Source organism: Neolamprologus brichardi, chromosome 18 (assembly GCF_056152115.1).
Source record: "Neolamprologus brichardi isolate AB-2024 chromosome 18, ASM5615211v1, whole genome shotgun sequence".
NCBI lineage: Eukaryota > Metazoa > Chordata > Actinopteri > Cichliformes > Cichlidae > Neolamprologus > Neolamprologus brichardi.
In genome coordinates, this window is record NC_142121.1 from 28488188 (window position 1) to 28539368 (window position 51181).

A 51181-nucleotide genomic window follows, 5' to 3' on the forward strand; every position below is an offset into this window, starting at 1 on the left:
CCATTGTTTCTCTGAGTGTGGTTTTTGCCTTTGGATGCAAATGCCTCAACTACTCACAAAAAGCATTAACCGTGAATGGCAGCCGTTATATAATGCACAGAACGCACAAATCCCTTTAAAAAAATAAAGTCACAACACATCTGAACCATAAAGGACTCTTTCTCTCAACTTTCCATACGTGCATGCTGGCTTTGAGAACTCCGAGTAACGCTAATGAGGTGTCGCCTCTGAAAACACGGCGATCAGCTGTGCAGAAGAATTACACTGACCAAGCTGGCAGCTGTTTGTGAAGAAGAGGCTCCTGTGATAGACGCTTTTCCAGATTTCAAGGCAACCCTTGGACATTAGCCTGCGTATAAAGCTGACTGTGTCAGATCACATTTAACCCTGATGCATTTAAGGACAAAGCATCGGCCTGACATTTATGCTGATTCCTCTGGGCTCTTTACCCAGAATGCAGCTTGCCTGGGAATTGCTCGGACATGAAAGGGAACATCCCTGTGGGAAGGCAGCAGGCACACAAGAGTACACGGTGAGACGAGGAAAAAAAAATAAATAAAAATAACATGCGCGCATACTCAGAGATGACACATTTGGTCACATGCATACATAAAGACACGCTGAAAACATTGTGACACTGGGATAAAAGTGTGAAAGAGATGGAAAGATGGAAGCATCCCAGTCCAGACGCAGAGACACAACAGAAGCCTTCCAAGCTTTTAAATTCAGCTTAGATGTCTTTAATTTCCAAACATTTTTTTCTGCCACTGGAGCTAAACCCTGTGTCTTTTCTTTCTTAGCGAATGAGCTAAGAAAATGGGCCTCCATTATGGGCTACGGTGTTATCAAGACCAAACTCAACTGTCAGCCAAATCATATTCAATCTGCATGTGTTGCTTTTGATTTTACCCAGATCAATAGCTGTCCTTACTTGACTTAAACACACACACACTCAGAGGGAGAGGGAAGGGGGAGGGCATGCAGATCTGTGGCTCCGGTGTGTCAAAGTCAGCGAGTGCGTGGGAGGAAACGTTCAACATGAGCTGCCGTGGCAGCCTGCAGTGAAGGGAAAAGAAAGTGAGAAAAAAAAGAGAAAAAATAGTGGAGTCTATACCATACTGTTTGCTGTGTGCGCCCTATTTGAAGGTATACAGTAAGCTGAATCTACAAAGGTGAGATAATCCTCTACTATTAAAGGTCATTGCTCCAGACTTGGGTTTAACTCTGGCCTGTGATTCCTGCCTTTTTAATGTTTCACCAAAACACAGTTCAAATTCATGTGAAAAATCACTGGAAACGCAGCTCAGATAAGTAAATAATATCGCTTTTTGTGTACCTGACTTATCAAACAACACGTGACGCTGCCACCAGGATTTGAAGATAAGATTGTATTCGAGTCACTGTGCATCAGCACAAACCTTTCAACGAGCTTCTCTCTACAAGCTCTCTGCCTGGAATAATGCTGAGTCTGCTTTCAACACCTACACCGTGACAAGTAAACTCTCTCTCTCCTTTTTAATTTTTTCATCATTCTGAAACTATTATATTTCTTGTCATCGCAGATGAGATGAGATTAGTCACAGTCCCATTGTTGTTTTGTTGTGAATTCCAGTAAGGATCCGAGAGCGTCACTGTCTGCAAGCGCTGACCCAACTTCCTCTGTGTGCACTCAACAGAAGTGATAAGGCTTCCACTTCCCCCTCCACCCTGACTCGGGTAAACAGCTGCCCTGCAGCCCCAGACTGGGCCCTGCGTGTCGGCATCGGGCCTGACTGCACGTTGCTCTGTGTGGACTTGATGGAGCACGCAGATAAGGCGCACTGTTGTGGCTGGGTTTCCTTTAAAGCAGTATGCGATCGTTGGCAGATAGGTTCTAGCAAGTAACCCCTATGTTTGGATCCCTTTGTGTCTGCTTGTGTGTGCATGTATGGACTGAGTATCATGGAAAAGTACTCATATCCTCCATTTAAACAAAGCAATATAGCGGTCCAAAAATACGTCATTATGTGCACGTACAAAAGTGAAAACACTCATTCAGTAGAAAATGATGACCAAACATGATTGATGGTGTTTTTATTTGTGTGTGGTTTTTATGTCTAAGATCCTTGTTTATTCTTGTAAATGAGCTCTAGCCTGCAGGATTTCCAAAGCGGTTATATATCAAGTACATAAATGACTTTACACTGCTGTACCTACTCCAACCAGTCCTTTATGGACATCTTTATGAAACTGTTGTTATATTTGTTGCAATCTTTGCTGCCCTCTTGGCCTGATCTCTAAAAAAGAAAATTATAATGAGACTTTTTACCGGGGTAAATAAAGAATATATAAAAGTCATTTTTATATATAACACCGATTTCAGCTTGTACCTCGTGACAAAAATGTTTCAATTTCAAAATGATTTGACGTCAGATATGATTGACAGGTTCTTTCTTTATCCCAAGTGCTACTACTGAAGGTGTTACGGGTATCAAGGAAAAAAATAAACATGGGTTGAAGCTTACAGAAATTAATAAATTGTGAAACAGCTACAAATAATAAATAAATATAGATTTTTTTAAATTTGTTTTTACAAATATATCCTAAAAGTATATAAAATGCCAAAAAGTAATGCTAAAAGATAGAGATAAATGAAGCTTAAAACAGCAGATAAAATACTTATTATATGAAGTTAAAATAATGAATAAACTCTTGAAATACATAAAACAACCACCCCAGTAAAACCTGCCTAATATTGCAGAGGTTCTGTGCTGCGTTGGCAGCAGATCTTTTGGTTCCTGTGGCTTTGATGGCTGCCTCAGCGGACCGGTTTTGTTCCAGTCCAACTTGCTGCGCTTGGCCAGATCGGAAAGTAGGGACTTTGGAGCTGAGTCAGCTTCGCTTTTGCTTTGTGTTACTTTAGCTGTTCCCCAGAGGTCTGTGCAGCGCCTTTCTGATTGTAACTGCTGCCGCTGAGCAGTGCCATAGTATGAATAGGTGTATGGGAGTCTGCAACAATGTTTGGGTACGTGATGTGCAAAACTAAAAATCTACAAGCAAAACTAGGACCCATAGTTTCCCCATTAAAATGTTCCTTTCACTTCACTGGAAAGTAGTGGCTCTGATAGTTAAAAGCAATGGCTAAACTGCTACTCTGATCTTTACAGTTGCAAGAAAAAACTCTGGGAACTCTTTGGAATCGTAGAAACATAGTCAAGGTGTCTGGCACAGCTTCACCTGTTTCCAGGCTGCACAGAGAAGCTTAAAGTTCTTCAGCTTGTTGTCTTCAGCAGGGATGACACACACTCATTATGCATCATCACCGAAGTCCATTGACACAACAGGACTCAGGTTCAGCTCTGCCGGCCTTTCCCCCATCAACACCCTTCCAGGTTTCAGTTATCATTGCCCTCATGAGGAGCTGAGGTGCCCCAGCAGGACGACGAGGTCTCAGATCAAGGATTTTCCAGCACCCTTTTCTGGGACTCTGAGAAGGCCGGGTACTCTGAGCCATTGGCACATAAATGTTAATAACAGTGAGGGCCCGTTCTTGACCCAAGGAGCGAAGCTACCCTCTCACTCACTGGAGAAAAATCCTGTGTAGAGGCACCGACCAGCTCTGGCTCTTTCCTGAAATACTGCAAAGAATGAGTTTAACTACAGTTTTGAAGTTCTTGCACTTTAACTGTGCACCACCTTTGGCTCAAGGTGAATTCAGGGAAACACAAAAAGGAACTTAGACACAATCTATAAACAGTGCCTGTGTGGCCCACACCAGATCTGCTGACATGTAAATGAAGACCGAGTGTCTCGAAGTATGTCAGAGAACAGCTTGGCAGACAGCCTACGTGCAGCTCAGGGTGCAACCAAAGATGCCAATGCCTCGACTCCACTCTACCATGTCAGTCACTCTAATTAAAACCCCAACATAATAGTAAGGCCGTTTTCCTTTCTCTGGATCCTTTTACGTGTTTTATCAGTTTGGCTCAGAAATATTATATGAAAGAGCCCAGAGAATAGACCTTTGTCTGCCTTTTTAGTTTGCAAAGTGCCCGTCCCCATTGCTTTTAGGCAAGGGATGTAAAAAAAAAAAAAAAGTAAGATTACTTCACTTTGAAGTTTCACACAGGGGCCCCTAGCCAAGCATATGCTATCAATACTCTGACAGCCTGACCCAAAAACTTTTGATGGCCATGCAGCTGGTGAATACGAGAAGTATGCTTTAAAAACTGGTTAAAATTGAGATCTGGATGTGTAAAGCGCTTTGGGGTCCTTAGGGACTAGTAAAGCGCTATACAAATACAGGCCATTTACCATCTGTAGAATTATTCTCATACATGAGCTCTCTGGTGTCTACACACCAATGTGAGATAAGAATTTGCATTTTCCTTCTTAATATGTGCATGTTTAAGTAAGTGACAGTTAAAACAAATATAAATAGAATAAAGAAAATGTTTTTAAAATTAAATTTAACTGATGCACTTGGTGACGGTGGGAAGAAAAAACAGGAAGAATAGGAAGACTCCTCTGGCATAACCGAGCTCAGGTGAAAGAGGGGGAGACAGATTAACAATGATTAATGATTAAATGCGTAAAACACATAAAATAAAGTTAAAGGTGTTGTTTCTCTTGGAATTAGGTTTTACTCATTTAATCAATATTCTTTTTTTATGTTTTCCCTACTATTCTCGCTTAAATCTTTCATATAATCTATTTTAAAAAGGAAAAAACAAAAACAAAACAACAACAAAACCCCAAACAACAACAACAACAAGAACAACAAAGAAATTGGGAATTCAAAGAGTCGGGTAATTTTATTTTACAGTGCAACAGCGACATCTTGTGTCCTGACGAGGAATCACAAGCTACGCTTCAACGATGCAGTGAACATCTGTCGCCAGCGGGCGTCGCTGTTGAGTCATACTGCGTTGACTGCACAGACAGCAGAAGTCAACCAAAGAATTTCTTCTACAGCTGTCGCCATCTTGCTCCAGAACATAAACAACACCACCGAGTCCCGTTAGCGTTTGGGTGTACCGCTATTTTTTTTGTTTTTGTTTTTACTTTTTTGATTTTGGAAGAAAACAACAAGTCTTCCGGCCTCAGCGCCGATGCTTTCAAACGGAGATGATGTTTGATGTGGTCACCTGAGCCGCCGTGTCAGTCGGTATGACAGTCGTCAGCTGATGTGCGTTGCTTGTAAATTGGTTGTTGTGTGCGCGAGCATGATACCATGACAACGGTGCGGCTGTCATTAGCGCACCCTGAAGCGTTTTATTTTAGCTTCATATCTACCCGCGTTAAGCTAGTTTTGAACGCCTTAAGCGGAATTGGCTTTTCAGTCGTGTATGTTTAAACCAGCTGAGCTTAGACGATGACGCCAGGCTAACCAGGCCGTTTGGTTTGTTAGCCGAATAAGCTACTTGCGTGTGTGCGTGTGTGCGCGTGTCTTTGGATAGCGCACATTGTTTTCTGGATGGGTTCTGCTGTGAAATAAGCTGAGCCGTTTCTTACACAGACATGGGGATACACTGCGGATTTCCTTACCGGGAGGGAGCGGAGGTTTAAAGGGGGGGGGGGGCGGGGAGAGCAGCAGAGGGCGCTTGCTGCTCGTCATCCCCGAAGAAATGGACCAAGAGTACGAGAGACGGCTGCTGAGGCAAATCAACCACCAGAACCTGCCCGCAGAGGCCCGCCTGACCAAGGTGAGGCACAGAGAGCGACATTTAACACGTTTCAGCACGGCTGCAGAGTCTTCTCGTGTGAGTGTGCTGTTTTTTATTAGCACTGATCTTTAGGGGACTGCTTATCTCTTATGTTCATCCTAGTGTTTGAGCGCTACCTGCAGTCCTGTCAGTGTGAAGTCAGGGGACCGCTTTATCCCTACTCGAGCTGGAAGCAACTGGAGCATCAACTTCCACTATGCCAATGTGAGAGGTGTTCGTTTGGTTAAACTAACAGTGACAGCTCAGTAATCCAGGCCAGTGGTGACATGCCTTTCACTTTCTTGACAGGAGAACTGTCGCTCTCCCAGTCAGAACCATAAAGCAAAGGACGCCACTTCAGACTCAAGCAAAGGTCAGAAGTCTTTATTATTATTTGTTATGTAAATGTGTTATAACAATCATTTAAAGTCCAGATCTGCACCTCTAACACGAGCATTTTCATCACCGCTCTCACTGCCGCCCCTCCAGATGCTGTGGCCTATGCTGCCCTGTTGAGGAATGAGTTGCTGGGGGCCGGGATCGAGACGGTGCCAGACCCTCACACGGAAGACCGGCGGCATGCAGTCCTCTCGCAGGACTCTCACAGTCTTTTTAGGGTAAATGACAACGGGGGTGTGGGTGGCCATTAAAGTGAATTTAATGGGCTGTCGTGGGCTGTCAGTGTGATATTTACATCCGGCTGTCATAAACATTTCACGCATGTATTATGCTGTTATTTTTGACTCACATGCAAGTTGGCCAAAAGAGACAACGTCCGTACCAAAACCTGGTGGCAGTTTGCAACTGTGGTTCTGCTTCCTCTCTGCAGTACACTGTCCACACTAAGAGAGTGCCTTTTGATAATGACAATGAAGTCTCACCATACTCCCTTTCTCCACTTAGTAACAAAAGGTATGAAATGTCTCACACACACACGCTGCTCACTCATCAGGTGTTTGAGCCGTGCTTTTTTGATGAGGAGGGGTTTAACGTCTCCATGTTTTGTTTCTTGTAGTCACAAGCTGCTCCGCTCTCCCCGCAAACCAGCCCGAAAGATCTCCAAGATCCCCTTCAAAGTGCTCGATGCTCCGGAGCTGCAGGATGACTTCTACCTCAACCTGGTGGACTGGTCAGCGGGCAACCTGCTGAGTGTCGGCCTGGGAGCCTGCGTCTACCTGTGGAGTGCCTGCACTAGCCAGGTAAGTGGGGGTGTGGGTTAGATTTTAAAGAGTTGCGCTGCAGATAAGGAGTACTGGACGTGCTTATTTTTGTGTTCAAACAGGTGACGAGGCTGTGTGACCTTTCAGTGGACGGAGACTCTGTTACGTCAGTGTGCTGGAACGAGAGGGTGAGCAAGCGACTGCTGCTTGTGTGTGGCACGAGAGAGGAGAGTACAGACAGGAGAACAATAATGTGTGGGTTGCTCGTGTTTTAGGGGAGCCTGGTCGCCGTCGGGACGCACAAAGGTTACGTTCAGGTGTGGGATGCAGCAGGAGGGAGGAAGCTGACCAGTTTGGAGGGCCACTCAGCCAGAGTAGGTCAGTCCGAGCAGGAGCGAAGTGAATTCAGTCAAATGTGATTTGTGCATCTCTCGCTGAGAAGCCGTTTATCCTGCTGCTGGTAGTGGTGGTTTCAGGAACAACCGTCGCTCTGAGCCTTTAAGCTCATGCTCAGCTCTCTTTATTTGCTGCATGAGAATAAGAGAACCTACCCTGTGTGCCCAAGGTGCCCTGGCGTGGAACGGGGAGCAGTTGTCTTCTGGCAGTCGAGACCGAGTGATCCTACAGCGGGACGTCAGAACGCCGCCTTCTGCTGAGAGAAGGCTGCAAGGTCACAGACAGGAAGTGTGCGGTCTCAAATGGTCCCCCGATCACCAGCACCTTGCATCTGGAGGCAACGACAACAAGGTGAGGCGACTAAAACAGCACATACTTAAGGAAAATTTTAGGTTAGAATCTAGGTAAAGGTTCAAAGTAAGCAAATTCAAGCTGTATTGATATCTATATATTTTAAAGCAGCTGTTCGTACCTCTTTAGCCTCTTCTAGGAGTAGCCCTTGAATTTTTGTTCTGAACTGAGTGGTCTCTTTTATATTTCTGCCTCCTTATAAAACAAACTGACTGGGTTTACACTAGAAAATATCGAGTGTGGTCTCTGCCCATGGAGTTACCCATGGAAATGATTCTAATGGCTGTCACAGCATGTTTTTATTGGCATAACCTGAGGTGTCAAAACTTGTCATTAAGGGTCTTTATGGAAGAAAGAGTTAAACTCAAAGCTCTCCTTACTGATCTCTTCCTGCCTTTTGAACAGTTACTGGTGTGGAACAGCTCCAGCCTTCTCCCTGTGCAGCAGTACAGTGACCACCTGGCAGCAGTGAAGGCCATCGCCTGGTCTCCGCACCAACACGGGCTGCTGGCGTCAGGCGGAGGCACGGCCGACCGCTGCCTGCGTTTCTGGAACACGCTGACGGGTCAGGCTCTGCAGAGCACAGACACCGGCTCCCAGGTCTGCAACCTGGCCTGGTCCAAACACGCCAACGAACTGGTGAGGAGACGCAGACACGCACTGCCCAACACTCTAAGACGTGACGTCAGCACAGCAGCGTCTGGCTATAGATAATGTCATCAAGCTAGTTAGACCCAATTTGTGAACACAGTAGCTCAAATATTAAATTAGCAAATCAGATCCCGTTTGGACAGCTTAATATCGAGCCAGTTACTAATGCGCACATTGCACCCGTGTTGTGTAATGCAGCGTTCGGTTTAGCTGGAACTGCGACCCCCGCTGTGCTGAGTCATGGTCAGTTTTCATACTAGCTGTTGTTGGTTTTGTATTGAATTACATGATACTTGAAAGGCGTTTCTACTGTGTACACATGACAAAACCCTGAATTAAAACAGCTTAGTTACGCTCGACGTCCAGAGATGGTTGCAAATTGAAGTGAGCAGTATGTTGAAGGTGTTTCAAACTAATAAAGACTTCTGCAGTATGTTATTAAATTCCAATATTATCGTCTTACACTGGTGTTTTCTTGGAAAGAGCATAACCATCCAAATGTGGTCTGAAATTTCATTTCACTAGCTGGGCCCACGTCCTCATTTATGTTTGACAGCGTTTTAGCAGGAAAAAGTGAAAGCTTTGACATGAATGGAGCTGTGGTTTGGGGAAGGAATCGAAGGGGACTGGCGACAGCTCCAGAGCCTGGCAGATCCCCGTGTACTAAATAGAAGTGAAGAAGTTGAAGAATGGAGGACAAGGAGGGAGGGAGGGTGGGGCACGTAAACGAGAATGATCAGCTTGCAGAACTAGGGGAACCTCGTGTTTGGAGGCGCGGTCCTGCTCCTATTCTGATACATAATCTCCAATAAAAGTGGTGTTTAAAAAGTCTTTAAGTATAACTTCCTTTTTTGCTTTTGCTGTTCAAAGATCACTGTGACTGCATAAAAAAAATCAAGAATTCATACACTGCTTATGTTTAAGTGCCGTTCCACTCAGGAACATCAGTACAGCATCAGACGCTAAACTGATGACGATCTGTGGGGTACAAAATCATCAATTTATATATTTATTATACAATAAGTCAGGGACATGGTTGGAAGCTCCTCCTTGAGTGCTTGGCAGAAGCATCCAACTGCAAAGTGGTAACTGCAGCTCTTTGTTTCCAGGTGAGCACACACGGCTACTCTCAGAACCAGATTCTGGTGTGGAAGTATCCATCGCTGACACAGGTGGCCAAGTTGACGGGACACTCCTACAGAGTCCTGTATCTGGTATGATCACACGTTCTAAGCGAATCACCGTGCATATTCAGCACTGATGTAACTAGATAGTTGCACTTTGATAACTTACACACTTCTAGCGTTTGCATACATTTTAATTCAGTGTGTAGCAACATGCCGAAGTAAAACTGTGCAAGAATCACTGTGTGTTACATTTAATGGACATTAAACTAGGGATGCATTTAAATCCTGCGGTCTGCTTCCATCAGTGAATTCCACACTTCACTGTTGCATTATTTTTCACAGTAATAAAGAGGTCATGGTATTATATAAGTAAAGAAGCTGATTTTATAGTATGTCTTCGCACCAGTTAAAGCTCATACCTGTGCTGTTGTTCTTACTGCATTCAGTGCATGTAAATCAAAACCATTTTGAGAATATTAAAGGATCTCAAAACTGTCTTTCCAACTGTCCTGTTAAATCTCTCACATGCCACATTTTTTCTGCCCTCTCAGGCTGTGTCACCAGACGGGGAGGCCATCGTCACAGGAGCGGGAGACGAGACACTACGATTCTGGAACGTCTTCAGTAAGACGCGCTGTACCAAGGTAGAGTAAATTATCCGAGAACTTTATATTCTTAATTCCTGAAAATGAGTAAAACTTGATGCATTTTAATGCGCGTCACACTGTTTTGATGTATTTCTTTTCCCAGGAATCAAAGTCAGTACTTAACCTCTTCACGAGAATACGATAGTAAACGGCCCGGGGGTCGGGACGGTCCTCTGGAGGAGCCTGCCGGGGTGTGGCTGTAATACACAGAGTCAAACAACGACACTCAGACTAGCCTCGCTGCACAAACTCTCATCCTTTTCTACAAAAGGATGGAGGCAAAACTTCGACGGACAACTGCCACCCCTCACAGCGATGTCACTGATTCCAGAAAAAAAATAACACACACACAGAAACAGCAGTCTTTTGTCACAATTTGTTGTCTGCTTATCAAGTTGATCTCGTTCTTTTTTTGTTTGTTTTTTCCCGTTGTAAAAAGTGATCAAGTCGTTTTCTTATCTATCAGCAGAAGTACACCTGTGCAAGAGTTCTAAGCTAAGTAATGTAATGTAAGACGTTTTTAAGAGGCGCTCCTTTGTAACAGAGAGAAGATAAAGCCTGACCTGGGTGGCTTTCTTTCGTTAGATAATGTGTGAATATGATCTACAGCAGTATGCAACAGAAGAGGGAACCACAAATAAGTGAACAAACACGACCGGTTGCTCAGGTGGCTGCAGCAGAGTTTCATGTGTTTATTGTTGTTTTGTCAGTGTTCATAGACACGAAGCACAGGTTTGGAACCTTGCGCATTCCTGCCTATAGATACGAAAATGCCACCCTGACTCTTATTTCATTTTATCCTGCTTTGGATATTTTATTAAAAAATATGTCGCACAGAGACTCGATTATCTTATAAGTGTCCACTCAGTGTGTCTGTGGGAGCGTCTTGTTTTCCAGTCGTGCTCTCTTAAGTCTCATTTAGCACCAAAGCGTTTCTGAAAACGAGGATGAGCTGTGGGCCTTTCTCAAAGACCCGGTGAGGAAGTCGGATGCAACGCTGGCAGCTCCGACTAGTAATCTGAGTATCCAGAGCCCTGCGGACCTCGGCAGAGCAAAGCGAACTCCTTCACAATCTCCTTAACGCGACGCTTGTTGGTTTGTTCCCTTAGAGAGGGAAAAAAAAGAGAACAGATTTGGCTGTTGGACAGATTTGTATTTGAAATCATCTCCAAAGCTCATTGATCATAAAATGTCATTTTATAAATGGGCCAAATATCATAAAGTCACGTCTTACATCCTAATTTAGCATCAGTAATGTTTCGAATGCGTTCACATTACATGCCGATACTTTTGTGTCTTTATCGTGGAATCAAACAAGTTTGTAACACAGCAAAACTACAGACAACACATTTAAAAAGTTTTTGTTATTAACAATTATTTTTAATGTATACAAACACCAAGTCATGCTCAGGTCAAGCTCCAGAGTTAGAAAACTTGAACTCAGCAGTTTAGTAACGAATGTTATTTTATTTTCAGTCATGAAATGAATGCAGGGATTTTTTTCTCTGAAGTTTAGTTTTGATTGAAAAATATTATTTAAAAAAATACAGATCCAGAAGTAACTTAATATTTTACAGCTAGCGTCCACATAAGAGTGTCTGACATGTACAGCATGCTGATGTTTCAGTGTTACATGAGGCTAAATGTTAGACCAGCAGAAATGAGCTGAAACTGTTACCTGTGTTATCAGCAGACTGATCATGCAGCGGTTGGTTTTTCCCCATAACTGCTTATGTTTAAAACTTTGCTGGTGACTTTTGTGCATTTAGTTTCTGAATAATTTTACTATTTTCATCATAGCAAAAGCAAAGTCTGAAAAGAATAATATACATTTTCTGTTTTTCTGAGGATATAAGACTTAATACTAAAGAGGAAAAAAGCTGTTTTGTTCCATTTTGCCATCGATGAACATTACACTTAGGTCCATGATCTCTTGGACGATGCAGCTTTTGCAGTTTTGCCTCTGAACGCCAGCACAGTGGATTTTAAATCAAGCAATAGAGATGTGATTAAAGGGCAGACTTTCAGCTTTAGTTTGAGGGGTCTTATAAACGTTTTGCATTCACTCTTTATTAATTACAGCCATTTTTAGAGGCTCAAAGAGAGATTGGAAACTGACTGACAGCAGTATCCTGGTCAGGTGAGGCTTGTTTCATTGTTATTTCATGACAAATGAAGCAGACAGATTATCTGAAGTTGACTTTGTATTTTATATCTTTTGACTGTAATTTTAAATATGAAGCACAAGGAGAAGTCAGTGCAAGTTGGTGAGGACACCATTAGGCTGAAAAACTTAAATAAACCTATCAGAGAGAGAACAACTTTGAGAGGTGTAAAATCTACTGTATGGTTTATTTTTAAAAAGCAGAGGAATGCACTGGACAGCTAACCGACACCAGAAGACCACATGATGACTAAATACTTTCATGGTCAGGAAAAACGACTCGACAGCATTCTCAATGTCTACAATCAAGACACACTTTCATGAGTGGAAATGCAGAGGATTTACAACAAGGCGCAAACCACAGGTTACATTCAAAATGTGTTAAACCCTCGAATTAAAGCTGAACCTCTGCTGTTGAGTCATATCTTGACTGATTTAGAAACCACGGTGGTGGAGAACAGAGGAAAAACTACAAAACAATAAACAACTTGTCCATTAACCTAATAGGTAATACTTCTCTACCACTTGGTGCTGTACTTTACCTTAGAAGCTGCTGACTGAAGGTGTGTTTCTGCTCTGCAGTGAGCTGGGCACAGGGGAACCCTGGGGTCTGCAGTGTTTCTTTGAGCCACTGAGACAGCAGGGCCGGGCAGTGCCTGCTTAGATTGAGCAGCACCTCAGAGAAGTGCTCCGTCAGACTGCTGGGAGACTCACCTCCAACCGCCTGAGAGAGGAGGAAAAACGTACAATATGTTAGCATTAAAAGACAAATTCAGTGCCAGAATGGAAAAAGAAACCCATGGGTTTAATTGAGGTGGACGCTCCAATACTGTCACTAGTTTACCTGCAGAACGGTCTCTGTTAGGAGCTTTCCATCCCTCTGCAACACATCACCAAATGAGGGCATGTCTTTACAGCGACTCAGGAACTCTGTCTGTCAGGAATAGGGTAGAAAAGGTGAGAAATTCAGTTCTGACAAGAAACGTGATGTTATATGAAAGTCTGCACATTTTTTGCCTCAGCTTACAAAGAACTGGCTGGCAGCTTTTACTGTGGGTGTCTCTGGAAACTTGAGTGACAGAATCCCTGCAGACAAACATGACTGATTCAGCGAGTGACTCACACAAAGGCACTTTTGCAGGAACTGTAAAAACAATGTAAAAATCTTCTTTTCATGAGCATGCGGTGATACTCACCACAGTAAAACAGTGCTTTCACATCTAACTGCTCAGACAGATACAGATCAGGCTTCCTTTTAAGAATCTAACAGACGAGAAGACATGGGTGTTGTAGGCAAACAATGAATTTCTTAGACGCTCCTAAACTCGCACGGCTTCCACCAACCTGGGCGTGAAGGTCCATAAACGATTCAGCAATGTCAGGATGATCTCTCGGACCTGCCGAGCAAGCACACGGTAAGAAAAGCCCTGATTCAAAACAGGTGCATTTCCACCAGCCTCTTATTACCTCGCTGAAATATAGTGAGCGTGGTGGATGTTAACACTTCAGTGAGGCTTCTGATGTGAGGGATGTGATGCTCCTCTCCAGCAAATATATGAACCATCTTTAAAACAAACAGAAACAAAGAGACTGACATCTGAGCCTGCGAGAGTCTGTGTCAGAGTCAGAGGAGTAATACTTTAACTCTGGCCTGTGTATGCGGAGGTGTACCTGCCGAGCCAGGTCCAAAGCCGAGGCTTGTGGGAAGGCGCTATAGATCTCCCCCAGCATCTCTCCCAGCTGAGGAACCATGGGTCCAAAATCATGTAGGAGGGTTCGAACTGATTTATCAAAAACCCCACACACTGCCTGGTAGAGGGGGGCGCAGTGGGCATGTGTGAGTCATGAAACACACATACACACGTTTATGCAAGAGGTGAAAAGCCTCCTACCTCTACCACCTCCGAGTCATGGAGCCATTTGCTGAGGATGGTCTGGATCAAAGTGAAGACTTGTTGTAGCACAACAACCACCTAAATTTAAGAAAAAAAAGAAAAGAATAGTTTTTAATTTAAAAATATTAGCATAAGAAGTTCTATATATGAACTTAGACACTTTACCCACAGGCATAGTGGGTTTTCTAACTGTTCTCTGCTAATCAAGCTGTTGTTTTTCCTCTGAACTTACTGGGTTTTGCGTGCTCTGGGGGACTGGGAGTCTGGAACTGGCTGCTCCCTCTAAGCAGTCTGCCTGCCTATTGATGTCCAGAGTGGTAAAGAGACTGGCCAGCATCCCCACAATGTGGATGATGCTCTGTTTATTAGTGGGATTCAGCTGTGGGGAGAGAGAAGGTACATGGGTCTGATAGGTACAGCACAAAGCTTGAAAAGCTTAAAAAAATAAAGGACAAGTAACTGTCAAGTGTCTGAGTGAAGCCGCTGCTGTTACTGTAAAAGCTGTGCTAAGTATCTGAGCGTGAAAAGATGTTTTTAACATCTTAACTGACAAACTGCGCATTGAAATGCATTTTATCTGCACTCTAACAACTCTGGATTACTTGCTGTGCTCTATTTGCAAAGGAAGCATTGTTACTCTTTCTAAATGTGGATATGTTATATAACAAATGACTGTTTGTGCACTTTCATCACTGTTTTCACTTGTTTGTCAGTGCTTTAAACTGGAGGGGGGGGGGGGGGGGGCGTGAGTGGAAAAACGCTGATGTCACATTCACGCAGGATTGTGCAACAGTGCAATCAAAATGTGATGACAGCTGTGGGGTTTCCCCCATCAGTTTTAATTTAAAAAAACACTCAGACACAGAGCTGCCAGGTGATGCAGAACTGCTTCAGAAAAACAGAAAGTTCTTCTTCTTTCTCATGAAGTAAATGACGAACTAATCAAACTAATCACACTAATATCTCTTTTACTTCAGACCAAATTGTCACCAGCATTAAAAAAACAGCAAGGTCGCCCAAACAATTCGTAGGCACCAGCACCTCTTCTGTAATTGTGAATTCAGTATCACATTTGTATCAGTTACAATTTTCATTTTCACTGTTAAAATAAAGGACCGGCAGCGAGACTTGCCAAAAAAAATACAGTACTATGCTTTATATAATAGAAGCTTACCAGTATAATTATTACTACAACTGTATGTATCTGTATCTATCATGCAATGCAGAGTTTTCACTGTTGATTAGTGTTTGCACCCCATCCTGGCATTTACATACAATGATGTGACAAAGAAGTTGTCCACAGGACTCTCTGCAGTCCTGTGGACACTGAAGCACCTTGATTCTTTCCTTTTGCAGTTAATCTGTTTTAGATTTGCTGCTGTGTTTGGGATCATTGTCCTGTTGCATGACACAGTTTGGGCCAAGCTTTAGCTGTCAGGCATTTGGCCTCACATTTGTCTCTGGAATACTTTGGTATACCTACGAGTTCATGGTCGACTCATTGACTTCTGCATGGTCCTGTAGGTGTGAAACATGCCTAAATCATAACTCCTCCACCACCGTGCTTTAGCGTTGGTATGAGGTATTTGTGCTGATATACTGTGTTTGGTTTTTGACAAACATGATGATGTACTCTATGGCCAAACATTGTTTGTTTGAATGAGAACATTGTTCTAGAATTTCACTGGTTTGTTAAATTCAGCTTTGCAAGATTTACAATTTTTTCAGATTGTGAATAATCGTTCTGACTGTTTAATGACGGACGTCATATTGTTTGGAAATAGTCTTGATGGGCAGCTATAATTGCTTCTCTAAGATTATTGCTGGCTGCTTTCGTGTTTGCCGTTGTGTTAACACACACCTGAATCTTTCAGAGCAGCAAACTGCCAAACCTGCTGCTTTTATAGAGGAACTCACACTTGCTGATGATCAGCTAATCACATGATGATATGATTAGCAGCACTTAGCAGTACCTGTCACTTTAATTCCTATGGTTGTATTAAGGATGGACTTAGTTTTTCACATGACTGCATATCGATATGGTTTCACTCAAATTGCACTGACTTAACATTGAGAATTTATACTAACAGGTAAGTGATGGTGTTTTGTCTGCTATATGTTATTAAGACTGGTCACCCTATACAGTAAACACTGGAATAAACCATTGCAGACTATTACAATACTACCCCCACCCACATTTACACATATACAAACACACTCAAAATAAACCACACACTAATATTCTGTAGAAAATATACAAATATTGCTGCTCTTACTTTTTTCTCAAAGGCTTCAGCATATTCTATATTCAACTGTATTTACAAAGAATTGTAAACTACAGCACTTCCTGTATTTTTTTTAAACATCAATTTACTAAAGCATATAATTATTATTATTTTTACATTTACCTCCTGCTGGGCCAGTGCATCCAGCTGCTGGATGTGAGGCGTGATGAGTGAGTGCAGTCTCCCTAAAATCTCCTCTGATGGCAGGGCAGACAGCAGGAACCCCAAACCCTGCATCAGCCACATGCACTGGCTGCTCTGCACACACACACACACACACACACACACACACATACAGAGAGAGAGAGAAAACACATAATAAATTCCACCCTCAGACAGGGAGGTGATATGGTCTGTGTTTCAAAGTAACTGTGACTGTTTAAGGTTAAGAACTCACCTTGTGGACTTCTTTAACCAGTACATCCTACAAAAGCACAGTAAACAAATCACCACATGGTTTAAAAACCCTGATTACGTGTTGCTGTGTATGCCTCTGTGTCTGACCTGTGACACCGTCAGGATGTCCTGAGCGTAGGGGCTGAGGTCATACCGGCACTCCCTGCAGATCCTCTTCAGTGTAGATACACTAGACACAGACAGCTCTTGCTTTGCAAGGCCCTGAAGCACCATAGGCAATATGCCACCCAGCATCACCGGGTGGTCAGCCAGCCACTCAGCAAGTGAGCCTGTTCGACGAGGGATGTTAAATTTCCATTTGAGCATAAACCCAAATCACAATCACAAATCTACGATCGTAATAGAGAGCCGAGCAACCAAAGATCTGTTACCACAGACCAAACAAGAAAAAGAGAAAATAAGAATTTTCTTTTAAAATAAGCATAACTTTTTACTATGGACAAGGACAATATCATGCAGGTGTCTGAACATACACTGTACCTATTGTGTACATCACAGTGTCGGCTAGCAAAATGTTGCTGATGTTGATTCTGGGGATCAGACCAATAAGACCGGGAATAACATCAGAGTAGTTCACGTCTATGGTCTCAGCTATGGACTGGAAGCCAAACAACAGCGCCTCAGTGTCCTGGAGATGGAAATAAACAAAGTCTGGTGTTAGAGACGACATGAAGCATTCCAAATTGCATAAATATAGAAATAGCTTAGCAGCTCAGATTCTTTTATTTTATTTGTATAATTAAACTTTCTTGCTGTTTTTATAATTGTTTTTTTTAATGATCATTTATTGTATTCATCTATTTTATATGTGGATTTTTCTGTTTGGCATCTGTTGTGGACAGTAAAGGATGTCTCTTTACCGTGCATATGACAATAAAACTTGTAATTTGAAAAAAAAAAAGAGACACACAGCAATCAAAATAAAAAAAGAATGAAAATAAAGTAAGAATTTACTTCAACAACTGGTAAAACACAATGTTTGTAAAAGCTCTTAAACACAACTAAGCTGAGATGATAGAAACAAACAGTCTGTTACACACACAGTCAGATAACAAGCCACACATTCAGGAGCTGTAATATGTTTAATAGATCTGTTGAAACAAGTTATGTAAAAGCAACTATTGACTATAAGGCTATTTTGAATGGTCTGACTCACAGCAGTTATAAAGGTGCAGACTTATTCCTCTAAATCATAAGTACAACTGAATAATTAAAACAGTAACAATATCCCTAATACTCAGTGAAACATGCTATTTACTTCAGGTCTCTATTCCTAATGCTTAATGAAGTAGGAGTGGATCATGGTGAATTGTGCTATAGTTAGCTCTGAATACTGCTTTGAAGTGCTTGAACACTCAAGATAACAAGTGTGGGCTCTAGGAGAGAGCAAGGAGGCTGTCCTTTCTTCTGCAACATTAACAATGCTACCTTTCAGTGTCAGTCACTTTCTCTATAGATGGCTCAGCTGAGCACAAATCTTTTGTTTGGTCAAAGAAAGACTAATATCTGCCTCTGATGGACACCTGGAAGATCTTATTTTTGTTCTAAGAAGCAAGCACCAAGAATGGGTCACTAAAGAGGCCGGCACCATGTTATCACAGTTTTATAGAAGGACAGATTGAAACAACCAAATCTATTTGTGAACTAATTTACAATTTAGTTATCACACATATGCAATAACTACAGGTTCATTACTACAGGTGAAACAATTTTTACAGTCTTATCAGTCATCAAAGATTAATTTGCAGTTTTAGCTTAGTTCATAGATAATCCTAATATATATGTGTATATATATATATATATATATATATATATATATATATATATTGCCTGGAATGATTACAAGAAGGGTCTGTCCCTGTGTGTTAGCCCTGCAACAGACTGGCGACCTGTCCAGGGTGTACCCCGCCTCTCGCCCTATGACAGCTGGGATAGGCTCCAGCGCCCCCCGCAACCCTGAAAAGGATAAGCGGAAGCGAATGGATGGATGGATTACAAGAAGGCCTATGACTCAATGCCCCACACATGGATACTGGAATGCCTAGAACTATACAAGATCAACAGGACCCTAAGAGCCTTCATCAGGAACTCAATGGGGATGTGGCGTACAACACTAGAGGCCAACTTCAAGCCCATAGCACGTCACCATCAAGTGCGGGATCCACCAAAGAGATGCTCTGTCCCCACTGCTGTTCTGCATAGGCCTGAACCCCCTCAGTGAGATCATTGACAAGATTGGCTACGGATACCGACTACGGAACGGAGCAGTTGTCAGCCACCTCCTGTACATGGATGACATCAAGCTGTATGCCAAGAGTGAACGAGACATCGATTCACTGATCCACACTACCAGGATATACAGCAATGACATTGGAATGTCATTCGGACTGGAGAAGTGTAGTCAGATGGTAACAAAGAGAGGGAAGGTAGTCAGAACTGAGGGGATCAAACTGCCAGAAGGCAACATTGCAGACGTAGAGGACAGTTACAAGTACCTGGGGATCCCGCAGGCGAATGGGAACCATGAAGAGGCCGCTAGAAAAGCTGCAACCACCAAGTACCTGCAAAGGGTCAGGCGAGTCCTGAGGAGTCAGCTGAACGGTAAGAACAAGATGCGGGCTATCAACGCCTACGTCCTGCCCGTGATCAGGTACCCTGCTGGGGTAATAGGCTGGCCAAAGGAGGAGATAGAAGCCACTGACATAAAGACAAGAAAGGGTTTCACCCCAAGTCCAGCACCCTGAAGCTGTTTACTAAGTGGAAGCAAGGAGGCCGGGGACTGGTGAGTGTCAGCACCATAGTCCAGGATGAGACAATGAACATCCACGAATACATCATAAAGATGGCCCCAACTGACCGCGTATTCAGTAAATACCTCAGGCAGCAGAAATCCAAGAATGAGGAGGAAGAGGAGGTGTCATCATGGAAGGATAGGCCCCTGCATGGTATGTACCACCAACAGATAGCGGAGGTGGCTGATATCCAGAAATCCTACCAGGGGCTGGACAAAGCTGGACTGAAAGACAGCACAGAGGCACTAATCATGGCAGCACAGGAACAAGCTCTGAGTACAAGATCCATAGAGGCTGGGGTCTATCACACCAGGCAAGACCCCAGGTGCAGGCTGTGTAAAGATGCTCCAGAGACAATCCAGCACATAACTGCGGGGTGTAAGATGCTAGCAGGCAGGGCATACATACGCCATAACCAAGTGGCTGGCATAGTGTACAGAAACATCTGTGCCAAATATAACCTGGAAGTCCCGAGGTCAAAATGGGAGACGCCCTCAATGGTGGTGGAGAATGACCGAGCTAAGATCCTGTGGGACTTCCAGAAACAGACAGACAAAATGGTGGTGGCTAACCAACCAGACATAGTGGTAGTAGACAAACAGAAGAAGACGGCCGTAGTGATCGATGTAGCGGTTCCGAATGACAGCAATATCAGGAAGAAGGAACACGAGAAGCTCGAGAAATACCAAGGGCTCAGAGAAGAGCTCGAGAAGATGTGGAGGGTGAAGATAACGGTGGTCCCAGTGGTAATCGGAGCACTAGGTGCAGTGACTCCCAAACTAGGCAAGTGGCTCCAGCAGATCCCGGGAATAACATCGGCGATCTCTGTCCAGAAGAGCGCAGTCCTGGGAACAGCTAAGATGCTGCGCAGGACCCTCAAGCTCCCAGGCCTCTGGTAGAGGACCCGAGCTTGAAGGATAGAACCCCCGCAGGGGCAAGCGAGGAATTTATATATATATATAATATATAAAATCTCATGAGTAGGGTGAGAAGCTGGAAAAACAGAAGCAGCTGGTTGGCTGAGCTGATTTGATCAGTTCTCCTGGTTTATTACTGCTCTGTAAATTCCAGTAGCTTTAAAGAATTTATGCTTTTATTATTTATGTGGTTTTTTTTATTAAGTAGATGTTCATTGCACTGTGAAAATAATAGTTTACTCTTTTTTTAAAGTGACTTCAATTACTTTGCCTCTTGTTTGGGTGGTTAATGTCTTACACCTGGACTACTTTAAAGCCATGACAAAGTCATTCATCTTTCAAATACCGATGGGTTGCATGCAACAGGAAAAAAAAAAAAAAACTTTCAGAATAAGAAGCCTTTAGATTTTGAATGTAACTAAACAAATGTCTGCACACATGGTTTTATATAATCACAAGTGGAACTAAGCGATGCTTTGTGACCTGTTTTCTGCCACTTGGTATACAAGATAGATCAAAATCTAGGGAAAAATACAAAAACCTCAAACTGCTGCCTCCACTTGTGTAAATTAAAATTTCAGATGAGCAGTCTCAGCTGTTTTAAAAGGAGAAAAATAAAGAATGAATATTTGAACTGTATTTTTGCCTTTATTTATTATACGCATGTATTATATGTATGTATGTGACGATTTTAGAGGAATGCAACCTCTTTGCCATTTATCTCAATGGCTTTCTGAAGCACCTGAATCACTTTAGTAATGCTTACTTACTTTTTTAAGGTTGTGTGGTTTTTACAAGTAAATCAAAAGCTCATTGTATGAAAATTCAGTTAATACATTTTCATTTTAAGCAGCTGAATAGGAGTTATTCAAGGCATTACCTGCCACACTGCTGACTGCTGGGGGTCCATCAGTAGTCTGCCAAGCCTCTCATAGAGGTTACTGAGCAGCTCTGCCCCCAACATTTCATACACGTACATCAAAGTGTCCGAGATGTCGACCCTACAAAGTCAGGAAAACATATTTGTAAAGTTGGTCTTGGGCGTTGAAGAAAGATGATCAGTGTAGATTGTTAAAGTCAGCCTCCAAATTTCAATCAAACAGAAAAAATATTAAGACCAGACCCACCTGTAAATACGAAACTGCTCTTTGTCATCAGAGGACCAGGAGGCGTACTCTTCCTGGGAGGGATAGTGGGATTTATGAAGCAGCACGTCCACCAGTTGGAAGTAAACTGGCCTGTAAACCTGCAGGTAAACAGACTGCTTCTCCTCCTCAAATGACAAAATGTCATCCTAAAAAAGATAACAAGCTGATTTTGTAAAAAGGAAGTATAAATCTTTTGTCCTAGTGGACAACACTTTAATACTTCACTCTCCATACCTGCAGAGTGTACCAGAAGGTGAGAGTAAGAGAACTTGTGGTCTCATTAACTGGGTAGTGTCCAGGGATGCCCGTGCAGAAGAGAATCATGTTAACCAGAGCTAGATATTCTTGCCAGTGGTCCACCTGTTCCAACAGAACTCTGTCACAGGGAAAGAAATGTAAGAAATAAAAGAACATTTCAGACATAAAAGACAAATGGTGGAGCCCAGGTACAGGGTAGAGTGTGTGTGTGTAGTTGTGTGCTATTCTGTGTACCTGGAGTGTGTTTCCCCTAAAGCAACTGCAATTCGACAGATACCATGTGAGGTTTCCATGTCCCCATCCTGAGCTGCTGTCTTCAGTTGGTCATAGAGGCCCAGCACCAGAGGCATCAGGCTCAGTAGAGCATTAATGTACCTGCACACAAATGTTTGGAGTCATCCACCCATATACTGCATGTCACTCATCATCACCTAATCATCCAGCTGTGCTTCTCACCTTTGGCAGTCGGGCTGTGAGATGGCGTTAACTACCGTCTCCACAGCTGCGTCAAACAGCTCTGGGTCGGACAACGCAGTGAAGCAGTCCTGGAGCAGTTCCTGGATTTCCCCCAAAGGCACATCTAGCGCCACCCAGCTAGACAGGCATTTGAGCACCTTCTCTTTCACCTGACTCGATGAGTCCTGGCTCTGCATGAGCTGTCGCAGCAGAGGACACACCACTGCCCACTCTCCGGCGAGAGCCTCCCTCAGCTGGCCTCGCCGAGCTTGAGCCAAGCGGCTGCTCTGGAACTCCTCTGGAAGCACGGTGAGAAGCTCTAGCAGAGTGAGACAATGTGTGTGGGGGTCCTGAGAGGCCTTTGCTGCAGAGCCATCTTCAGGATCAGGTTTGTGCGGTTGGAAAGCCCTCACCATGTCCGCCACCGGCTGAGACCAGGCCTGGGGAATTACGTTAAGAGCCAAAGAGGCCAGTGCTACACACAAACGAGTCAGCACCATTTTAGGCCCAGAAGAGAACTGCAAGATATGGCTGAGCAGTTGCGTCCTCAGGCTCTCGTGCTGCTCTGCAGCGAGGTCACTCCAGTGACGGGAGATCTTGGTGTGCAGGGTGCTGGCACCGAAGAACTGAACCTCTGGGATCTGCAAAGCGACACATTCACACACGGCTGCTCTTAGTTTCACATTCAACCAGGCTGTATTAAGTTGTGGTGCCTAATGTTTGTTACAGAAAAGTGAAGCGTGGGGGTAAAGAGGGAAAAAACTACAGACCTTGTCAGGGCTGAGCAGGGCCCAGCAGAAGTGCCAAGCCTGTGCAGAGGCCTGGGCCTGGGTCAGCCACTTCTGGGCTACATTCTTATGCTCCATGTCTGGATCAAAGTACAGCTGGTAGAGAGCCTGGATGGAGAAACACATACCAGTGCAGAGAACAAAGTAAGCGATGTACGAAGTCAAAGGGATATGCCGAGAATATTTTAGCACATAAAACTGGCTTTAAATTTGCAGGGCAACATGTACAACAACCACTAATAATCATTAATAATGCTGGATGGCCAAATGTTTGAATTTACTGAAAAATGTGTTGTCACAGCAACTAATCCAAAGCACATGTGTTAGTTATTATTAGTACAGCAGGTGCTTCTCTCTGGCATCATATTACAAATGCTACACTTTGCCCAGTCTCTCTACGATGAGCAAACTACAGTTATTTACATGATAAAAAAAAATCGTTTCACTAATTTCGTATGAAATCATATTTATATCAGCAGAATGTGCTGCAGTTCTTTTTCTTCCTGGGAAAACATGCTGCTGTTTCCATTCCATAACTCAAACTTCCCAGTTAAATGCACGAGTTTTGACTAATATCCTAACTTACCGACTCCACATTCTCCACCGTTAACTCCAGCTCCACCGCGGTGCCTCCCGGGTTGCCTGGAGGCTCCATCTGGCACAGGGTGAAGGATTCTTTTACTGTTGCGTCTGGATATCCTTTACAACTCAAAGCCTGATTTTTTAAGGAAAAAAAATCAAAGGAGAATTCGGCGTCTTCCAAAGTGTGTCAAGACAACGCTGAGAGGGGACGCCGCGGGTCATTCAGCTGTCCGTGCGGCACACAGGTGGGCAGTGCGCTCAGCCGTGACGACACGCTGACCTCAGTGGGAACTGAGAGGTGGTTGAGCCAACCACCTTGCTGTGAGCCACAGCAAGACACTGACACACATTCAGCTGTTTGATACCGCAGACTAGTTTTCACAGTGATAAACAGCGCAGTAAAACTTGTCAAAGAGCGCGTTCACTTCGGTGTCACGGCGCTTCGAACGGGCGCTCCTGACGCACGCATCTGCGCCTCTGACGCACTGATGTGTGATTGGTGCAGCAGAGCAACAGCGACTGCAAAGTGACGCGTTGTGGACACTTCCATGTAGAGATGATTGGATAAACACCGAGACGAGAGGCCACGCGTGAGTTTGCGGTGGTTATCGGGGAAGCTTGTTTTACTCATTAGAATCTATTTCTTTGTGGTGCCACCCACCAACAGCGCCCGCATCCAGCCCCACCCCTGCTTCTCTTCTGCCTGACTCCCTCAGGATATTTTTAGAGCCCATGATGTGCCCTGTCAAATCGCGTAACGGAAACAACCCCAGAGAGCCACAGAGGAGAGCTGCTGTGTAATCTAAAGGGGGAAGCCTTCCGCCGATGAGATGAAAATTGAAATTCATTTGGTGTTTTGCGTGTTGATTGTGCTGTCCGGCACAACGCGGACAAGAGGTAAGCTGCCATTCTCTCTCTCTCTCTTTTTCTCTATGTGTCTTTGTGTTTGATGCGAACACTTCTGACATCCCGCTGATGTGAGTCGGGCTCGTAATCGACTCCGCACGCGACTATTTATTGGTGTGATTGAGGCGATGACGGAGATCATGTTGCTGCAGGTTCTTCGTTGCATTTTATCTTCGTTAAACGATGTTTGTTAACTTTCCTTTCCTTTTGTTTTGTTTTTTTATTTTTAGATTTTCCTCTCATCTCTCTTGGCTTACTCGTAATTCGCCACAATGAATCTGTCATGATGCAAAATAGCACCTAAAGTAGATGAAAACGGCAAGAAACTTGAAATTGAAGGGGACGTCAATGTGTTAGTCGATTAACTGACAAATTAGAGTCGTTTTCCTCGAGAACACACGCAAAAGCAAATATAAAGCAAAACGTTTTCACCCTTTCATTTTTAGGAACCCAAACAAATCAATTCAGTCAACTGTCACCTCAGGTCACCTTAGATTGTAAGGTAAAGACCGTAAAATTATAGAGAAAAAATCCCAACAGTCAGCTGACCCCGGTGAGCAAGCATTTGGTGACAGTGTGAAGGAAAAACTCCCTTTAAACAGGAAGAGACCTCCAGCAGATCCAGCCTCACTGTTTGGAGGTGAGGGGAAAGAGACAGGACTGATAATGAACTTCAAATTGAAAAATTTACCACGATCTGGGAAAGTTATAATTTTACACTATTTTGCTATTTTAACACTCACTTGATAAGTAATTAAAATACCTTTATGTTAATCTAAACATGACAAAAGTCATCACTAGTCTGGAAAACGGTCCTAAAGTCAAAGTCTCTTTAACAGGAGTTCTCTTTATCGAATTACAGGTCAAAGCAGTGCTCTGCCCAATGTCTTCACACCAGCTGTCTTCCTGAGTCATCCTGGAAGCTCAGCATCTTCTAACCTGACAGAGTATCGTGGGAATGAGTCCCCAGAGCATGCACGTATTCCTGCAGGCAGGGATGAATCCGCGGGTGAAACCACAACCCTCAGCGAGACAGAAGGAACAGTCCGTGCAGAGACTCTGACAGATGCAATACTTAAAACCCACTTGTTCACAGCAATCCCCGCAGTACTTACATCTCAGCACGCAGACCTCGGTACTCTAACTCCTTCAGGTAATCAGCCTCATATGACTTGTCTTAAAAAGCTGCATCTTTATCATTAGGAACGTGCGATTATGGTGATCATAATTCTATAATTGTCCATCTATAATTTTCAAGTCCGGTCTGTTTAGATTGACCAGACTGGAGCCTTAAAATAAAACTTCCCACACACTTAAACACTGCCTGTTTGCAAACACAGGCTCTTCTTGGGCACAGTGCCTTTTGCCAGCAATGTTCATGCAACACACTCCTCACCTGACCTGACCCCCGCTTGACTGGACTGAGAATAAGAATGTGTGTCGCAACCTTGTTTAAAAGATTCCTTTTATAGATTATATAAATATAACCCACTCAGCTGATGCCGTGTTACTGCTTTGAGAAGCACAGAAATAACAATATGACAGATCCCTCTCACTTGTCCCTTTTTGACCCTTTGTTGTTGCCCCGTCCCTGCAGAATAACTTGCAGGCTGTGTGAGGCTTCTCGCTTTGAAAGCTGAAAATATTCTCACTCGAAAATATTCTCACTATAATCCAATTAGAACACAAACATTTTTGTGGTTTGTGTATTTTCTTGACGCCACACGTTACTTTGACAGTCTGTCCGTTCTGCTGCAGGAATGTAGTCAATCACACCATGTGCACCACATTCTCAGCCCCCGCCAAACTGTCAGTGCAGGCACATGTGCAGGAGGTGAAATGAAATACACCCACACCGAGAGAAAGTTATTGTTCTACGTATAAACAATCATCAGCCACTTTATTTCGTTGCACCTGTTCAACTGCTCATTAAAGCTAATCAGTCAATCACATGGCAGCAGCTCAGTGGATTTAGGCATGCAGACACACTCAAGTTGACTTGCTTAAGGTGAAAACAAGCATCGGATTTCTTGGTAGACTTTGGGCCTTTAGCACCAGCTGAGCCATGTACACCACAGCCTACCTGAGTATTGTTGCTGACCATGTCCATCTCTTTATGAACAGTTTGTACCCACTATGTTGTCAAAAAAGGCCTCCACAGACACCTGATCTCAGTCTAGTAGAGCACCTTTGGGATGTGGTAGAACAAGAGATTCACATAATGGTGTGCAAGTGACAAATCTGCAGCAACTGTTTGGAATCGCATATTTAAATTCTTAAGCAAACAGTAGCTACTTATTTAATGTAGTTCTGTGGCTTTAAGCTGAGACCTCAGAGTCCAAAGCTCTTGGAGAAAAGACAGAGTACCTCTGTGTGAGCAGTGATGCTTGAAAGCGCAGGCCATCGGGATTCACAGCGTTCTGATATACTGACAAAGAACAACGTATAAATGTAGGTCTTCTGTAATTTGCACCGGTTTTTGTCAGGGCGTGGGCCACACATGCTGCACAAACACAATCGCGGCAGCTTTGACGTCAGCAGGGCAGTGCAGCGTCACCTCTGGCTGTTGTGAATGCATTTCATTTCGTTTGAAGAATCTCTACTGTTTTGAATTGATACAGCACTGCGCTCACATCCCCCCTTTCAGCTGCCGCAGAGAGCCTTTCATCAGCGCCGACTGTTCAGAGCACCACCCCTCTGCACCCTGCAGCTACAGAAGCCAAAACCCCTCTGACCAACCATTCCCTCTCTACCTTTTCATCTCAGCCAGCCCCAGCAGTGCACCACACAAGCTCCACAGCACCCACCTTCACCACATGGCCACACTCTGAATCTCTGAACACAGCTACCGCATCTCCAGTTGGAGCCCCTGCTGGGTCAGTGTACAAGGAGGTCCAGTCTGTAAATAAATTTGGCGGTGAAGGTAAGGTGATTGGCAGGTGCTAAGTGTGATGAGGGTGTTGCCTTAAGCTTCTCCCATTGAGTTGTTTTGCCTTTACCATGACCTATTTTATTTTCTTCATATCATATCAAATTCTTTATCGTGTAGAGGGGTCCGGTCACCGTTCCAGCTCCCCTCTAGACCCTCTGCTGGCTGGTCTGCTGTCAGTGTTTATTGTCACCACAGCTATCGTCTTTGTCGTCCTCTTCCTCAAGTTCCGCCAGCGTACTAACCACCCGGAGTTCCATCGTCTGCAGGACCTACCCATGGTAAGATACAGTCTAGTACCTAACTTTTATTTAAAATCTCCATCTTAGAAGCCCCCAAACTTTATGAAAGTCAAATACCAAATAACTGCATCTTTTATTAAGCACCCTTCACTGTCAAGATGAACTTGGGCATTAGAATATTAACTGCAAGCAGAGATGACATATTGGAACGTGACTTGGCCGCTAGCTTATTTCTTGATCAGGTGTTAATCTTGAGATGTGGTTTAGCTGATTAAAAATATTCGAGAGTTTAGGTAAGAGAAACTGAAAGTTATTTTCATAGATTTTATTAGATCCTCACTAGCCACTTCATTATTTACACCTTGCTAGTGGTTGGCTGGACCCCTGTGGCCTTCAGAACTGCTTTTATTCTTTGTTGTCTAGATTCAACAAAACATTCCTGGAAACATGCCTCAGAGATCTTGGTCCATATTGTCATGACAGCTGATAAACCTGCAGCTTTATCAGCTGTGCATCCATGATATGAATCTCCAGTTTCACCACATCCCAAAGGTGCTTGACTGACATCTGATGACTGTAAAGGTCATCCGAGTACAGACAACTCATTGCCAAGATACCAGTTTGAAAGGATTTGAGCTTCGTGACATGATGTGTTGTGTGAAGCAGCCATCAGAAGATGCTCTGATCATAAAGGGATAGATATGGTCAACAACAGTATTCAGATAGTCTGTGACATTGTGCCAAGAAAACACCCCCAACACCATAACGCCACCAGCAGCAGCCTGAAACATTGATATAACGCACAATGGATCCCTCGTGTTGTTTTCGACCTTTTCTGACCCTACCATCCAAAATGTTGCAGCAGATATAGATTTATCAGGCCAGGCAACATGTCTCCACATTTTCTATTGTCCAACTTTGGTAAACCTGTATGAATAGTAGCCTCAGTTTCCATTTCTCAACCCACTCTTCTGCACACCTGGGTTGTAACAAGTGGTTTATTATATTTTATATTAGAGTTATTACAGTTAGTGTTGCCCTCCTGTATGACTCAAGCAGCCTGGGCAGTCTCCTCTGACATCAACAAGATATTATAGATATCACTAAATGAACTGCCACTAACTGGATTTTTTTTCCTTTTTGGACCATTCTCTGTAAACTATAGAGATGCGTGTGTGGGAAAATTTCAGTAAATAAGCAGTTTCTGAAGGTCAGCCCACCCCATCTGGTGCCAACAACCATGCCACAGTCACAGTTTCTTAAATCACAGGTGTTGAACTCCAGGCCTCAAGGGCCGGTGTCCTGCAGGTTTTAGGTGTGTCCTTGATCAAACACAGCTGATTAAAATGGCTAAATGACCTCCCCAACATGTCTTGAAGTTCTCCAGAGGCCTGGTAATGAACTAATCATTTGATTCAGGTGTGTTGACCCAAGGTAATAATATCTAAAACCTGCAGGACACCGGCCCTTGAGGCCTGGAGTTCGACACCCCAAATGCACCGAGTCTCTGCACTGTGATTAGGTCATTAGATATTTCTCCAACAGGAGGTATACCTAATGAAGTGGCAAGTGAGCGCATATTTTGAATTATGCTCTGTGGAGTACTGATAATGTTTTTTTAAAATCACCTTATTTAGGATGATTTGATGGAGGACACGCCACTGTCCAGGTACACCTACTGACAGAAGCTCCTGTTCTGTCAGTCACTTCCATCACTCAGAGGACCGAAGCAAGTCTAACACCAAAGGAAGACCACTTTGGATGTGAGCAAAACCTTTCTCTTTGGCACTGAGAACCTACTGTTAGCGATTAAGAAAAAAAACTTATTTAACCAAGGATTCTTAATGTTTTAAGCGGGAAGTTTCTTTCACATTCCTTTTAAAGTTTTGGAGACATTCAGTGTGCTGAGAACTCCCCACCCCGATGGAAATTAAGATGACTGCGCTCCTGACTGACTCCTGCACAGCACTTTAATATGACACAAACGGTTACACTGCCCTCTAGGGGTGATCTGAGGTAATGTGGATCAAGGTCGCATGAAGTCCTCCGTAACTGTAAGAATAGCCAGTAAGGCAGAATGAAGGCTCATGGGAAAGCTGCTCAAAACAATCACAATCCCTCGGGTGACCAAATGTTAGTGAAGTGCATTTTCAAATCAAATTGCCCAATCTGTGTCATGTGAAGCTAAGGTCTTGCAGAATGTTGACAAAAAAATAAACAGATTTTACAATTGAAAAGCCACATCTTTGGAGAAACAGACACGCCAGGTCTCCAACAGTGGAAACCACTTTATTTTTCCAAATTGTAATTTAGCCTGAATTACAAATGCAGATTATTTACTGTTGCAGCTGTTAAACATGCAGTTATGTTCACAAAGTAATGGAAATCTTGAATTTAGTGATTGCTTTTCTTTAAATGTTTAGTTTGCCAGTGTTTACTGAGGAGATACCCTGCTAAGCCAAATACTTAGATATCTGTAAATTGTAAAACTCACTTAGTAAAAGTGTTGTTCGCACATAGTGCAGATTTGAGAGCAGCATTGGAATCATTTTAAGGGTCCTTCATCTGGACTGGTTGGAATGCACTGCAAATACAGTGGAACGAAGCTCTGATGTTTTAACTTGGTTACTTTACTGCCTGCAGTGATGTATGATGAAATGCAAGAATGACTTTCCTGTTTAATGAAAATAAATATCAAATCTATGTATGTGGGGTGTGGCAAAAGCAATAACAGGTGGGTAAGCTCTTAGGCATTATGCAGTGTCACTGTGTGAACGACAGTTTCTATTGTCAACTATGATTCGCTTAAGACTTCAGCAGCGTTGGTTCCTGCCTGTCCAGACAAGGTAGGTGCACTTTGAACATTACTCCAAAAAGAAGAGCCACTCCCTCCACACACAGGCCATTGTTAACCACATTCAGGCAAAGACATTAAACAGCTGATATGAGAAGGTGTCAGTTCTATGACAAACATGAGAATAGAAGTTATGGAGGATTTTAATTACAAAAGCAGGACAGTTGAATAACCATCTTTAGTCACTCAGTGTACAGAGTTCCTTTTCAGCACAATAAACAAGGAATTTCTTCATCATTACTTCTTTTTATTCATTAATAAATGCACGATTGTAGATGATATTAAGAGTTTAGGCCCAATTCATAGATTGCTGTTAACATTATAAGAAACTGATAACTCATGTTACAAAAGTGCTAGTCTGCATTATTCTAAATCAGGCCATACAGTTCTTGAAGAACTAGTTAGATCAGCTAACACACCTGACTTAACCACTTAAAGATGAGCACAGTGCAAATGTATGAGTTACACCATAGCGATGATGACTGAATTGGCCCAGGCGTAAATTTTCATTACATATTGGATCAAACACCAAAACGGTTCATACATGAGCTCCCCCTCCAGCCCAGCAGAGAGCCTCCGAAGTTCAGTGTGGCCAGCATCATCCCAAGTAAAGCCAGATTTCCAAAAGCTCCCCTCATTCTTTTTTTAGGATCTAATTAAGATGAGACAGACACACATTCTGACCATGTTTTATGATGTAAGAAGAATAGACATCGATGTGAACTGCTGAACGGTTTCTTACCTCCTGTAGAGTAGCCGTGTGCATAAACCTCTCTGCTGATAATCCACACGACTCCAAGTCCACTGACCAGACGCTGCAACAGCCACACAAACAATCAGATGCAACAGGACTTTTCAGAACAGCTACCCATTGCATGCAACAAGTTGTGAACATTTAACCAAAACGTTGTGACACAGTTGACAAAAATAAATTGTATGCTTATGGTGCAGATACAACGTGGCAGCACAATGAAAATAAACTTACAGGTGAATGAAAACCGCCAACAGCCAGGCAGAAGAGGAAGGCAGGGTAGGATTCCAGGCTGGTGAGGAGGTCACAAGAGCGACGTTAACATCAACCTGCTTCTTGTCGATGAAAGAACATGACATAACGCTGCTGGCATGGATTACATTACCTTACTATACTTACGTGTTTTGGTGTGCCCGCTGGATGCAGTTGAAAATGTTCCCAGTTTCTGGGTCGTCGCTGTACATCTGAGGATACTGCAAGGCGTGACAAGTTCATTCGTACAGGACAGCACCTTTCAACAGGTAGCCTCCACTGTGCTCCATATTTAAATACTTACGTGCACATTGTACTTCTTCCTGGCTTTGCCAACTTTAATGGCCAGATGTGTAACCATGACCATACTGGCCATGCCAGTCAGCACCACATATCCATAGTCTTTGGAAAGCACAACCATCCTGACAGACCTGGAAAATTAATTAGAAATATATTGTGGCTCATAAAAGTACTCATTACTCTTTTATTTTGGTAAGAAAGGCAACGCATGCGTTTCTTCCCCCGGCTAACACATAAAACAAAGTGTCCATTTTCAGACCCTCTAATCACACAATTACCTCGAACACCTGAGGAGAAAATTAGCCGTGCAGCTACCGGCGCAGATAAAGGACGTCTCACAAACGAAAGGTCAAACGAGAAACGCCAGCAGCACCATGACTCGTCAGGGCTGCTTTGAAAGCGCACGAATTACAATAAACATGAACACACTCACCTTGACGAAGCAACCAAAGTTCACAGATACAACCCTGGAAAACACCAACCACCGTGAAGTTTCCGTCTGAATATATGTGCACGCGTGCGGCTTACGTAACATTCATGGGGGGCGTGGCTAACAGCCCACTACTGGGATATCTACGTTTCAGTTCAGTTTTATAGCTAATGTGTGTTAAAGGTTAGCTGTAAGACTCGTAAGGATAGACCGAAGCCTTTTTTAAAATAAGCATATATTTGCGGAAGTAAAGACTCCTCACGCCACACAGGCTTCACATTGACCACAGCCCTGTATGCAAATACCAACACCGACTCATTATATACGTGCGCGTATATGTGCTAAATGTCAGAGATCCAAGTTATCTTATAGCACTGCTCCACATTTCCTGATTAGTTCCGCCTATCTTACATGCAAACCTTCTCCCCAACAGGACTGACCAGCGTGAATGGACTGTGCTACCAGTAACTTGCAGTTAACTTCACCTCCGGTGTTACTAAAGTTGTACGTTTTTGTTTTTGTTTTTTATTTTTTGAAGTAGGGGTGTTCATGATTTTTTTAAGTGGGCGGTGCAAGGAGGAAGAAAGGACAACACAGGGGGAGGAGGTGCCGGAAATGAGGATGTGTAACCAGAAGTTAAAATGGATTGCTGTGATTTGCAAAGCGTCAAAAACAATAGTTTGGGGCTTTTTAAATAAGTAACAACACAATCTTTCTACTTAAGTAAAAGGATCCCTGAAGTATTGAAAGTGAATGTACTCCAACTGACCTTGGATGATTGGATGATGGTTATTAATTTACTGATTGTGTACACAAGCTGGAATTTTTATTTATTTATTTATTTATTTATTATTATTATTATTATTATTATGTTAGCCATTGTTTTTCTTTTTTCACTTTTCTTTTTATTGTTATTGTCCGCAAGCCAAAAATATTTGGGGTACAGCATAAAGTGCTCAGGAGAAGCACTGATTTCCCTTAAAGGACACAATCTTAGAAAAGAAAAAAGCCCATTTGAAATTAAAAAAACAAACCATAATTTGATAACGTGAGGGTAGTCTGCTCCTCTTGAAAATCAGAGTTTGCGCTACCCGGACACGATTTATGTGGCAACGTTTACTGCAGAGTTAATCCCTTTCTGACTCGGCGTACCAGACAAAAGTGGGAGCCCAGGGTCATTAATGATGGCCCCATTCTTTTGAAGTGACTTATATTAGCCATGTCAGTAAGCCAGCTCACAACAACTGATGCAGAGCGCAGATTTTCTTGGCTGGAGTGCAGCCACATTATGTGCCCTGTGGTGAGGGGAACAGGGATCTGACATGCCAGGGTTTCTTGTATCAAATATCAGGTCAAGTTGAGGTATGCGCACCACTGTTAGAGGTGCCATTGGTTCAGTGACATTTAGTAGTTTATATAGCACCTTTACACAAAAAAAGTCAAAGGTCAAAGGCCTCTGCGAATAAGTAACATTTCAACTGCTTTTTGAAAATGTTCAAAGACAGGGTGTTTTAGAGGAGAGCATATTCCAGAGAGTCGGGGGCTGCAGCACTGAAGGCTCTGTCCTTTAAAAGACCCCGGCCTGGTGAGGGGGATGGCGAGTAACCCTTTAACTGGGGAACGCAGTGTGGGGTGTAGGGAAGGGAGGATAAGATTGAATAAGTACAGGAGAGAAAGAGCATGTGGTGGTTTGTAGGTTAGGTGGGGGTGATGTAAGTCCAGGACTTGTTTCAGGTAAGAAATGTAAGTTCTGAGCTTGTGCAGAGCTAACAGGATATCACTACAATAATCCAGGCAGGAGGTGATGAAGGCATGGATGATTGTTTCAGCTGAGGACTCTGAGAGATGAGGTCAGACTCTAGAGATGTTCTTTAGGTTGTAGAAAGAACTTCTAGAGATGGATCTGATATATGATGAGAATTAGAGCCTGGGCTCCAAGATGGCACCCAGATTGAGAACCTCTGAAAACTAAAGACCTTTACCCATGTTAAGGTGAAGGTCAGCCCCTTTCAGGAGTCGTGACTTGACACAAAAGTTCAGTTGTATTGTTTTTCAATATGATAAAGCTGGATTACATCCAGATTTAGATGTCATCCAGGGACTTAATGAGAGACAGAGAAGTGAACTGACTGGAGGGTTTGGTGCTGAGATACAGTTGTGTATCATCAGGATGGCAGTGGAAGCTCAGCCCATGATGGCAGATAGTCTGACCACGAGGGGCACGCAAACTGTAAAAAGAAAAGGTCCCAGCTCAGAGCCTGGTATTTGGGAAGTACCTGAATTTGTAGATACTGATGTGAGGATGTGTTGCCAGTTTAACAGTGATTGGATGCTTTTGTGAATATATTTCTTTTCTTTTTTTTTTACTTTGTGTGACCTGTAATACAGGAACACTCAAAGCAGCATAACCTTCACACCAGCTGTTATAACGGAAGAAAGTTCTGCAGATTAACTAAGATAAATAGGGGGATTCTTCTTACAACACTAGATTTAAAGGATTACAAAAACACCTTTTCGGCTGCAGCTCTTTCTTCCAGTGTTTTGCATTTTTCTGCCATGCCATTCTAGACGGTTAAATATAATGATGAATATTTTAGGGAAAACAGAGATTAAGACAGACGTGCACTGTGCATGACTGTACCTGCTGGAGATTCCAAGAAAACAAATAGCAGAGATTATACTTTGTCAGGAATAATGCAAAGCCTGTATTTTGAAGTCTGCTTGCCAATCAAACAAGAACTGGTCCTGCTATGCGCTTTCAAAATAATGGTTCCTCAAAGTATATATGAGATGATTCGATTTTTAAAAAAAAATATTATTCTCAATGTTCTTAATGTTTTAAAAGTATCTTCTTCTACCCTTTCTGTGAATATCACATCTAGATAGATATTTAAGCCTCCAGATTTTATGTTTCTATGCCTGCAGCATTCCCTCATATTTCTCATTTGTCATTTTATGCACATTCCCCAACATCTATATTTGGAAATTTGGGGATTTTGTCAAAAAATCATCTTTGCTTTGCACAATGCTGGACTGAACTTTCTGAGTTGTGGCTTATGTTTGGTTTATACAGTTTTGCTTCCTGTATGATCATAAATAGAGAGCAGATAAATTTAGACATCTATTTAAAAAAATCCTTGTGCAATAGCTTCAAACTAGACCTACAAAAATAGTTACACAAAGACCATTACATAGTTGCTGTTTCTGTGTAACATTACCAAGTTTTCGTCACTAGATGTCCCCATAAAGTCACTAAATATCCTTGACGCAAAACAGCTGTGTGGATTAAGTTCAGTCCACATGGATCGCAAGCGTGAAAAAAGCATTAGGTTATACACAGGCCCACTGTTCTGACACACCATCGCAGGGTAAAAGGCTTCCACCTGGTTTTGTTGACGTGCGCGAGCGGTCAGCGTTCAGCAGGTTGTCAGCGGCACATCTGTCCTCCTCCTCCTCCTCCATCACGCCGAGTCTGATTCAGCACTTCAACACCTACACAGAGAACCAAGAATAGAGACAGGGCTCACACTGAGACTGGAAAGAGGAGGAAAAACAACTGCAGCCTGAGACCACCTAGTACCATCTCATCTCAGCCCATCATCTGCTGGCTGTATACATCAGGGAAAGTTTCAAGTGGGTGGGCTGGCTGCCTCTGTGACAGTCAGTCACATACAGAGAAAACCCACGAGATGCACATCCAGGTACACCTGATCCTACACCTGAGACAGGCTGATGAAAAGTGTGCACGCTATCATCCCCACAAACAGATCTTTATATACACATTCTTACATCCACGCAGCTTTTACCCACAGACCCTCCAGTAGTGTTTGAAGATGTAATCACAGCGCCCGTGCTGGCAGCTAAAGCATCACAGGTCACCTTACACTAGGTGTCAACTGTGCGCGGGCTTTAATATTTAATGTCAGCCTTACATTACCTCCACTGCCCAGACCCTTCTACTCCCCACGCTCCATCTCACTCCCGAGAGTGAGATCACTCCGCAGCCCCCCCTCCTCCCTTTCAGTGCGCCCCCTTTATTTGGATTCAGTTTCGGAAAGCGAGAGGATGGCAAACATGTAACGGAACAACTGACTGCGAGCTGCAGCGAAGCATCAAAGGACGTCGGCTTTTTTACGACGTGCGAACAGCTGTCAGGAGAATACACTCAATAAATTCATGAAATTCGAAACAGCACCAAGGCAGCCGACCGTCAAGTCCAGCACAGCGGATGCGCGTCGGATCCAGAACCAACAGAGAGGATGAACTGAGACATTACGCGCAAGAGGTTGCCACGGGCACGTTTGGGCTTGACCTCGTCGGAGATCGTTTCTTGGGACAAGCGGCTCGCACGGTGATGATGTATCAATGAAGAATGTCACTGCGACCGACTCTGTCCAAACAGGGTTGATGAAGCCCTCGGCGGTGTCATGCGTCTTGCCCCGCAGCCAAGCGCGCAACCCCTGCGACTTCTAGTTCTGCTCCTCCTCGCGACAGCGGTCCCCTCATCCCCGGTAATCTCCACTGGCTGCCCGGACAGGTGCGTGTGTGACGACCAACTTGTGGTCCAGTGCGCTGGGCAGCACCTGACCACCTTCCCGGTCAACCTTCCGCTGGCCACGCGGCAGCTCATCATCTCAAACAACCGTATCGCGGAGCTGCCGCCTCTCGCGCTCAACTACCTCTCTGACCTGGTGTACCTGGACTGCAGCAACAACTCTCTGACGGAGATCTCAGAGTCCACTTTTGGGAATCTACGCAAGCTGGCCTACTTGGACCTCTCCTTCAACACTCTGACCCGGATCGAGGACAGGACGTTCGGCCCCTTGGCGAGCTTGGTGATGCTGAGGATGACGGACAATCCGGGGCTCTCTGAAATTCACCCGGACGCTTTTGGGGAGAACGCGGCCCTTCAGGTACTCGATGTGAGCCGAAACAACCTGACGGTCTTCAACATCACCTCCCTGATCGCGCTGCCCGCCGTGCGCTCAGTGGGGCTCAGCGGGAACCCGTGGAGCTGCGAATGCGACAACGAGGACCTGTCCTTGTGGGTCCATCTGGAGGGCTTCAAGTTCCAAGGTCTTGTCAGTTATCTACTCTATTTTTTCTATCAACAAAGAACATCAGTTACATTTGCTTTGGTGAGACGCGGAAAGGCCCCAGAGAGCCAGTCATACACAAATATTTTTACTCCATTTAATTGTTAGATAATTCTCAGTTACATAAACTGGCCTCCCGATGGAGGTTCTTTCAGTAACAGAACAGCAAACACTAATAAGATCAACAAAGTGCCCGCGCAGCACCTTTCATAAATCCAGCTGTGTTGTATGTCGATAAGCAACAACTTATATGAAGAAGCACTTTAGAAGTAAACAGACAAAGGGCTACTTTAATAGCTAAAAATCCTGGTGAATGAGGCTAAGTCACTGTTTATAAGCTGGAATTACTTCTGTTTAATGTGCAGAATTTTTTTTTTTGCTATTATTTGAAGTCACTGAATTGAAATCTCAACATCTGTTCAGTTTAACCACAAGGCACTGATTCAAAATCAGCCATTGAACCCCTTTTGTCCCATCTTCTGTGGAATATAGTTTGAAGGTCATTTGATTTCGTTTAATTTATTTGGGTCTTAGTCATATGCACATATACATTAGAGCTTCAGGGACCCTGAAAGTCTGTGCATCTGGAGCTGTTAACAATTTTGCCCCGTTGGTTGGTAATCGAGATTGGTGTCCTCCTACAAAGTGACAGTCCTTTAACTGTGATATTTTTTGTTTTTTCACACCTTACATAATTAAAATTCTTATTATATGCCAGAAAAGATGTTCAAACATGATGTCAAAATGGCAGCAAAGCTCTTTCTTTTGACTCCCTCAAGGAAAGAATGACTCTGCGTCTTTCTGAATACATGCAGAGGCTTAACTACTGGATTTCCCTCGCACCATGTCACTCCCTGTCATGTCTGCATCTCAGTACAGACACACACACACACACACACGCCATGTGGTATCCATGTACACCACAACTCTGCAATGTGCTGTTAGTTTGCTGTAACTTCACTCCTCTCTCATCTTTCAGTGGGATGAGACGCAGGTGACAGCAGTGGAGCGTGGCAGCAATCACACTATCAAATGACAAAGAGGGTGAAAGAAGATCGTAGGCAGGGACCCACTTGATTTGTCTTCTGGCGACTTCACTCATAAATTCTGTTCTGCTTTCTGCAGTGATCAAGGAAACAAGGCGTTTCTTTTTTGTTTTGTTTTTTAAATCTGAGAATGACTAATCAATCTGCTATCAGGCTCCTGCGTTGCAGGCGTGATAAATGGATCATAACTCCACCATCAAATATTGATCCCCTTTGTTTTGTTGCTGTCAAGCTGATAAATGTGTCCGGGATTCCATCATCGTTCTTACTTCGAGTTATTATGCTCGTAGATAATGGTGTGGATGTGTCACTATGCAAAAGGGCAGCTGCTATTTATAGTGTGATTTACTGAGCAAGAAGCCAGCCATAATTCTAACACCACAGCTATAATACAACTGCCACGCTCACTAAAAAGGCATCCCCTGCTCTTTTCCCTCTCACACACACACGCACACATACACACACACTATAGTTCATCATGCTCCCTGTGAAGCTCAGACTGAGTCCAAAAGGAGTCCTGCAAGAGCTGTCCCATTTTCCTGCCTCTCGTTGCCTTTTGTCTAGCTTAATTTGGAGTTGAGTCTCTTCCAGTGACAGCTGCCAGCGAGGGAGAAGGCGGACACATGGATACAAACATTCTCCACATCTACACGCAGCCTTTGGTAAACACTATAGAAACTCACACACATACACAACCTCACAGGCGCAGATTTTACACACTGACTGATTTGTGCACTGAGACGTTTAAACACAGACAAAGCATACTTGTGTAGCTGGGGGTGGGAAGGGGGTTTCTGGGGGGGGGGGGGGGGGGGGGGGGATAGGAAAACATTTTAGAGACGGTTGTTTTTCAGCTGCAAGCTCCGGCTCCCAAGCCTTGTTATCGCTCGCCTGGGTCTCACCTGGCTCATGCAACATGGCTCGCCTTGTCTCCTCGGTTTAGGAAATGCATCAAGACCAAGCGAGAGACAGGGAGAGAGAGAGCGAAAGAAATAAAGCCTCAGGAAGGAACCAACAGATTCTCCTCTGTCTCGCCTTCCTGGCTAGATTAGCACTCTCTCAGCTGTTATATAAGGAGAGCGTCTAGAAATAGAGCAGTGTGGATGGGGGAAGGAGAGAGGGAAAGCCCTGTCCTTTGATGTCAGTCCCTGTAGGGGTATAGGGGGTGAAGCCATAAGGGTTTCCTTCCTAGCTGTCAGGCCTCCCCTCACACACACACACACCTGCATGTGTAAACACACACACGCGGACATGTGCATCCACAACCATTTGCAGATTCAGATTGGAAACTTAAATCTCATGCAGACACATGCGTGTACAGTGCATTAAGAGGGAATGCACACTGTACGTATTCGTGTCTGCATGGATGGCTGTCGGAATTTGAGCAGCATATTGTGTGAACAGTGAGCAGCAGCAGCAGCTTCTGAGAGGATCAGAGCAGACTTTGAATTTTCCCTGCTATTAAGCTTAGAGGAGCAGAGCCTCCTCGTGTTCTTCAGCTGCATGCTCATTTTTTAATCTTTGAGACACACAAGAGCTTCTCTGAGCATAAAAGCAGAGATTTCAGCGCACAGTGAATAATATATTAGGGGAAGCGTACATTTCAGTCGCCCTGTGAGATGGAATTGTCGAGTAGTTTGATTGAAAGCGACGGTATGATCCCTGTCACCCTCTGTCAAATCACACCTCCCACCAACCTGAGCCTGTTTTTATATGTGTTGCCAGTGAGCAAGCAGAATAGGTTTAAACAGATAAAAGTAACTGAGTGTGAACATTTGAAAACAATTAGGTAAAATATTAACCAAACAGTTGATATAAAAATGAAAGAAAAGCGATTAACAAATAGGTGAATTAGCTTAAATGACTGAATGTGTAGGTTAAACGACGACGCAGAAAGAAGTAAACAAATTCAGCTGAACTATAATAAGAAGCAAGTAAAAATGCTGTTGACTTGGAGCAATTAAGGGTGCAACAATAACGGCTAAACACCTGCATTTAATGGCCTTGTTGATTCATATGAGGTCATCAGTGAATAAGATTGCATTTTTGATGGACGTGGCCGATCTTCATTAATCACAAACACATAAAGAACTGAAAGAAAACTTTGTTTTTGGCAGAAATTGGGGATTAAAGAAAACCAAACTGGTTATTAGCCAAACTGTTACTTCAAACATCAGGATTGGCATCAGCCCAATATTTCAAACACTTATGTGTCTCTTAAAGTAGTTTCATAAAAAGCCAATACTTGGAAAAGGAAGTGTAGATGATTTAAATTCTCAGGTTTTTTCACATCAAGACATAATAAAAATGATTTGGTCCTCAGCAGGTATTAAAATTTGGGAAACATAACCTCAGATTAGGATGTGACATATTACACAATGTCATTATTTGTTTAACAAAAATTAAGCTAAAATGCAGAATGCAGCTAGGTGCTGATAATGAAATGCACTTAATTAACTGATCATCAGTTCTTAAAGAAGCGACTGCTGCTGCAGCCAGCAGTCTGGGAAGGTTTGTGCAGCCATGTCTAAACCATTCGAAGTCCGTCATTCTACAGCGGGAACGATTATTCACAAGTGGAAAACATTCAAGACAGTTGCAAATCTTCCCAGGAGTGGAAGTCGCAGCATATTTACCTGAAGTTCAAACTGTGCAATGTTTACAGAACCTGTAAAAAAACAGGAGCTAGATCTCGGACTCTGAAGGCCTCAACTAGCATGTTCAATGTTAAAGTTCATGACAGTTCAATTTGACAAACAGTTTGGAAAGGTTGCCAGGAGAAAGTTTATTATCTCTACAAAGAACATGTCAGGACAGCTTAGGTTAAAAAGCTGCATCCGAACAAACCACAAGACTTCTGCAACAATGGCAATATCCGGCGATAATTCACAGTGCCACGTTTGGACCGAAACAGCATATCAGCACAAAAGCTGTAAAGCCCGGTGGTGATGATTTAGGTTTGTTTTACAGCCAGAGGACCAGGGCAACCTTCAGTCACTGCGTCGACCATGAACTCGTCTGTATACCAAAATATTGTAAAGTCAAATGTGATGGTCATGGCTTGACTCAGACAAACTTTACTTATGTCTAATATTCCTGTATAAGTGTAAACATACCATAAAGCTGTACTTATTTCCTACTTTTCTATTAAAACAGAAATAAATGAGGGATTTTTTCACAGTACTGTATATAAAATGTTTTGACGGTCATTATTATTATTATTATTGTGTATTTTCATCTAAAATTGTCAGCTGAAATAACACAGAATACAGTAAAATGTTCATAAAGTCGAAGCTTACCTTGCTGAAAGACCAATGATCTCTGCTACAATGATCTGAATTTGCACACAATGACCACCTAATGGATCTTGACCCAAACTGTGCTTAAGGTCAAGATCACATTCATCATTCTCAGTCTGTTTTAATTCTTATCAATTTGTCCAATACAGCAAACTATTGGCAGGTGGGGGAACAACTACATACTACATAAAGCTACAAAATTATAGGGTAATACATGAGTAAACATGATCATTGTCATTTTTCATAGTAAAAAAAAAAAGATTTATGAACGTTTTGTTATTTATCAGCGGTTTGTGCTACGAGATCATTCTGTTAGTCAGTGCGGTTTAATAAACATGTTGAAGTTCTGAATGAGAAATAAACATCAGCAATATTAATGAGATGTTTATGTAAGTGTTGTACAGTAAGTTTACAGTTATTCTCTGATGGTCATGTCTCAGTTTTCCTCTGTTTGTTAGGGTTATGTGAATGTTACAATTCCATGGCATGCATCTCACAGCAAAAAGAGTCAGGGTATTTTAAGCATGCTGGTATGAAAATGGGGCTACAGGAAACTGTTCCCTGTGCAGAAACTTCCAAGTCTTTTCATCTCTCCCAGTGGGAATTTCTCCTAGCACAAAAGCTCTGAAAAAACAGAAGCCAATTAAAAACAGTGGCCGCGTGGAGATGCCACACTCTGCTGTGTTGCACTTTTTTGCTCACAATAACAAAAGACTCAACCAGCTTTCAGGATTGTTATCTTTTAAAAAAAAGGCCTCTCTGGTGAGCTGCTGCAGGGCTCAACACCTATAATGTGGTGTGTTTAATTTTCATTCAGAGGGCTTTAAAACGACTGTATGTTCATGCAGTTTTCCGAAAGCGAATGAACTCAATATTTTGTTAGAATATGTGGATTTCAGCAAGGTCTCAGTACTGTAGTGAAGTCATATCCAATCCCTGATGATGAGAACCCTTATTATCTGTGGTTTCAAGCAGACACAAAGGCTCGAGTCACTCACTAATCCTGTGCAGGGAAAAGGAATTTGAATATTTCATCCATGATTTTTTCTTTTTTGTTAACATAATGCTGCATCAACAGCAGACTGTGAAGCGCAGGAAGCTCTTAAAGCTTTTGTAGTTTTCTGATAGAAACAGCAACATTATTATGATGCAATTTGCTGCCTTTTGGTTATTTATTTATTTAGAAGTATGAATGTGAATGAGTTTTGGATATCCTCGTCTCAGGATGCTGCCATTTACAAATGTTGAGGAAAACAAGTACTAACATGCTTGAATTATTCAAAAGGCTCTTTAATGCCATATGTATGATATCGTCCGAGTACTTTGCATTGTGTTACAACTCTCACAGCAAAGGATCTCATAAATCATATGCTAATTAGATGCAAAGGTTTTACACACATCTGCTGTACATAAGTAAAAGTACTGGATGAAGAATGTGTGAGAGAGAAAGAGCTCTGTGACAGACTGGCGACCTGTCCTGGGGGGACCCCTCCCCTCACCCTATGGCAGCTGGGATAGGGTCCAGCCTCCCTGTGACTCTGATAAGGATAATTGGAAGAGAACGGAGGGATGAATGATATAGTACAGTGGAGGGGATAACAGGAGTTATATGTATCCTGTCACATTTTCTACTATTTTGTACATTTTTGCTTTTTTTATTTGGTGAAGTTTTTTTTCTGAACTTGTACGATCTGTTAGAAAGTTGAACCACTGATTTATTGATCATTTTTACCTGTTTTTTTTTTTTGTTTGTTTGTTTGTTTATTTGTTGATGGTTAAAGCTATTACGATAAAAGTTGTGAGGTGTTTGTTTACAGTCAGTGAGGATAAGTCACCTGGAAGTAAAACAGAAGGAGACCGTGTGATGCTGAGGACCTTGAACAGCTCTGCTGTAATTAATACTATAGAGAAATCTTGATTTTAAACCAGCTTTAACCCTCTGACACCAAGTGTCTCATATTTACTTGGGGCAATCGTGGCTCAAGAGTTGGGAGTTCACCTTGTAATCGGAAGGTTGCCGGTTCGAGCCCCGGCTTGGACAGTCTCAGTCGTTGTGTCCTTGGGCAAGACACTTCACCCGTTGCCTACTGGTGGTGGTCAGAGGGCCCGGTGGCGCCAGTGTCCGGCAGCCTCACCTATGTCAGTGCGCCCCAGGGTGGCTGTGGCTACAATGTAGCTGCCATCACCAGTGTGTAAATGTGTGTGTGAATGGGTGGATGACTGGATATGTAAAGCGCTATATAAATACAGGCCATTTACCATTTAATACACGTGTTTTCCAGACATCTATGTCATCAGTGTGGTTTGTTTAAGATGAACTGTGAGCAATAAATTGCACAAAAAATGCCAGATGTATCAAAAGCGATACAAATTTAAACTTATATTATACTATTATACTTTTTTAAAGTTGTCAGAAGGTGTAATAAATAAATCTCTTTGTTTAAAACAAAAATAAATAAATAAATTTAATGGTTCAGGCTTTAGAGAGTTAACCACCTTATGATGTTTTAATAAAAAGTTACATTAATAATCATAAAGAAAACAATATTATTATAGAAAAAGATCTGATGAACTTTCACTTCCCTTGTGTCTTAAAAATGTCACTTAACAGTAACAACATCCCTCGAGCGGTGCCACTCTAGGACAGCTGTGACCTGTCTGTGGTGCGTTTCTTTGATATTATGAAAGAAAGAAGAAGAAAAAGGATTGATTTCTAACAATAGAAAAATGCTGATATGCTGCTTTGTCCCATGATTAATCCTCACCGTTCCTCCTTGGTGTACTTTTGTGTGACAGATGAGGGCCAGACGGTGTGCGGTTCACCTGCTGATACTCAGGGCCGTCGACTGGGGGAGGTGGGCATCCAGCTACGGACGTTATGTCATCAGACACTCGGCTCCTGGGACTACCTTTTCTTTGTTGTCATCGGCTTTGTCATCTTCGCTGCTGGCACCGTGTCGGCCTGGGTGATGGGTGTCATCATGGTGCTCTATGAGCGCTACATCAAGAAGAAAGACGAGCAGCTCGAGATGGACGACGAGGAAGAAAGCATTGAGACAGGCCGTGCTGCGAGCACCAGGAGTGGCCATGACAATGGGAATTTAAAAACTTCACATACTGTTTAAAATAAAATCCCACCCCTCTCGCCATGGATTCCCACAGTGCCTCCTTCCACGACTGTCTGAGAAGTCTCATGAAACTGTGTCTGTTTATCAGGCTTGGATCTGTTAATAAATGGAACAAGGAATGTGTTTCTATCATTTTTAGTGGGCTTCCAGGTGTTGTTACACACACTGTAGTCGCCATAGTGGAGGTCCCCAGTCCTTGGGTAATACATAGACTATGTATGCAAATATATGACCACATATTTTGTTACTTTATGTGCAAAGTTAGCATTAAAAAAACTCAAAAACAACATATCTCGGAAAAACTCTGAATATGTTTTCACAGAGATATTTCTGACTGATCTTTACATCAGTTTAAAATCAGCTTTTTGAAATTTTAAAGTTTAAAAGTAAAAAAAAATCAAGACAAAGCAAAGATAGAATCTTAAGCTAAAAGTAACCTAACCCCAGGTTACCTGTGAACTGCGACCTGCACTATAGTAACACCAGATGAAATAAAGATGGAAAACGTGGCTTACAGTTTGTGCTTTGCTGATGATATTGTTAACACTGAGTAGGAAAAGTGTGTTTTTGTGACTGTAGTTGTAGTTTTTTTTCCTCCAGATCAGTTTGTCTTTTTTATTGGTACATTTTTCACTGAATATTCCTCTAAGATGCTTTATTATGGTTATTTTATGGATGTACTGAGGAAAGCTGGATACCAGAACTAAAGATGTTGACGGCTTGCTTGACAGAAACAGAGCTCTAACTGGATTTGTAGCTCAGTGAAGGAGGACAAAAGTATTTTCCTCCAAAAAAGACCTTCACCTACTGTCTACAGCTATTGGCCCATAGCTGTTTCATTGCATTGATATCATAAAAATAAAACTCATTGATAACGTTTATAGGAAAAAATATGTTTTGGGCACAGAAGATCTTGACCACTGTGAAAAATGACTTTTTTATTAAAAGACAGACATTTGCTGATGTTGAAACCAGATGTGACAAGAAAGTGGTGGATCTGAGTGAGAAATGGAGGGACACTGCACACTCATACAGTAATGATTTATCAACCATAAGCCATCTTTAAAGGGGATCATGGTTTACAAACTAAACATCATGCTATACTCAATAAGAATTGAAACTAGCATCTGAGACCATATAGCTATTATTTAAAAAAAAAAAAAAAATCTTAATGAAATCAAAGACAGCGGGAGTTGAAGGGCGGTTTTTGCCATAAATTATTAAACTGCTGAACAGTTTGGAAACTGTGTAGTCGCCCCCTGCTGGCCACTAGAAAGAATCAGGTTTAAGGCACTTTCACATTAGCTTCACCTTTTAGGAACAGAAGCTACATCCATCTTTGATATACAGTCTAAGGAGCAGCAATGCTGAATACATTCAGAGGTTTAAACTTATAAGGAAATTATAGCAAAATAATCCCACTTAAGACATTTAAGAGCTAAACAAATGTGTGTGGATAAATTTAGACATCTAAGTCAGACAATTATATCTAAGCCATAGTCAAAATATCCATGCATCCATGCATCCATCCCCCCAGCTGTCATAGGGTGAGAGGTTGGACTAGCACAGAGAGACAGACAATGGTTCACATTCGCACCTACAGCTAGATTAGTTCTAAATCTATGAGTTAAAACCAACCATCAAAGTAAAAAAAATGTTGCTGTTTGCTTTCCATTGTCTTAATACCAAGCTAGGCTAACCATGTACTGGCTTTATATTTAGTGGATGGATACAAATATGCCTCTCACCAAAAAAAAAAAAAAAATGAATTCATCTTGTGTTACCATCATTTTTTACATGTCTGATTTACAGCATTCGCTAAAAAATCCAATAGAAGGAAACTAGAAATGTTTGCCAAATTTTCTGTAGTAACTATAGACCCAGTTCAAATATACAAAACATTTTCCTAGTATTATAAAATGCACAAACACTATTTGGTTAAACCATACAGCCATCTTATATAGAATTGTTTTGTTTACACTGACAGTTTTCTCAAGGACCTCCATGATGGCACTAACCAAAGCAATACAATTGTGACACAGCTCGAGCTCCTCTGTGTAACATTATAAAAGTCTTGTTGTCGCTCCACCCACAGGTATGACAGGAAGGAGAGGAGAAACTCCTTTTAAGGAGTGCATTTATCCCCATGTATGTGACAGAGTGTACGATGTAGCTTTATGTGTGACTTTGCACAGTGAGAGTGTCAGTCCGTGCACTGCTGGGGCATGATTTTGTACTGTAATCCATCTTTCCCTTAATCATTAGCCCAGAAACAAACTGCTGTGGCCGTATTTGTGTTAAGGTTCTACAGTTGTTGTGAAGAGGAGAGAGCCCACAAATGCCAGCTGCTGAGATCTGTTTTGGCAGTGGGCCCTGCTGGATGGTGAGCAAACAAGACAATGTGATAAGTGATTTCTACTCTGTTGGGTTTGAGTGCAGTGTCCTATCTACTTCTGCATGCACTGTTAATGCACCAAAAAGCCTTACAAGGTGTGTAAACGTTCATTAAAGAATGAAATAGGATTTCCTGTAACATACGAAAACATCCTATTTGTGATCATTTCAAAATGCTTAAAAAAACAATTCTTTGTATTTTTTTGGTGACTGAGTTACTGTGCAAGGACTAACATTATTTAAAATAGCAAAAATAGCAAACATGAACACTTGCGGTGCTTCAGGTTTCCATGTCACAAACCTTCCATGCTTTTAATACTTATCTGGAATTGCTTTCCATTGACTTTAGTATTCAACCGAGACATCAGGCTGCCTTGTGCATGTGTACTGTTCCTGTTAAGTCTCAGAATTATTCATTTGATTAAAGAAAAAAAAAAAGCTATGACAGACATGCGAAGGATTAGATCAGATACTTTTTTCCTGTGTTTGAAGTCAAATGTTTAGATGTATCCAAGTATAACATATCGCAGAATTGAAAGCAAAGCAGAAAAGAAATACTTTACCGAAGACATTTTGAGACACACACACATTAAATCAAACTAACGAGAGCCAAAATATATTTAGCTATACAATACATTGCTTCCATGGCTTTGGGTGTAATTTGCTATTCTGATAATGTCAAGGTCGACCGAATATGGCAGGATTTGTGTGCCGAAACATGTGAAGGCGAAGCAGTTTTTTTTGAACTGCAACTGCACAAACTGATGCCTTTCTGTAATGTGATCTACATCTAATAGTGAGAAACCTTTCTTCACACATTTACTGGCACTTGCAGTCACATATTCTTGTGATTTGTCCAAAAAGAGAGAAAAAAGTTAGGGTTTTATATTTTATGTGATGAAATGAATGCACAATAATAGCATATTATAAACACAGTATTTATGGATGTGTCAGAGGTGGTGTCACAGGTATTTTATTTTTGGTCACCACAGGCCTTTCACGCGGCAGACACATGGCAGCGTTTGATGTACAAAGGTTTTCTTGTTGCATCCTTAAGAGCTATTAAAAGAAGAAAACAAATATAAACCACAAACATAAGACAGTCAGAAAATAATTCTAATTTTTTGTTGCTTGTTTTCTCTTGAGAGAGAGAGATGATAGGAATTAATGCTGACTCATAACAGTATATATAATTATGCATGTACCGATGTTTTGATTGGTACATGCATAATTATATATACTGTTACTTCAGCAGTATGCTGAGATGCCTTCAGTCCTGTGCTCCTGATTGCTTCCATGGCTTTGGGTGTGATATTTGCACGGGTTCTGTCAGTAATGCATTGCTTAATGTGCAGGTCTATTCAGGTCTCCATACTAAACTCTCACATATACACATACATACAGTGGGGCAAAAAAGTATTTAGTCAGCCACCGATTGTGCAAGTTCCCCCACTTAAAATGATGACAGAGGTCAGTAATTTGCACCAGAGGTACACTTCAACTGTGAGAGACAGAATGTGAAAAAAAAATCCATGAATTCACATGGTAGGATTTGTAAAGAATTTATTCGTAAATCAGGGTGGAAAATAAGTATTTGGTCAATAACAAAAATACAACTCAATACTTTGTAACATAACCTTTGTTGGCAATAACAGAGGTCAGACGTTTACTATAGGTCTTTACCAGGTTTGCACACACAGTAGCTGGTATTTTGGCCCATTCCTCCATGCAGATCTTCTCAAGAGCAGTGATGTTTTGGGGCTGTCGCCGAGCAACACGGACTTTCAACTCCCGCCACAGATTTTCTATGGGGTTGAGGTCTGGAGACTGGCTAGGCCACTCCAGGACTTTCAAATGCTTCTTACGGAGCCACTCCTTTGTTGCCCGGGCGGTGTGTTTTGGATCATTGTCATGTTGGAAGACCCAGCCTCGTTTCATCTTCAAAGTTCTCACTGATGGAAGGAGGTTTTGGCTCAAAATCTCACGATACTTGGCCCCATTCATTCTGTCCTTAACACGGATCAGTCGTCCTGTCCCCTTGGCAGAAAAACAGCCCCATAGCATGATGTTTCCACCCCCATGCTTCACAGTAGGTATGGTGTTCTTGGGATGCAACTCAGTATTCTTCTTCCTCCAAACACGACGAGTTGAGTTTATACCAAAAAGTTCTACTTTGGTTTCATCTGACCACATGACATTCTCCCAATCCTCTGCTGTATCATCCATGTGCTCTCTGGCAAACTTCAGACGGGCCTGGACATGCACTGGCTTCAGCAGCGGAACACGTCTGGCACTGCGGGATTTGATTCCCTGCCGTTGTAGTGTGTTACTGATGGTGACCTTTGTTACTTTGGTCCCAGCTCTCTGCAGGTCATTCACCAGGTCCCCCCGTGTGGTTCTGGGATCTTTGCTCACCGTTCTCATGATCATTTTGACCCCACGGGATGAGATCTTGCGTGGAGCCCCAGATCGAGGGAGATTATCAGTGGTCTTGTATGTCTTCCATTTTCTGATGATTGCTCCCACAGTTGATTTTTTCACACCAAGCTGCTTGCCTATTGTAGATTCACTCTTCCCAGTCTGGTGCAGGTCTACAATTCTTTTCCTGGTGTCCTTCGAAAGCTCTTTGGTCTTGGCCATGGCGGAGTTTGGAGTCTGACTGGTTGAGGCTGTGGACAGGTGTCTTTTATACAGATGATGAGGTCAAACAGGTGCCATTCATACAGGTAACGAGTGGGGGACAGAAAAGCTTCTTACAGAAGACGTTACAGGTCTGTGAGAGCCAGGGATTTTCCTTGTTTGAGGTGACCAAATACTTATTTTCCACCCTGATTTACGAATAAATTCTTTACAAATCCTACCATGTGAATTCATGGATTTTTTTTTCACATTCTGTCTCTCACAGTTGAAGTGTACCTCTGGTGCAAATTACTGACCTCTGTCATCATTTTAAGTGGGGGAACTTGCACAATCGGTGGCTGACTAAATACTTTTTTGCCCCACTGTACATACATAAACTCGATCATTTTGACTGTGAGCCTGTGTTAGTTTCTGCTGCAGCTTACTGATTAGGCCATGCGATGCCACAGGCAAGGGTGAGGGTGCAGACTGGAAATAGGATAGCTGATTGCCCCAATTCATGTCAGCACAGTGACACACATGAAATGACAAGGAAAACCCACGTCTCCCTCTCCTAATACACGTACACGCTGCAGTTGCTGTTCGTTTACACAAGGTGAAGGTTTGCAAAGCTTGGTTTTGAGTAATAACAGCTTCCTGTTGCATCGCACGTGAATGAGCTGAATTTCAATATTTAAGTGGATGAAGTAAAATGGAACATTTTGCACTTGTTACACCCCCGTGCTTCACGGTCAACCCATACTTAGGCACATGTATGCTTAAACACACAAAGACAGAAGCTTTGGTTCTGCCTCTAATTTCCCCTTGGGGTAGAAAGACTCTTATTAACACTGATTCTGACAGCGAGTACAATAGTATTGTTTTGCATCACAAACAAAATTGATATAATTTGCTTTCTTTCTGATGGTAAAATAAAGTAGAAAGCTTTCTCTTGTCTATCTGATGAAAAGCCAGCAGGTTATTAACATAGCATAAAAATAGGGGAAGACAACTAGCTTAGCTCTTGGAAGGAAACTAAGCTAGCATAACACAAAGGTAAAAATTTAAGCGGGTTTAAAAAGTGCTAGATGAGTTGATTACTTAACTTTGAAGACCAGCAGTTTTTCAGTGTATGATGGTTACACACCAACTAGCACAGCTGCAGGTACATAGCACCAGAACAGGTGTTCAAAGGGCAGAGTGGTAATGCAAGAGAA

At 42.7% G+C, this 51181-nt stretch overlaps 5 protein-coding genes and 1 pseudogene across 7 annotated transcripts; 4 read left to right on the forward strand and 2 right to left on the reverse strand.

Moving 5' to 3' along the window:
* Window positions 1–4919: 4919 nt before the first annotated feature.
* Window positions 4920–10856, forward strand: fzr1b (fizzy/cell division cycle 20 related 1b). Of its 2 annotated transcripts, none has more exons than XM_035906141.2 (14): window positions 4920–5167; window positions 5498–5684; window positions 5808–5909; window positions 5994–6057; window positions 6174–6301; window positions 6514–6596; window positions 6700–6883; window positions 6967–7032; window positions 7120–7222; window positions 7410–7591; window positions 7997–8230; window positions 9352–9456; window positions 9921–10013; window positions 10120–10856. In XM_035906141.2, the coding sequence occupies exons 2-14, from the start codon at window positions 5607–5609 to the stop codon at window positions 10159–10161; spliced, it is 1464 nt and encodes a 487-aa protein (XP_035762034.1). In that variant the 5' UTR covers window positions 4920–5167; window positions 5498–5606; the 3' UTR covers window positions 10162–10856. The 2 variants fall into 2 exon arrangements, with proteins under 2 accessions (XP_035762034.1, XP_006786979.1); XM_006786916.3 differs by having other exon boundaries at window positions 4920–5146.
* Window positions 10695–24306, reverse strand: LOC102798117 (importin-13-like). Its single transcript, XM_087831623.1, has 21 exons — window positions 23723–24306; window positions 23119–23244; window positions 22349–22989; window positions 22127–22267; window positions 21869–22010; window positions 21614–21780; window positions 21367–21487; window positions 17258–17405; window positions 16865–17046; window positions 16758–16784; window positions 16484–16618; window positions 14308–14454; window positions 14073–14153; window positions 13852–13989; window positions 13648–13744; window positions 13525–13577; window positions 13377–13443; window positions 13208–13266; window positions 13025–13114; window positions 12723–12904; window positions 10695–11120 (listed from the first exon to the last, which is right to left on the reverse strand). Exons 1-21 carry the CDS (start codon window positions 23789–23791, stop codon window positions 11027–11029), a joined length of 2907 nt encoding a protein of 968 aa, XP_087687749.1. The 5' UTR covers window positions 23792–24306; the 3' UTR covers window positions 10695–11026.
* On the forward strand, window positions 18054–20649 carry LOC148097768 (uncharacterized; annotated as a pseudogene).
* On the forward strand, window positions 24176–30502 carry LOC102791954 (uncharacterized). 2 transcript variants are annotated; one of them, XR_436774.3, is made up of 6 exons: window positions 24176–24615; window positions 25487–25777; window positions 27272–27547; window positions 27674–27834; window positions 29433–29558; window positions 29680–30502. XR_436774.3 is itself a non-coding variant. In XM_006786918.3 (6 exons), the coding sequence occupies exons 2-6, from the start codon at window positions 24549–24551 to the stop codon at window positions 29475–29477; spliced, it is 840 nt and encodes a 279-aa protein (XP_006786981.2). In that variant the 5' UTR covers window positions 24281–24308; window positions 24435–24548; the 3' UTR covers window positions 29478–30502. The 2 variants fall into 2 exon arrangements, 1 of the variants encoding a protein (XP_006786981.2); XM_006786918.3 differs by having other exon boundaries at window positions 24281–24308; window positions 24435–24615; window positions 29433–30502.
* A 272-nt stretch (window positions 30503–30774) lies between these two features.
* mgst3a (microsomal glutathione S-transferase 3a) lies at window positions 30775–32619 on the reverse strand. Its single transcript, XM_087831629.1, has 6 exons — window positions 32386–32619; window positions 31957–32083; window positions 31800–31873; window positions 31635–31692; window positions 31392–31464; window positions 30775–31301 (listed from the first exon to the last, which is right to left on the reverse strand). The coding sequence occupies exons 2-6, from the start codon at window positions 32071–32073 to the stop codon at window positions 31171–31173; spliced, it is 453 nt and encodes a 150-aa protein (XP_087687755.1). The 5' UTR covers window positions 32074–32083; window positions 32386–32619; the 3' UTR covers window positions 30775–31170.
* A 3816-nt stretch (window positions 32620–36435) lies between these two features.
* LOC102792645 (leucine-rich repeat-containing protein 52-like) lies at window positions 36436–47421 on the forward strand. The gene is made up of 2 exons (XM_006786919.2): window positions 36436–37458; window positions 44620–47421. Exons 1-2 carry the CDS (start codon window positions 36810–36812, stop codon window positions 44946–44948), a joined length of 978 nt encoding a protein of 325 aa, XP_006786982.1. The 5' UTR covers window positions 36436–36809; the 3' UTR covers window positions 44949–47421.
* Window positions 47422–51181: the final 3760 nt, after the last annotated feature.

Excerpts from the sequence above, each read along its gene's own strand:
- LOC102798117 (XM_087831623.1), bottom strand. The coding sequence starts at position 23,791 with ATGGAGCCTCCAGGCAACCCGGGAGGCACCGCGGTGGAGCTGGAGTTA. Across the intron at positions 17,047-17,257 it reads CACTGTGATGTACACAATAG|GCTCACTTGCTGAGTGGCTG; the intron begins GTACAGTGTATG and ends CTCGTCGAACAG. Across the intron at positions 13,990-14,072 it reads ATGACTCGGAGGTGGTAGAG|GCAGTGTGTGGGGTTTTTGA; the intron begins GTAGGAGGCTTT and ends CCCCTCTACCAG.
- mgst3a (XM_087831629.1), bottom strand. The coding sequence starts at position 32,073 with ATGGTTGTGCTTTCCAAAGACTATGGATATGTGGTGCTGACTGGCATG. Across the intron at positions 31,874-31,956 it reads GGAAGAAGTACAATGTGCAC|TATCCTCAGATGTACAGCGA; the intron begins GTAAGTATTTAA and ends CACGCCTTGCAG. Across the intron at positions 31,302-31,391 it reads ACACGGCTACTCTACAGGAG|ATCCTAAAAAAAGAATGAGG; the intron begins GTAAGAAACCGT and ends CATCTTAATTAG.
- fzr1b (XM_035906141.2), top strand. The coding sequence starts at position 5,607 with ATGGACCAAGAGTACGAGAGACGGCTGCTGAGGCAAATCAACCACCAG. Across the intron at positions 6,302-6,513 it reads ACTCTCACAGTCTTTTTAGG|TACACTGTCCACACTAAGAG; the intron begins GTAAATGACAAC and ends TCCTCTCTGCAG. Across the intron at positions 6,597-6,699 it reads TCTCCACTTAGTAACAAAAG|TCACAAGCTGCTCCGCTCTC; the intron begins GTATGAAATGTC and ends TGTTTCTTGTAG.
- LOC102792645 (XM_006786919.2), top strand. The coding sequence starts at position 36,810 with ATGCGTCTTGCCCCGCAGCCAAGCGCGCAACCCCTGCGACTTCTAGTT. Across the intron at positions 37,459-44,619 it reads GGAGGGCTTCAAGTTCCAAG|ATGAGGGCCAGACGGTGTGC; the intron begins GTCTTGTCAGTT and ends TTTGTGTGACAG.
- LOC102791954 (XM_006786918.3), top strand. The coding sequence starts at position 24,549 with ATGAAAATTGAAATTCATTTGGTGTTTTGCGTGTTGATTGTGCTGTCC. Across the intron at positions 25,778-27,271 it reads CGGTACTCTAACTCCTTCAG|CTGCCGCAGAGAGCCTTTCA; the intron begins GTAATCAGCCTC and ends CCCCCCTTTCAG. Across the intron at positions 27,548-27,673 it reads AAATAAATTTGGCGGTGAAG|AGGGGTCCGGTCACCGTTCC; the intron begins GTAAGGTGATTG and ends TTTATCGTGTAG.